The sequence below is a fragment of the Glycine soja genome, chromosome 8, assembly GCF_004193775.1.
Source record: "Glycine soja cultivar W05 chromosome 8, ASM419377v2, whole genome shotgun sequence".
In the NCBI taxonomy this organism is placed as follows: domain Eukaryota; kingdom Viridiplantae; phylum Streptophyta; class Magnoliopsida; order Fabales; family Fabaceae; genus Glycine; species Glycine soja.
Window position 1 is genome coordinate 7134225 of NC_041009.1, and position 62997 is coordinate 7197221.

Sequence of the window (62997 nt, forward strand, 5' to 3'; positions counted from 1 at the left end):
CTTTTTTTAATTATCATAATTTAATTATAATTTTTTTTCATTGCAAAATAAATTTTGGTGATTTTAGTACTTATGAATTATGTTTTTTTTATTAAACCAGTTTAGATAACATTTTAAATTAAAGCATAACTTTATTCTGTATTTCATGTTTTGTTAAGGCATAAATAAAACTCTTAAGATTCAGCTATATAGATTGATTTTCTAAAAATAAAACTCCTAAGATTACGTTTAGACTAAACAAATTGATTTACATGATCACAGACTAGTACTACGGGATACTAATTACACATAATTGCACACAGATTTAGTTATCTCATCATGATCTCATTACCCCCCTCAAGTTGGAGCATGTAAATTACATATCTCCAACTTGCACATCAAAGAGGTGAACTGAGTGGACCAAAAGACTTAATAAAAATGTCAGCTAATTGTGCATGTGTAGGAATATAAGTAGGTGTAATATTGCCAGTGAGATACTCGCCGCAAATGAAGTGGCAGCCCACTTCGATGTACTTGGTACGCTCATGAAAAATTGGGTTCTTGACAATATGAAGTGTTGCTTGACTGTCACATAGGTTGAGAATGAGAGATACCAAGACTATGGAAAAGATCTTTTAGCCATTTCAATTCTCCTGTTACAACTGCCATGGATTGATACTCAGCCTCAGCAGAGGAGCGAGATATTGTTTGTTGTTTCTTAATTTTCCATGAAATTGGAGAAGATCCAAGTAAAACAAACCATCAGGTAAGGGACCTACAAGTTAAAGGACATTCAGCCCAATCAGAGTCACACCAACCAGATAGTTGCAGGTCATAATCCTTATGCAACAAAACACTCTGTCCTGGATTTCTTTTCAGGTATTGAACAACACGAAGAGTAGTCTCCCAATGGGCCTCTGCGCCTACATAAATTGAGACAACACATGCACACAATATAAAAGCTCAGGTCTGATAAAATAGAGGTAAATGAGATGACCTACTAACCGCCTATACTGATCAAGAGGAGGAAAAGGCAAGTCTGTTGCAAGTGTCAAACGATGATTTTGTTCAATTGGCACATTTGATGGCTTAGCTCCCAGAAGTCCAGTTTTGGCTATAATGTCCAAAGCATATTTGCGTTGACAAAGAAAGATACCCACGGAAGATCGTGCCACTTCAACACCCAAGAAATATTTGAGGATCCCCAAGTCTTTCATGTGAAAGCAATTGTGTAAGTAGGCTTTAAATTCGATGATAGCTTCATGATTATCACCCGAAATGATTAGGTCATAAACATACACCAACACTACAATATGTACCCCTGGTTTTTGCAAGACGAAAAGAGAATAATCAGAAAGAGATTGCTGAGATCCGTAATGTTTTAGTGCAGCAGATAACTTGGCAAACCAACAATGAGGTGCTTGTTTGAGTCCATATAAGGACCTGTTAAGTTTACACACCATGCCATATTGTTGAGGAAGAAAGCCAAGAGGTGGCTTCATGTACACAACTTCCTCAAGGTCCTCGTGTAAAAATGCATTGTGCACATTCATCTGATGTAATTCCCAGGCTCTTGTGGTTGCTACGGCTAACACTGTGTTTACCGTTACCATTTTTACAATGAGTGCAAAAGTCTTTGTGTAATCGATCCCCTCCTTTTGATGATTGCCAAGAATTACTAACTGTGCTTTGAACCATTCTACACTTCCATCAAATTTATGCTTTATTTTGTACACCCACTTGCAGCTAAGTGGTTTCTTTCCTGGAGGCAATTGTGTGACTGTCCAAGTTCCATTGGTCTCAAGTGCATATATCTCACTTTTCATTGCATCTCTCCACTGACTGTCTTTCACTGTGTTAGTATAAGTGACAAACTCCTTTTCATATAAAATGAATGCAAGAAAACACGATGTGCAAGAGAAAAATTGTCATAATTCACATAATCAATTATGGGATAGGGTGCACCTGAGTCTGCCTTTGGAGAGGGTGAACAGTTGGATGGGCTCAATCTTTTGGTGGTATTTGTCACATAATCTTGTGATCGAGTTGAAGGTTGTTTGGTTCTATGTCCTCTACCCAATAATGGCTTGGTTGGTGATATAAATGGAAACAATGTATCTTGTGTGTCCATATTTGGTAGAGTAACACCTTGTTCATCGAACCCCGCATCTGGCTCACCCCATCTATCATCCATTGTCATATCACCACTTTCTTCAATACCTCATTTGTGATTCATTTCTTCTACACCATCAGTCACATCATCAACAATTTCTTCACAGCTCCAATTTTTAGGAGGAACATCTTTTCTGGTAGTAACATCAATAGAAAAAGGATACTTGATCTTAATGAATTCAACATCTAGAGAGACAAAAATCTCTTTTGTTTCTAAGCCAACAACTTCCACCCTTTCTTGCCATATGGGTAGTCAATAAACACGCATTTCTTACTCCTACTTGCAAATTTATCATCATTCCTTCTTTGATTATGAGTGTAACATAAGGAACCAAATATTCTCAAATGTTCATATGCAGGTTGCTGCCCATGTAGCATCTCATATGGAGTTTTTCCATTCAAAATAGTGGAAGGAGTTCGATTGATCAAATATGCTGCAGTTAAAATACATTCCCCCCAGAACTTAATAGGAAGATTACCTTGAAATTGCAGTGCTCGAGCCACATTCAAAATATGTTTATGTTTTCATTCCACTCTCCCATTTTGTTGGGGTGTTCCGGTGCAAAATGTCTGAAAAATTATTCCATAATCAAGAAAATATCTTTTCATGCATGTAAATTCTGTCTCATTATCACTTTTGAATATTTTGACTTGTTTATGAAAACGCCTCTTAAGCAGAGCAAAAAAATTGTGAAACATTGTCGATACTTCTCGTTTATCAGCTAATAGGTATACCCATACAACACATGAATAATCATCAATTATTGTCAAAAAATAAAAAGCACCATAAGTAGAAGGAGTTTTATATGGTCCCCATAAATCACAATGAATTAATTCAAATGCATTACTGGCTTTATGTTCACTCAAAGAAAACTTCTCTTTAGTATGTTTGGCTCTAAAACATACTTCACATGTTTTATTGACTACATTGCTATCTTTGTGTTTTCTAACCTCAGGAATTAACTGGGTGATCTTTAAGGAAGGATGTCCCAACCGTTTGTGTCACAAGTCCATGGAATGCAAACCATCAGTTTTGTAAGCTTTCACATTTCAAACTCCTTTGAAGAAATAGAGCACATCCCTCTGTTCACCTGCTCCAATCAATGTCCTCGAAATACGATCCTGAACAACACATAACTTATTAGTGAATTGAACAACACATTTCAATTCTTCCATCATTTGTGAAATAGATATCAAATTGAAATTCAATTTAGGCACATAGAGAACATTAGTAAGTTTTAAGCCTCCATCTCGCACCACACTTCCTTCTTTAATCGTTGTTGTATGTTGTCCATTAGGAAGTCCAACTAGACAACTTTGAATATCTCATAGTTCATCCATATGATTCAGGTTTACAGTCATGTGGTTAGAAGCCCCCATGTCAATTGTTCATATATTGATATCATGTTCACTTGTCATCTTGTCATTAGAGTTTGTTTTCTGAGCATTTAATAATTCTACTAGTGTCTGCCACTGCTTTATAGTAAGCCCAATCAAACCTGAACTGTCTCCTTCTGAGATCCTGATGTCTGCACTTGTTCCACCATTGTGCACAACATTTGCACGCTCTGTTCTTCCTTTTCGTCGTCCAATTCCCGGGTTGTCGTTGGAATTCAATTCATACGGTGATGAAGTCTTCTTCACAATCTTATGTTCTTCTTGTTTATGAGACTCATTCTTAGGACCCTCCTTTTCATGATGACTAATTGCCACTAAATTTCAAACAAAACCTGTTGACTCTGATATCGTAAAAGATTCTATAACAAAATAATTTTATTTTGTATTTGATACTTTGCTAAGGCATAAATATATATAAGAGAGTTACAATAAAATCTCATAAAATTCAGCTATACAGATTGACTCTCCAAATAAAACTCTCTCAAGATTACATCTAGACTAAACAAAATTATTTACATGATCACATGCTAATAATACGGGATACTAATTGCACATAATTGTACACAGATTCTATTATTTCATCGTGATCTCATTATAAATAATTAAAAAATAAAACAAATATAATTTAAAAGAACTAAAATTAATTTTTTACAAGGATGAAATTAAAGTAAGAAAAAGAAGACTTTAAATTACATGAATTAAAAAATTATTTAAGCAAAAAATATAATTCATTATATTTTTTTAAACTCTTGGTTTTGTGAAGTTTTGGGAAATCATGACTACAGGGAAAATGCCAAGGCACAAATAAGCCCTGTCCTTAGATAGAGACAATAGATGCGTGTGTTTCAGATCATATACCGTCAATTCAGATAAATGAGGTAATTAATTATCAAACCCCTTAAATGAAAGTAAATAAATAAATCAAATCCTTCAAATGGAAATTTTATAATATTAATGTTTTTTTTAAATTTCTGATTAACGTCCATCTCAAAGTGGAATGGTGTTAAAGATATATAAAAAAAAAAGAGATAAAAAAATTATATATGTGATAAGTGATTGATAAAGAACAAAGAAATTGATAAGAAAAAGGATGGATATTTATAATTTTTTTTTCGTAATTTTCAGTCATCTATCAGAAGAAAAATTGTTATTCATTTTCGTAATTTTCAGTCATCTATTAGAATTTCAATTACCTAATACAGTTTTGTATTTTGACATATCCGTTTCTATTGATATACTTTTGCTTTATTTGGTGGCAGAAAATGTAGACTTCCTTTTGGTAGACACAACTCCTTTTGTTGATAAATACTTCATTGAGAATAAAGTCCATAGCTACGATTGTAGAGGCATACTACCCACGAAGCGTTACATTTCTAACCTTCTCAAGGTAATTTTATTATGAATTAAAAATAATAATTAATATATATAATTTCATAACAAACATTTAAATGTGAAGAAAGATAAGCCCTCGTATATTTGATATCCACTTTTATCATATATATAGATGTAGATAATTCCATATATATATTTATTTGTCGAATGGGAACTTATTTCTTCACAAGAAAATGAAAGTAGCAAAATATGTATTAGATCGTGATTAAAAATATTTTTAAAAAATTATCAATAATTAAAAATAACCTTATATTAAGATTTAAATGATTTATTATAAATTTAGAAATATAACTAATATATTCAAATCCTTGATTATAAATTTTAATTACCATATAGTTTATATTTAAAACATCATTTATTTATTACAAAGTTTAATTATATAAAATGAAACATTTATCCTATGAAATTCATAAACTAAGATACCCATTTAAAAAAAAATACTAATAATGAAGCTAGAAAAAAGTATGCCCTCCAAAGTCCAAACCAATCCAAGTTCATCGAGATGGAAGAAGCATTGAAGAACCAATAGTAAACCCTCCTTATCAGCTATCACTTTGAAAACCCGCATTCGGCCAACACTATACAATACCATAACCTTATCTATCGCAACCACCGCCCAAATCACTCTCATCCAACTTCATCTCTCTCTTCCCCCAGTTGCCGGATCTGAATCACACCTTCACTCTTGCGATTTAATTACTGGTAATCTTTTTTTTTTAAGATTTTTTTTTATTTTGTGCAATTTAGTATTTTGGGTGGTTGGTGTTTAACTATATTTGGCTAATCATATAAATATTGACCTTGAAGATTGCAGATTCTATGAGGTTGAAATTGGAAAGTGTTGATGATTCGGACTTTGTTCTTTGAGTTGTTTTGCATGTTAATTGATGTGCTTTACTCCGTGTGTTTGTTTGTCTTAAATTAGAATGAACCAATGCTTTGTGTTTATGAAAATTTCATGCCCACCAGTTGCTTGATGGAATGGATATTAAGGTTACTACTTACTAGGGATAACATTGAATTCATGTTTTATGTATCCTTTTTCCATATTATAGAGTAGTTGAGGATGGCTCCTTTTGCTTTTGCAACATTGCCCTCTTCTCACATCTGCCGCCTCCCAAAGCCCACAAACTTGAAGTTTCGAGTTCGCTGCTCTACTGCCGCGTCTTCTCCTTCTTCGGTTTCCACTAGATCAAAAGCTGCTGGCTTTGATTTGAAGACATACTGGGCCAACCTAATGGTGCAGATCAATCAGAAGCTGGACGAAGCTATCCCGGTTCAGTTTCCTCCGCAGATATATGAAGCTATGAGGTATTCAGTCCTTGCCAAAGGTGCCAAGCGAGCCCCACCTGTTATGTGCATCTCTGCCTGTGAACTCTTTGGTGGCAGCCGCCTTGCCGCCTTTCCCACTGCCTGTGCCCTTGAAATGGTATTCTTCTTTCTGTACCCTCTTATTGTGTTTTTGCTAGGAACCAAGAATTGAAATGAGTAAGAAAATAACAGAAAATAGGAGAGAAAACTCTCCTCCAAGGGTTTCCCCTTCACAAAGGATTTCTCCTTTCACAAAGAGCTAATGCTCAATCTACAATTGATAAGATCCCCCTCTCTCGTATCCTTCTTCCTCTATTTATATCTAATAAACCCCTCTAACAAACTAATTAAACTCATTAGTAGTCTAACTATATTAACTAACTCTTCCTTCTCCTTATATCCTAACAGTTTTGATTGTATTGTAATTTTTTATTTATTTATTTTGATTATTGATGTTAAGATCTGAGACATTTGAGAGAGATTGGTTTATCATTGTCACAATTTTCTTTTTATCATAGAGCTACTGGACTGTATCAGTCAAATAAACCTGATCCTGATTCCCTCTTCTTTTTATTTTTAAAATAACATTAAATGTGTGTTTAGTTGTAGGAGTGTTGTGTTGTTCATGTAAGTGTTTTGGTTTCCATCTTCAGCTACCTGTATTTGCATCATACGGTACCTACGTTGACCTTTAGAGGAACTGTTAAGAATCCTTAGTTTTAATAATACCTTCATTTGCAATTTACATTGTTCTTTAACAAAATAGATTCTCTGGATCGGTATGTTTTGAACTCCTGATGAGATACAAAATAGGCTTATGAAATAATGATATTTACTTCACTAAAAAATAATGACAATAAACTGAATGTGTTTGAGTATTTTAAACATACATGGTTGTAGGCATATTATTAATGTTATATTTCTGTTGAAATCAGGTTCATGCAGCTTCATTGATACACGATGATCTTCCCTGCATGGATGACTCCCCCTCACGCCGTGGTCAGCCTTCAAACCATACCATCTATGGTGTTGACATGGCAATTCTTGCGGGCGATGCACTCTTTCCCCTTGGATTTCGACACATTGTTTCACAAACTCCATCAGACCTTGTGCCTGAGTCGCACCTCCTTCGTGTGATTGCCGAGATAGCCCGCTCTGTAGGATCCACTGGAATGGCTGCAGGGCAGTTCCTGGACCTTGAAGGAGGACCCAATGCAGTTGGATTTATACAAGAAAAAAAGTTTGGTGAAATGGGGGAGTCTTCTGCAGTGTGTGGAGGATTCTTGGCTGGAGCTGAAGATGATGAGATAGAGAGACTGAGGAGGTATGGGAGAGCTGTTGGGGTATTGTATGCAGTTGTGGATGATATTATAGAAGAGAGATTGAAAGTTGAGGGAGATGGTGACAGGAAAAACAAGGGTAAGAGTTATGCAGAGGTTTATGGAGTTGAAAAGGCAATAGAAAAAGCTGAAGAGCTCAGAGCAAAGGCTAAAGAAGAATTGGATGGATTTGAGAAGCATGGGGAACGGGTCTTTCCTCTCTACAGTTTTGTGGATTATGCTTTTGATAGAAGTTTCAGTGTTGATGATGCCAGTGGATAACGGGTGGTTCTTGATATTTATATATTTATAGTTCTTTGATTGATCGACTGACTACTTGATAATCGATCATTGCATTGCATAGAGAACTTACACAGTTTAGAAAACGGTACTGCAATTCTATACAATCAAATGAATCATCCTCAGCATTTAGACTTTACCGTTCTTTTTGTGTTGGATATCTTGACCATTTACAGAGATGAGGAAGTTCTGAAGCATGGACCCATAAAAAAAGAGGCATATCTAATTAAATATTATGATTTTTTTATATGACTATTTTTAAACTCCATTTCATTTCATCAATCAAATGAAATGGGGTTTATTCATTTCTTAATACACAAAGTTCGAGTTACATTTTCTCATAAAAAAATAATTGTGGTAGGAAGAATGGATTTCTCAATGGGAAATAGCAGATGTTAAGTTTGTTTTTGGTATTTTTTTGGTGTATAGCATATTTTTGGTATTTTTTTTAACTTACATATTGGGCCTATTGTGAACCAATGGCCACAAAGCATTTGACTGTTTGGTCCTTAAAATTGGGTTCCTCGTTGTGAAACGTTTGTAACATGCAAACTTGCCAAATGACAATGGACTATTGCTTCCTGCACCTCCTTTATGGCTTATGGAATGGTCAATCCAGAATGCACTCCTTTTTTGACTTCTGGAATGATCAATCCAGAAGGAAAAATAAAAACACTCAAGAAAGGATGTAGAAAGCAACTTGGAGGTGCAGGAAGTAACAGCCATGACAATGGCGAAGCAAAAGAGAGCATGCTCAAAAATCCAAACCCCAACAATGGTGGTTGTGAGTTTCCTTTTTGTGGGGAACCCTCTTCATTTCATATGGAGATTCCCTTTCTGAACAGGCAGGCAACAGCATTGGACACCACTTGCTGCCTAAAGTTTCCCTTTATAGTGTGAGGTCTACTATAAATAAAAGATGGACTCTTAGTGGGCCAAGCTTCAACTGTTTCCGTCCATCATCATGGCCCATTCAGAAGTTGAGTAGATGGACCGATGGAGAGTTACAGTGACCACAAAGTTCTAATTTGTCACTAGTTGATGTCTGAGTAATAATAACAATATAAATTATAAATATAAACTTAATTACTGTTTTAGTTCTTAAAGGAGGATGTATATTTTTTACAGGAAAGGGTGAAGGGTATTTTCGTTCTTTCACCCGGATTGCTGCTGCAATTTTGTCCATTCCTTTTTCTTTTTCTTCTTAATAATTGTTTGTCTGCCTCTTCATTCAGACACGTTTATCATATCATCACTCAAACATTAAGAAAAGCTTATGCCTCAGCCATCGTTTCTACTCGCTAGAGCGTAAGCATGGGCACTCAGAGAAGCAAACCCAGTTGTACCATCGTTGCCATCTTTCTAGCATTTTGTTGTTTTGTTTCTTCTTCGAAAGCAAAGCTTGAGAGTCTCCAACATGCGCCCAAAGCTGATGGGTCTCTAAGCTTCTTGGTGGTTGGAGACTGGGGTAGAAAAGGTGCTTATAACCAATCTCTTGTCGCTTTTCAGGTAATTAACAATCTAACATCAACTTAATTTCCATTTCTCCTTCTTCTCACTTCTCCTACCATTCCAATATGAGTCCATGTTAAAACATTTATATACTCCATTTTTAATTTGAATACGGTTACAAGACAATTGTATATATTTATTTTTTAGTGTAAACAAACCAATATAAATTATTACATATTTAACAATAAAAGATTTTTCTACATAAGTTTGTATTTATTTTTTAGTGTAAACAAACCAATATAAATTATTACATATTTAACAATAAAAGATTTTTCTACATAATTTTTCAAATGATTTTGTAATTGCTAATTTGTTTTATTTTTAATTATCAATGTCAATACATGATTATATATATATATATACAAACACACAAACAGACACACTGCGTGCATGATCTAGAATTCTAGATCTATCTGTTTTATTCTCTTTCCTCAAATGTTTTTCCTGTTGGAGCTGGAGAAACAGGAGGAGATAATCTAATTTGTGCAGATAGTCAAGGACTTTCACTTCATAAAGCTGCAAACACCACCGACACACTGTCCTTATTCTATGAATAAAAATTATTATTATTAATACAAATATTTAACAGTTTTAAAAAAAATTTATTAAGTTTTAAACTCAATTAGACAATTAATTTATATATTATTAAGAGACAGTATGGAAAATAGAAATCTGGCTATTGTTCTTGAATTCCACTATTCTGAGAAAAGATATAAAATATTAGATGCTGCTGCTGATATTTTAAGCTTGGGGGAAAAAATTGTATATTTTGATTGCCTTCAAAGAACACAAAAGTCATTTGATTAGGTTTTGTTTCGTGAATTCGAAGAAATATTTTATATACAGCTCAATTACATTTTTAACATTTTGCATGTAGATGGGTGTAATAGGAGAGAAATTGGACGTTGATTTTGTGATCTCAACGGGGGATAACTTCTACGACAATGGATTAACCGGAGTGTATGATCCATCCTTCGAAGAATCATTCACCAAAATCTACACGGCACCTAGCTTGCAGAAGAAGTGGTACAACGGTAAGCAGCATTGATTTTAAGTAGGACTTTATAATTATAGAGATTATGATGGAAGCAAAAGAATAAAACAAAATTTAAAACAAAATCATAGATATCTGTTTCTTGAAATTAATTAAAAATATAAGGTTTAAATACTTTTTTTAGTCATTATAATTTAATTGTTTTTTTTTTGTTTTTTGTCATTTGCAAAATAAATGTTGGTTTCAGACATTGTAAATTATGTTTGCATTTTATGTCATTAAACTGGTTTTAGATAGCATTTTGAATAGTAAAAAAATAGTTAAAAACAAAACAAACATAATTTCAAAGAATTAAAATTAATTTTTTTAACAAGGATGAAGAAAAAGAGGATTTTAAATTACATGAACTAAAAATTTATTTCAGCAAAAAAATATAACTGATACTTTTTTTTTAACTCTTGGTTTTGTGAAGTTTTGGGAAATCATGACTACAGGGGAAATGCCAAGGCACAAATAAGCCCTGTCCTTAGATACAGAGACAATAGATGGGTGTGCTTCAGATCATATACCCTCAATTCAGGTAAATGAGATGATTAATTAAATGAAAATAAATAAATCAAATCCTTTAAATGGTAATTTTATAATACTAATATTTTTTAAAATGTCTGATTAACGTGCATCTCAGAGTGAAATGGAGTTAAAGACATATAAAACAAAAAGAGAGATAAAAAAAATTATATGTGATAAGTGATTCATAAAAAACAAAGAAATTGATAAGAAAAAAGATGGATATTTATAAAAAAAATTCATGTTTTTCCATCATCTATCAGAAGAAAAATTGTTATTCATTTTTCAAAGAGATTAGGACGTTATTAGAATTTCAATTACCTAATACAGATTTGTATTTTGATATATTCGTTTTTATTGATATACTTTTGCTTTATTTGGTGGCAGAAAATGTAGACTTCTTTTTTGTAGACACAACTCCTTTTGTTGATAAATACTTCATTGAGGATAAAGGCCATAACTACGATTGGAGAGGCATACTACCCAGGAAGCGTTACATTTCTAACCTTCTCAAGGTAATTTTATTATGAATTCAAAAGTAATAATTAGTATATATAATTTCATAACAAAATATTTAAATGTGAAGAAAGATAAGCCCTCGTATATTTGATATCCTTTCTTATCATGAAGATGTAGATAATTCTAGATATATATTTTTCGGTCGAATGGGAACTTATTTCTTCACAAGAAAATGAAAGTGGCAAAATATATATTAGATCGTGATTAAAAATAGTTTTATTATTTAATTTTATTTAAAGGCATAAAGACATATACTTGACATTTGGAATTGCCAGGTATAATTTCCATAACAAACTTAAATAAACCTAATACTATATCGTTTTAATTAAGCATTCTCGTTTGGAAAATCATTTTATTTATATTTGACAATTGGCATTGCTTTTATAAGGACGTGGATTTGGCACTAAGACAATCAACAGCAACCTGGAAGGTAGTGATTGGCCATCATACAATCAAAAGCATTGGGCATCATGGAGACACCCAAGAACTTTTAATACATTTTCTCCCACTTCTTAAGGTATCCCACTTAGCTAATTAATGTCTTGTTAAATAAAATAAAATTGTGAACAAAAAATACTTATGAGTTCCAAATTAATGGCCTGAGGTTTTATTTCAAACGTTTAAACAAATTTGCAGGCAAATAATGTTGATTTGTACATAAACGGACACGATCACTGCTTGGAACATATAAGTAGCCTTGACAGGTGAACAACTTGTCCATTTATATGTCTGAAACCAAGAAACAATAAATGCCACGCATGCACATATGCATTTTGCATCTTTGATATCCAAAACTTGAACGATGTCTGTGCATATGTGAAATGCAGTTCAGTTCAATTTTTGACAAGTGGTGGTGGATCGAAGGCATGGAGAGGTGACACGAAACAGAGCGAAGGAGATGAGATGAAGTTTTACTACGACGGCCAAGGCTTCATGTCTGTGCATATTTCTCAAACTCAGCTTCGAATTTCTTTCTTTGATGTCTTCGGCAATGTCATCCACAAATGGAACACCTGCAAGTTTGACTCCTGTGACATGTAATAAGTTTACTAGTTAAACAATATAAAAACATATGTTCACATCTCATTGGCTGAATATTAAATTAAAAATAAAGCCTTGAAATAAATTAAAGTTTTTAGAATTTTAATTTAGTCATCAGAGCATTTTCAACTGCGAACTTAAATGAGTTGTTTAATTTAAGTAGTGCTGTTTATTTTTTTTTATTCATTAGAATAGATAATATGAAGTTATTTATATAAGTATTAGCATCAGCAGAATTAAATTAAATAATCATATAAAATATTTAAATTTATGTGAAATTGTAAAAGTCCTAAAATTAAGATAAACAATCTAATTTACTAATTATGCATTATAGATGTTTTAAAAACTAAAGTAAATATTTAATTACTTTAAAAAAATATTTTCCCCCTCTCTTTCTTCCGAAGGAAATGGGAAATAGGAATATGCGTTGTACTGTTGGTATAAAAGACTGCCATGAGAAGTTTCACGGATTAACAATCGTGTACGCTATTCTTTTCGTGGGAAGAAGATTGTCTATATGTTTGGATTATTATTTACGTTAAAATACATCTTTTCGCGCGTACAACTTTTTTTAAATATAAAATAATAAAACTATCCAGTGTCGTGTATGAGAAATAAAATATTATTTTATATAAATAATGATATTAATTTAGTCTACATATTTTTAATAATTTTATATTAATTTCATAGTATTATGAATTAACAGTAGCGTATATATATATATATACTATCTTCTCTGATAAAACTACAATCTTTCTATCTCTCTGGGTTGGAGAACTTGCAGCGCAGGTCCTTAAAATTAAACCATGGCTTCATCTTTAAACCAACGCATGGTATTCCCTGTTATGGTCGTAGTTGGTATGTTTTGCTTATTGGTAACTCCTTCTATTGCCGAACTTCCAAGATTCAAACACCCTCCAAAAAAACAACAATCTCTTAATATATTGGTCCTTGGAGATTGGGGAAGAAAAGGAACCTACAATCAATCTTTGGTCGCCAATCAGGTTTAATTTTAGCCTAATCTCCCTCTTTTATATTTTCATATTCTTTCCTTGACTAAGTTATGAATCTCATTGTCGTATATAATAGATAATAATACAAAGCATAATTTAATATTAATCGAATATATATTGTTCTGCTTCTGCACAAGGAATTTGCATGCAACCGCACATAACATGTGATCGGTTAGTTCACATGAAAAACTGCTCTTACCCAAAGTCTAAATTTCTAATGATGGATTTTTAGTTCAAATCGCATAATTATAACCCTTGTTTAAGACTAAAAGCAATGATGATGCTAACTATACGGAGTGCAGTTTTGTATTTTCAGTATGTTCAAACAAAAGGTTGTAGTTAATCTATTATCCGTATGTATTGTCGAATTATGTACAGAAACTAATAGCATTTGCTGAATTGACGAGAAAAATCAATTCATTCGATTAATAAGTTTTTATGATGAATGAGTTTGTTTAAATTTTTTAAAAAATATATAATAAATATTTTTTTATATAAATATTTTTTAAAAAGTAGATAAAATTTTCTTCTTAAAATAAATAGAAAAATATTTTTTAAAACAAAAAAAATTCAAAAAAATACACTAAAAAAATAAAATTACTTATTTTATTAAAATAAACATTTATTTCAACAAATAAATTTAAACAAACCACTGATCATATATTCTCCAATTGATTTATTGTTTCTTTTATGTTAATATGTTTCATCAAGCATATATAAGTCTGGCATATTCCATATGCTTCGCATAGATGTTGATACATTTTCAACCATTCACCTCTTAGCTTTACTTTACGGGTTAATTAATTAATTAATTAATATATAAATTCACTTTTTCTCTTAGCTTTATCAGGTTATTATGAACATGCATTCCGTATATTCTTTCCACTTTTTTCTTTCTTATTTTTTTATCAGATCAATTATTATATTTATCATTTTTTTTTATAATCTTTCACTTTCCATCCCTCGTTAGCCTAGGATTGATCGAATGATAAGTGAGATTTAAAATAAATTTTAAAAAAGTATATTATTTTAAATAAAAAAATAATATATTAATTTTTTTAAAACATGTTACCTTTTTATCTAATAAATGTGATGCTTTTTGTTTCATAAAATCTATAATTAAATACTTTTTTATTAGTAAACCTAAGATTTAAACATCAGTTATTTTATCTTTGAATCACCTGAATTTTACCCTCAAATCAAAATGGACGTTGCACATTACCCATTTTCATCCGTTACTTCTCTTTTTTTTTTTTTTCTTCTATCTATCTCTGTCTTCCATTAATTAATAATAGCAACATGCATACATTTCATGTCATCACTAATCTACCTTTGCCCTTTTTATTGTGGTGTCTTTTAAAATTTGGGATACAAGAGATATACGATTTGAATTTCTGCCTCTGATAATCTCTCTCCCCAAAACCATGGTCCCTACAGAAGGAACGTTTCTCTAGTATGTACAGTACCATGGATAATATGAACCTTTCATATAGTGCAGAGTGTTGAGTTTTTAATGCAGTTGGACAATTGTGACTTGTGAGACCTATGGTTTCTAAACCCACCAGCACACTAGAACGACGTGGCCAAGCACATTTTTTTCCACCTTCAATCTTTTGGAGATAATCTCACGCATATTCCAAGGCATATTCCAATAGAACATTATGATGCTATTAATCATTATAAAAATTAGACAAAAACAGACATTTCGTGTCTAATTGTTTTTTCATATTTTTTAAATAAAAAAAGTTAACAAAAGTTAGTTGATGGTTTAAATATAATTATATGAATAAAATAATAATTTATAAATGTAGTTATAAAATAAAATAAATATAAAATATGTACATCAAAACATTTTATTTCTTTTATATATAATTATTGATAATGATAATAATGCTGGTAGTTATTGAAATACACCTCACTTGGCAAATTCCAAATGAGTAAGTTTTTCTTTTCATAATGGCATTTAGCCTTCAATTTGTGATTGACTCCACACCACTAGAGTTTATGATAAACCCATGTGTTCAGTCTACATATAATTAAACACCAAATTGTTTCGATCTACCCAATTCATCTAACTTGTACAATTTATTATACATTTTTAAAAGAAATTAAAAGCTTCTCCCGTGTGTATATGTAAAATTTAATTAAATATCATCACAATATATTTAAAAGTTTTTTTAAGGGACATTATACTTAAAATTAAAGTTTGACAATGATAATAATTATGTGATGTGTCGAGTATTTCTAATAATTAGATGGCAGGATAAAATACTAATACTCATATTCATCAAAACAAAATTAGTTGCTATTATTAAATCATTGAAGTTTATTTTCGCAAGACAAGATTTTTTTTTAATCAACCTACCCTATCCATCAGAATAAAACAAAATACACATGAAAAAAACTTACAAATTTGACGGAACATATAGGCTTAATTAAGTTTTTAATAATGTCGGTAATATAGGTTATTTTTAAATTATTATCTAACATTTATTCTTTTTTTTAACAAGTAAAAGACAAAGTTTTCAATTTCAGTTTAGTATCTGCGTTACTCATCTTCTGATGACTTAGTAGATGAAATACCACGTTATCACACCTTATTATATACACCTCATTATCACATCATCATCATTAATTATGTGATAATGATTGATGATGTGGTAATGAAGTGTCAGTTATTTTAACGTGATGACGTACCACATCATTACTTAACAAAAGAAAACTAATCACAAGTAATAATTTGAAACAAAAAAATTTCAGATAATTATTTGACAAAAAATAAATTTTTAGATAATAATCTGAAAATGATCTATTTTTTAGGTATAAAAACTTAATTTTTACGAAGATGGAGGTGTATCCAGCGAGTAATAACTCTTCATTGCTTTTTTTAGATGGGAATTGTGGGGGAGAAACTAGATATAGATTTTGTGATCTCCACAGGTGACAATTTTTACGAAGATGGACTAAAAGGGGTTGATGATCCAGCATTCTACCAGTCTTTCATCCACATGTACACTGCCCCCAGCTTGCAAAAGACATGGTACACTGGTATGTTAATACTACAAATAATTTAACCATAGTGTCTGGTGTGCCAATTTTATAAAATTATTTTCTAATTAAGAAATTGATATATCTTCCTTCTTTTTTTTACTGTGGTAGTTCTGGGTAACCATGACTACAGAGGCGATGTTGAGGCACAACTAAGTCCAATTCTAAAACAAAAAGATAGCAGATGGCTTTGCATGAGATCTTTTATTCTCGATGGAGGTATAATTTACACATTTGTATTTTAAGAAATAATACTTTAAATGAAATAATGTAATTGATTTTTGAAACCGTTATACTTAACATGAATTATTCACAACAGATTTTTTTACTGAAACGATTTTTTTTTTATCATTGTGTGATTTATGTAGTCAACTTCAGGTAACCTGATAAGATTTTATTTTGGTTGTAAATAATGTAATTCATGTTGTAATGTTTTGTGATGATTACATAATAATTGTAGAAGTATTCATTTATTGAATTAAACCTTATAACAATGGTGTTTTTGCCCCTAATTTGTGTAGAAATTGTGGAATTTTTCTTTGTGGACACGACTCCATTTGTCGAGGAGTACTTCACGGACCCAGGAGAACATACCTATGACTGGGAAGGCGTGCTTCCTCGCCTAGCTTACGTTTCAAAACTCTTGAAGGTTAGTTACAATTTACAAATTCAAATTTGTTGACTTTTGTCAAGAAATAATGTCTAGTGAGTTCCAAAAGGCATTCTAAAATAAAATAAGCGGCCATTTTAGTATTTAATTTCTTAAAATGAATTAGCGGTTGAAAATTATGACATGGTCTAGGAAAATGTCACATCATTTTAACAAGTCCATAATGGACTGTTCTTGGAATCTATCCTTCTGTAGGATGTTGATTCAGCTTTGGCTCAATCAAAAGCAAAATGGAAGATGGTGGTGGGTCATCATACCATCAATAGTGCTGGGCATCATGGTAGCACCGAAGATCTTAAACAGCTACTTGTTCCCATCTTAGAGGTAATCAAATCACATTCTCAAATTAATACGTTAATTACTCGTATTTAAGATTCCTCATGTTTTTAGTATGACAATTACATTGCTGCCATATTAAAACAATTAGCTTAGAGCCTGAGACCATATTAAATCTTCAATTCCCTTATAATTGTTGAAATGATTGCATGGAAATTTTACAATTTCTGACCAGTTAGTTTCTTCATTATTGGTCCAGGCAAACAACGTTGATGCATACATAAATGGGCATGACCACTGCTTGCAGCACATAATTGACAATAATAAGTAAGCATATATCTTACTCTTAAATGGTTAGCTTCAACACCGTCACTGTTCTGACATTCAAGCTTTTGTGGTTTGCATAAACAATCTAGTGGAATTCACTTTATAACAAGTGGAGGGGGATCAAAGGCATGGTCAGGCGATGTCAAGCCGTGGAAACTGGAAGAACTGAAGTTGTATTATGATGGGCAAGGATTCATGTCTATGCAGATCACCAAAAGCACTGCATATATCATATTTTATGATGCTTTTGGCAAAGTTTTGCATACATGGAGCATATCCAAAGACCGTAACGTAGCAGCCTGGATATAATAAGCTAAAGTACACACATTACCAGCTCTATGTTATGAAAATGGAGGTCCCTATGGCTGGCAAATAGGACAACTTTAAAAATGTACTATTTGTAACAAAGTAAAGAAGAAAAAAGAACGTTTAGAGAAGTCCTAATGGTCTTGCAGTAGCTGTAATATTGCACCCAAACACGTGCTACCGAAGTTTGAGAAACAAAGGCATACAGTACATTGTAGTATTTGCAACCTAGTATTGATGCAGAAAAATCATGAGTCACTTAGCAGGGCAACCCAATCTACATCAAGTATGCATAACACTTAAATTTATGATAAATCTCGAGATATCTGTTAGTCACATTTCTCATTTCTTCCCAAGAAGCTTTGCCTTAAAACTTTCCCAAAGCACATTAAATTGAATAATGCTATCAAAGCAAACCTTCACAAACTACTTTTTAGTTGTTTCAACAGTGCTTTTCTCCAAATTTTTAACCCAAGCACAATTGTAGGTGGTTACTTTTTCTTGGAATTGTTGATCACAAATACTACTCTAATTGCACATTATATATAGACTCATGCATTCTCCAGTAAGGCAACTGTAAATGAATTTGTTTGCTTAAGTTTGACGCATAATCTTCCCAAGCAGCAACTGCAGCTAGAACTTCTGACCAGTCAAAGCAAATGCATCCCTTTTCTTCCGAAGGCATATTACAGAAAACTTTGGATGCAAAATCATTATCATTCAAAAGTACAGAATTCAGACCACTGATTTTCTCTCTCTGTACCTCTGTCACTTTTAGTACCTTGGAGTCTATATTTGACATGTTGTTCAGTAAAGCTGATCCTTTCCAACAATAGAAATGGACAACCTGTTCAAGCAAAGAACATGAATCAGAGTAGTTGCAGAAACTTTTCCAAAAGCAATCAAGATTATAAATTGCAAGAAATCATTCATGCGCAAACAACAGTAGTAAATGCAGTTAAAGAAAAATCAAGGGACCATATTAAATCATAAAATGCAAATAAAAGAGAAAAGGTACATCTATTTTTAAGTCTCTTAAAGAAACTTGGGGGACCCAGTTTAACTTTTTAAGATTCCTTCTATTCTCGTGCTGAAATAGGAGTTACTAACAACAAAAGAAACACATCCAAACAACTTTGACGACATAAGTCCAAAACGACATGATACATTTAAGTACTAATCTTAACATCAAGATATAGAAACTACAAAATCCTAGTTGATGTAATGTACTCAGGCTGGCAGTTAACCTATACTTTTAGAAAGCATTCTCCATATATTAAATAGCAAGAATTTCCCACATATGTATTGATGGGTGGTCCGATTGTTCTACAGATAACTCATTGATAGTTTTCATTAATAAAATCTGCTAAACTTACCATTATCTCTTTGTCTTCAAGAATCTCATCTTTTAAAAATAGTAATAATATCTAACACCGGCGTTCTTCCCATTGGAAAAAGTGGAAAACTAAATTTCTAGTTAGTTTAGTTTTGCTTTGGCACTTTTTCCAAGCACAACAAAAGATTGAGTACCAGTGGCATTTATAAACCTGCTTTTTGTAAAGGGTGAAAAAGGAGACCAAAAATCATGGTCACTTCTTATAGGCTTTCAATGTATATTCACGTGCATTTGTTATACACTTGATCTTTCAATATTAACAGCGGGGAAAAACTTAGATAGGATTCTTTAAAATACCTGAAGTGCATGCATAATATTGACGAATTCCTGGTCTAACAACTCATTATCCCTCACTAAACGCACTGGCTTTACCAGTAATTCAAAGACATCAGACTCACAGCTACTGTCTTGAGAAATATATATGTCGTATCCAAGAACATGCAGTCTAGCCCAGGATATATTAAAACCGAATTGATAATTGGAAGCTTGGTCCTTAGAAAACCAGTACATATTACTGGATGCTGGCAAAGGTAGGTATGAATCAGCCACGTTCTCATGTAGCAGGTGTTGTGAAAGAAGAGAAATGAGCTTCATATCCTCATCATGGGAGCCATCACGACTGAACCATAAAGCAAGTGTGAGCCTTTCTCCCTCAGTTATCTGTAACAAGATAACTTCATATCAGAAAAATTTAAGACGGCTATATATTTATTGATGAGTGAACTATCTTTCGCTTGAATGATTTCATATCAATTTAGTCCTTCAAAAAATTATTTACAACCGTTACCTACATCAGTCTCAAAATCTATTCAATCTCTATTGATAGTCAATAAAACAGATGAAAGTTTCCTGTCTGCATATTTTGTCCAAATGAAACAGAAAGGTCTATATTCTATTATCATATTTGTTGAAAATTTGAAATAAAAAATGCAATAATTTTTTTAAATAAAATAAAAGGTAAATATAGATAATAGCAGCCTACTTACTCTTTGCACTCATTTGAAATGGACAGAATAATTTCTTATCTATGTTATGAATGATGTACAACATATTTATACACTGTTTATGATTTAGGGAAATGAATCACGCTTGAATTAGGGAAATGAATTGTTGGCATGACAATAATGAAATCAGCTTTTGATTGAGGCTGATTGATGAGAGAAACAATAATCAATATAAGAAGCCAAATCATGTTAGTTTACAAAGAATTCCTTTTCTTGGACTCCGGAGTTAGGGAGGACGCAATAAAGATTCAATTCTGATTTAACATTAAAGTTGAACATTTCAAGTAAATAAATAGACACACAAAAGAAAAAGAGAGCATTTGAATATACCTCATCAACAGAATGAATGTTACGGTCATCAGCTGTGTACATCACAACATCCTGAAATAAAAAACTATCATCCTCAAGTTCAAAAAAAGATAAACATAGTGAAAGACTGTTCATTTCCTACTTTGAATGATAAATGAACATATTATAGTTCAATAACAAAATTTACAGAACATATTATGCCACTGCGAGAATGTTAACAGCAGATTAAATTACATTTAAGAAAAGAGGGAAAACTCACTCCGGCTTTTGGCACAATTGACTTGGGCTCACCATCCTGGAAGTGAAAGAGTCCACCACTGAAATCCTTGCCATAAGTATTCAAATAGCATACTGCCTTTCATGGTATTACCAAAAGGGAGAAAAAAGCTGTAATCAATAGTGTATAATATAACAAGAATTCAATATCTTAAAAAGGGGTTGATCGGTTGAATAATAATACTCACTGAGAAGTGGCGTTGTTTGAGGTAGGGCCTGTTATCATCACTATGCCATCCAATGCTTGCTCCTCTACTCCAACTAATTCATAGTACCATCAAACAAGGTGGTAAAAATGCTTATTCATAGAGAATAAAAACCAAAATTGAAGTGAGGAAATGTAAGGTAACCAACCTGATTAAACCAGTGAATTCAATGAAGAGCTCATACTCACACTTGAAAAACTCCTCTAACTTGTCTTTCAACCTTTCTGCCACCAAATTTGAGAACAAATAAAAATAAATAAATTCATTGAAAATGATTGTTAAATTGTGGGTGGGGTAAGTAAAAATGAAGTTTTGATGTAAAACTACCTCTGATGGGTATAAAAGGAATGATGAAGTGGGAAGAGTTGGTAGCAATGAGATGGGAGAGAGTGGTGGAGAAGACATTGGGTCTGTAACCCACCGTGCTGCTACTCTTATGGATGAATTCCAATTCCTTCACCAAAATCAAAATCAGAATCAGAAAGAAGAAAGAGGAAAGAAAGAATGAATGAAAGAAACTAACTTTGCATTCATCGAGGGAGAGGAAGTTGGGGATGAAGAGGCGTAGTTGTTGAGGTTCAAACTCAACCACGGCCATTGCTACTGAACTCTGTCGTGTGTTTGTGTTTCTTCAAATGTTATTATTACCTACGGATCGGATTCGCATGTACTTTACTCTCAGCGTAATTGCTGACTGCTTCCGCAGTCCCACTTTGTCACGTACTTTATACCCACCTTTCTCACCCGGGTTAGGGCTAAGCTATTCAACTGCAAAATTTATATTTATAAAAAAAAAAAAGAATCAAAATTAACAAGCTATATTAAAAACGTTTAATTTTAATATACTGTGATCCTAAAAAAATATTCTCAATTTATAATGAATAAATAAAATATATTGTTAAAGTAGTTATAATTAAAATTGATAGTTTTAAACATATGATAATTTATGGTTAGATTATATTATTCGTTTATTTCATTTAAATTTATGTTAAAAAATATTTTATGTAACTTGCAAATATTTAAATGAAATATAACTTAACTGTCAACCTATCATCAAATACAAAGAAATTATATGGTCTACGTAGTTATCAAATTCTAATATGAGATCATTAGTACCTCAATATGATCATTATAAGAAAAAATCATGACAAAATAATTTTGGATGCACAATGAAAATAAAAGAAAATATAAAATTCAATAGATGTGATAGATACGTGAAGTATTTTTCATCCCTACTCAACTATCTTCAAATTCGAAGACTTTTAGCTCGAGACTGACTATGCGTTTGCAACGTATTTATTCCAAAGGAAATATTTGCACGAATTGGTTAGCCAAATATGGTGTTTCTAGCTCTACATTGTTTGCTTTGTGGAAATTGTGTATAGCTAAATATGGTGCTTCTAGCTCTACATTTCTCAATATATAAGACTAATGAAATAAATAAATAAAAAAAAGTCATTTTGAAGATAAAATATGTTTGAAGTAAAAAAAACAATTTAACTTGTAGCATTGTTAATGGAATCACTCTAAAAATTACTTACTTGTGTACACTTATTTAATATATATTTTTACCAAACTTTAACTGAATCTGCTTAATAGATGCAAGAAAGTTGAGAATGAAAAATATGAGAAAGGGAAAAAAATAAAAGTGTTTGATTACTATAAATGCATCTTAAGCCTACATTTGATTTCTCGTATCTAAATACATGAATAATAGTTCAATATTTTTAAAAATAAATTATGATAATCTACTTATTAAAATAACCAAATTGTTTAATATCATTATCAATAAACTGCACAATATCAAATTAATATATCATTTTATAAATTCATATATTGAACAGGCACGAAATCTAATTTTTTTCAATAGAGCTTTAACGTCCTCCAAAGATTTCAAGAGTTGGCTTCTATCCTATAGTGCTTTTTTTAGAATCTTAATATTAAGGAGCTCAATTGACTGGTTTGTTTGTCAAACCTTGACAAATAATTTAGGTTTGGATGTCAAATTTCCTTCCTGTTTAGGACATGATAATATTTAGTGGTTTTCGAAATATAGTTGGGCAATATTACAAATAGGTTAATTGATATGCTTCAAATGGGACTGAACATGTTATAATAAGCTGATTTACTCATTTTCAATAGAATATGTTGCCAACTTCTATTTGATTCCGTCTCAACATGCCACTTTGTATGCATTAAATTAGTTTTAACAAATCCAGTGGAAACATACACACTACCACAAGATCAATATTAACAGCAAGATGCATTAATTAAAATAAAATAAAATAATTAAGATAGGAAAGGCCAAAAATAGAATTAAGAATGGGTTTCCCTTCCTGTAATAGTTAATATTTTAAGACAACAAAAAAGGAATGGAGCAAAGAAAGGATTACAGAGAGAACCAAAAGTTCTACCTCCTTCCCTTGTTCTCCTCTGCAGTATATATATATAGTGATATCTCCTGTTGCCGCGCTTTACATTTGCTTCAAACTCAAGTTAAGTTCACAGCCTATCGTGTTCGTGTGATAAGCTTTACCTCTCTCTCTCTCTCTCTCTCTATAAGTATGGTACAGCTCAATGACTTGGTGCAGCTTTGTCATTGCTATCTAGCCGTGTCTCTAGAGCTGGTTCAACTTGAGTTCCATCAGCATGCCCATTGCATTCTTGCTTTTGCACTTTTCCTTTTGGTGAAGCACTTGTACTATTATGATTAATTTTCCCATTTTCCTTCTCCGGCATGGTTGGAGTTTCCGTGCTTGGGTTCACTTCAGCCAAAGTACTTGCTGGTAACTGTTGAGATGAATTACCTGAGCCCGATGGAGGTAGGAAGACTCCTGTTCCAGGAGCAGGGACTCGAGGAGGAGGATGCCTTGGAGGAGGTGCAGCTGTCCATCCGGTAGAACCAGCTGGGATTGGCACAGGTGCAGAAAATGGCATGGGAGGTACAACTGGAGCAGCAACAAACAATGGTTGCATGCCAACGGGAGCTGCCATTTGTGGTCGAATGGGTGGAGCTGGCAGTACCCCAGTTGTTGGAAGTGTAGCGTAATGCTTGGGGCCTACGTGATGACGAACATGATTGGGAGATCGGCTTGGCGGTGGACCCCAATGAGAAGATGCTACTGCCGAGGCAAGCTGTTGAGCATCACTTGATAGTGACTTTCTTGGTTGGGACTTTGTGAAGGTAACCAGTATGCGTTGTTTGCGTGTGGAAGGAAGAGCATGCTTAGCAAAATCACTGGATTTACCCTGCATAACCAGAAGGGACCTATAATAGCCAAAGCCAAAAAGCATATCAGTTATCAAGTATAGAATCAGCATCATGGATAGACGGTTTGCAGATTGCAGTACAAGTGTAACACATTAAAACATGTAGCTTTCCCCACACTGAATTCTGCACACCCAGAATGCAGAATGCACATAGCACATAATGTTGCAAGAGTCTACTCCCAAAATTAATAACAGCAACAAGCAATGTAATCATGCCCTACAAAGGTTTACCGACTTAATAATCACCTCCATGAATGGAATGGCCCAAAACATTGAAGTCCCATAGACTCCCGCTTAACAAACAAAGAGGGCACCTTGTGATAAGATTAACTAATAGTGGAAAACCTTTTAATTGTAACGTTACAACTTATGATAAAAGACCAATATTGTCACCCGTATAAAATAGAGAATTCTCAGGTGCATTACACACATATATAATCATGGTCACCAGAGCCAAATTACACTCATTAATTGTAAAAACTTCGTACCCCATTGCCCGGAGGCTCTTCGCTATGCGAAGGTATGGGGGAGGGATGTTGTACGCAGCCTTACCTTTGCATATGCAAAGAGGCTGTTTCCGGATTCGAACCCATGACCAACAAGTCACCAAGGCACAACTTTACCGCTGCACCAGGGCTCGCCCTCTAAAAAACTTCGTACCCCATTGCCCAGAGGCTCTTCGCTATGCGAAGGTATGGGGGAGGGATGTTGTACGCAGCCTTACCCTTGCATATGCAAAGAGGCTGTTTCCGGATTCAAACCCATGACCAACAAGTCATCAAGGCACAACTTTACCGCTGCACCAGGGCTCGCCCTCAAATTACACTCATTAATTGTAATTTCTCAAAAACAATATTATAGAACAAATATCAGGTGCATTATCATAGTAAAAGACAAGGTTAACAAGCATTACCCAGGAACTAGAGAAAGCTTGATACTGCCCCTATAATCCCCAGGATGCTCTGAGGCAATTACTCTTCCAAAAGTCATTTCACATTCAGTCAGAAAAAGCACATAAACAGGCCTTCCATACCATGATGGCCAACTGTGGGGTTGTGAGTGATCACCCTATAGGCAAATAGACAATTGTGATACCAGGTCAGGTTAGCAAATCCGATACCAATAAATAAAAATTTAGAATGCTAGCAATGCATTGTTTACCATTCTCTTTTCAACACACCATTAATTATTAGATAAAATACATGTGGAACCTACTAAATAGGGTTTTGAAAGTAGGACTCACATGAATGTCACCTGATAATAGAGTTATGAAAAAAAATGTGTTAACTAGTGTTGCTAGCTTTTCTCGTAAAAAGTAGAATAGAAATATCAACCTCATTATAGAAATCCACAATGCAGCAATCAGGCTTCACAGTCATTACTTGCGAGGAAACCATACGCTCAATAATATCTTGAAACAAGGAAGGAATAGATTCTACATTCATATCTGCCAGATTCAATTAGTAAAAGTTAAAAACCATTATTACAAGGGTGGTAAAAGACTGCAAATAAGAAACTTTTGTAAACTATAGTAGATTGATATCTAAAGAAAATCACATAATACAACATGCCTTTGGAGGCTCCTGTCATATTTTCCCCTTCTGCTGGGGCATCAGCAATTCGAACACCCAACTGAATCATCTCCCTTCCATGCCCTTTCATGGGCCTTCTTGAAACTATATATGCCTGACTTCCTGCTTATAAAAGGTATTCAGCAAATAACAATACATTTTTAAAAAATAAAAACAACAGCTTGCATGATCTATGGTTACAACAAAAGCAAAAATCATTTCCCCACAGTAGAACATAAAATATAATAATCAATCTGAACATCAGCATATATGAATTACAAGTGCCCAATTATCAAATTTAGCATCAATCAGTATGCAGATGTCGGATAAAATACAGTAATAGGGTGATACGCATTCTTTTTGCTCCTTTTCTCCTTGTCTGTCACTAGCAAACCTTATTGTCCAATTCCTGTGTATACTAATGCATTCTCTTGGGGCTCTTCAAAAAAATTTAATCATGAACAGACATAAAATTAATGGTAGCAATAGTAAGGAAAAAGACGAATATCAGGAAATGCACTAAGACTAAGGATAAGGAAGGAAGTTATAAAAAAAAAAAAGGCTAAACATAGCTGCCTTAAGGTTTGATGCGATCTCTCAATCCCTCACCTCTTGAATCTGATCCTCACATACAAATACCATTGGAGAACCAGCTTACTCCCCTGACTGCAATTTATGAGATCACTCCCCTTTGGGCTAGGGAAAAACACATACGATGATTCATATTACTTACCATGAGCAAATTTAATATTAGAACTCATGACTCATATACTACTCATTGTTATTAACTGAGAATGGTGCAAGCTGATTCCCTGTCCATGACTATTCAAATACTGAGATGAACCAAAGAAAAATAGATACAAGTCAAACACCTTTTTACACAGAAACCTCTAGCTTTAAGAACATGGGCAAAGGGCCTGCCATGCATATGGTCGCACCTATTTGCTATGAATCAAGTACTATTAAAAAGGGAAGCAGTAACAATCCTCCAATCTGAAGATAGAACACAGATAGTACATTTACCTTGTAACTGTCCTTTTTTTCCAGAAACCCTTAGATCATTGACCAGTGAAACAAGATTTGCAACTTCAGTGCTATCAAATAAATCGTCATACAACTTTAGTCCATCAACCACATTCACCTAAAAGTGAAAAAAAAGAAAGGTACATCTTAAAATATAGAATATAAAAGATAGATGAAAAATAAAATCAAACTTATGAGAAGGCATATACCCATCCTGAAATAATGACATCAAGAAAAGTGAAGAAATATTTTAAAGGACCCTACCGTCTTCCCATCAAACATTTCATTGCCAATAAAAGTTTTTGCTATGTTAGAAAGACTTTGGCTCTGACTTTGATTTTGCACAGAATGTAAATCGTTCCCTGTAAACACATTTCACCAGAGTTAAGTGTCATTTAACTAAAAAGTATGAATCTAAAACACAAATATTTAGGGAAAGCAAGCAAATCTAAAAATAAAAATAAAAAGAATCAATTTCAAAGTAAAAGAAAATTAATATATAAAAATTTAAAAGTAATTATAGCTGAGATTTGAGACGTTGAATTGAAACTTTAATGTAACAGGATATTTTACATAAAAATAAATATAAAAGAACATTTTAACATTAATAATTTTAAAATGTTCAAAAAAATAAAGATGAGTGCTAAATAATGGTAAGGTCATGTGTCTGTGTTACACAGAGCAAGAGAATATAATAAAAATAAAAATGTCTTCACATCCAAGATTGAAGAGTGATTTATAAATATAAGGATTGATGATAAACAAATACTACTCTTATCTTATAAGTGCATGAGATTTGACTCTCAGTATATGGTCTAAATCAAACAAGAGTCAGTACCTACATTTTTGTTATCTCACACCCAAATTTTAAGTATATTGCATTCATATGACAAAAGGGGGGGATACAGTCCAAATATTGTTTTCTTGGTTCCTAAACTTCATGAATGCAATGCAACTAGTATAGTCTGCTGCCCTAAACTCTTTTAAGTTAAACAAGATATATAATATCTTCACTATCATCATTGTCAGGAGGAAGAAAACCTTTAGAATTAGATATACATCCATCATTTACAACAGCTTCGGATTCTAAGTTAGACAAAGATCCTTCAGTACTCCTTGCACTCTTCAAGCTGCCATCACTTTGATGATTTGTTATAGCATCTGCTCACACAAGCAAGAGAACAAAGAAGTTAATAGACTGCAGGCATTTTTTGTGTGTTAATGATCAGTGAACTTATCCTCTATCTTTCCATTAATTGGATAGCAGAAGGCACAAGATCATAAGAAACAAACAAAAAAAACAGCCTTAATTTTAACATTCGACCATTTGAATTTTTAGTCAGCAACAATGGGAGTCTTCCATGAAATGTCTTTTGCATGTATTCCAGTTTGACACCAAGTCCTGCTAGTACCTAGCCTTTCCACAATGTTTATTAAATAAGAGATTTTTTACTTTCCTCATCAAAATTGTATTTTTTTTATATGCAAACACATGCATAAAATGATCTGATTATCTGCCCTGACTTTTCTATAAATTGTTGCTCTCAAGTCACTACTACCTGGATTATAATGAACACAAAACGCTGTTAATATCAACAGTCACTCAGTCCAAGATTCACGAAGTTGTAGCATAATCTAATAAATTTATAATACATACAAACTGATTGACCCATTATTTACCTTTCTTCTCTTCAACAGATGCTAAACCCTTATCCCCCACTTTCTCAACCTTTCCACCTGATTTATGTTCTTCACTCTTCTCAACAACTGGAGTCCCTTTCTCCGTGCCTCCAGTAACTGCGACATTTGCATCATGACTATAAGACTCTACACTAGAATTATAACCTTCCTTTACAGACTCAAACCTCTGCCCATGCCGGTATCCAGAACCGGATTTCCTAACTTCCTTTGCACCCACTTTCATTGGATCCAGAGGCCTCTGCTGTCTCCTCCACGCCACTTGCTGCAGCGCATATGCCACGTCAGCCACAGAAAAGTATTGCTGCATCATCAGCACCTGGTTCCAATTACACCTCCTCTGCTGAATGGCCCCAACGACCATATCATACTCCCCAGGATCACCAACAACACGTAAATGGTGACAAAGGGAGTCTATGATGGCATTGGCAGCTGCGAATTCACTTCGCAGCCAACCAATAAGTCCATCCCTCTCATCAACAAACCATTGCGGGCGGTAGTGGTGGGGCTGGTGGATCTCTCCGCCAGCACCGCCGCCGCCGCCACCGCCACCAGCACCACTTGGAAACTGCATTTTGTCTTGTATTACCACATTTCCCGATGGCATTGCCATGAGAACTCACTTACAAGTTACAACAATACACTACAACCGCATATAAAGCATACCCCAACACAACTAGATCTAAGCAAAGAAACAACGAGTTTATAACAAAAAACAGCGCAATTCAAGAGGACCCCACTCAATAAAACGCGGAATTGAGAACAATTAAAGCAAAAAGAAGCAAACTTGATTAGAAACAAGACCACCCCAGCTGTGATGAAGGCCAAAAAAAGAGTGAAGGTGGATAATATGAAATGGGTATGGCGTTGAAATCAAGAAGAGGGAGAATTGGCGAATTGGAGAGATCTGGGGTTTGAAAAGGGTAAGTGTTGGATAGAGAGTGAGGAGGTGGTTGAGTTGGGGTGACGCAAAGGGAGGGGCTTGAAGAGGAAGATCTAGGGTTGGGGGTTAATGAAGAATGTGGAACAAAGGGAATGGCTTATTGATCACGCATGTGTTCTAGTCTTAAATGGTGGCTCATATTCACAAGTCACGACACAACACACACACTCTCTCTCTCTCTCTAAATTTGTTGCTGTGCATCTGAGGACTGGTGGGTGCTGATTTTGGATTTTACAGAGAATATTCTAAGAAAATGGGGGGTTTTGGTCATTCCCCTTTCTATATTTAGAGCCCTGTTGGTTTGAGATTAGTAAGTCTTAAAACAACTACTATAGTTATTTTTAAACTTTCTTTCTCTGAATTTCTTTCAGAATAGTAATTGGCTTTTTACAATTAAAACTGTGTTTGAAAAACTAATACCGTGTACTATATTTCTTAATTCTATACTCTTAAAAGTTATCTTGAATAAAAAAATGTATTTGAGTTATTCTACAGTGAAAGTCCTTTGTAAAATTTTGTTTTGAATGAAATCACTTTTAGGAGTTGTTATTACTCTTATTGAGATACATGCTATTTTTCCTAATATCATGTATTAAACATTTTTTTCTTTTAAATATATTTTCTTAATTTAAATTTTAAATTAATTTAATTCAAATCTAACTATAAAGCAATTTGTATAGACTACCTCAATGCCCAAATCCTTTTACTATTATCTTCATCTATATATTTAATTTTCTTAACCAATAATTATCATTTTCATCTTTATATTTCAAATTGAATCGTGATATTTAAAAAAAAATACTAATATCAAATAGTTAAAAATAACATCGTATCATAATATAAATTATTTAACATAAAGAGAAAAAATAATAAATATTGACAAAATAAACTTGTTTTACATCATAAATACATAGACATTAAAGTCTAATATAAATCTAAAATATAACTTATGTTTAAAAAATTATTTATTATAAAATTTAATTTTATTGTAAAATTTAGTTATGTAAAGATAAACATTATTTATTATCTTTTATATTTAGAGGTAAAAATCTAACTTTCCAAACTAAGAAAGTTTTAATTATATAAAAATACTAGATTACGCCCTTTTTCAAATACAAAATAGCCTAAGCTAGGATTTATCTTTATCCAAAAGTTTCAATTTCCATTCTTGTCAATGGTTATACTCACTCACATGACTCTATCTTTCTTTAGTTTTGAAAAATTACTAATTTTTAAATTTGTCAAAAACTTATCTTTATTTTTTAACGTAAACTTCCGAACTGCTTTATTATCTATATGTCAACAATTACATAATTATTATTTTTTTATAAAAAAAGTGAGTGTTGTTAAAACATGAGTGTTGTCCATAAGAATTAGTTAAAGAGACTAAAATTCGTTTATCATATCAAATTTATTTACTATATAATTACAATCACAATATTTTCATATATTTAAATTTTGAGTTAAAGAATAAATTATTCAAATTTTGTGTAATTAAACGTGTGAGTTTTTAATTCTAAAAAGTTCTCAAGAAACATACTATCATCAACCAAATATATTTTAACTATTCTTATATACATATAAATTTAAATTATCGTAAAATCATTTATTAGTAATTTTTACGATAATTTGAATTTATGTATAGATAAATCTGTATGCATCTGCTTGGGTTTGTTTTATATAGCATTTGCGAATTTGAAATGCTGCCAAAACAAACAGACCATTATAAAAAATACTGTAGTTTTCATGAATTATGATAATAACTGATATAGAATATTACTTTTAATATCCATTATTACCTTAGTTGATATAAAAAGTTGTCATATTTTACCTGTTATGAATCACATTTTTGCATCATTTGGAATACTCACATGTAAATAGAGATTATGAGTTTATTACTTTATTCACCTTTTATTAATGTGGATACGAGTTGATATTGAGATACTTAAACTTTATGTGTATGAGAAAATTATTTGAATACTTTTAATTATTTTAAATAGAGATTTAATCTAATCAACTTTAAAATTTAGTGGTAGTGTACTCATAATATAAAATAATCTTATACTTGTATAATTATAAATCAACCTTGATATGATATTTAAAATAATTTTGTAAAAATCAATAAATTTATCATAAAACAAAATTAAAAAAAAAAGTCAAAAATCATCGTTAATATGACATTTTAAGATAATTCTATAAAATTCAATAAATTTATCATAAATTATAGCTTTTGATTAATGCATAGGGGGTTTCATGAGTCGGTTCGAACTAATTTTGATCAAATTCAGGATTTAACTTAATCAAATTTGATCAGTTTAGTTCGATCTGATTTTCACAATTTTTTTTTTAAACCCAACCCAATCCAATTCATTCATGAATGGGTTGGTTCAGGACAATGGATTACACATTTAAATTTGATCTTTTTTTTCTCTTAGAACTATTATTTTATGCAATGATTCATCCAAATATCAAATATAATTAACGCAATGCTATCAAATGTCTTAAAGTATTAACATTGATTTATTTAATATCATTAACATAATATTCTAAAATAGACTAATACAAACTAAAATAAAATATTCTTCAACAAGATTTATTATAATAATTTGAATCAGAACTATTTTCTGCAAACTAATTTATTGCAATAAATGTTGTTGCAACCAAATTTGCTATAACTAGATTTGTTGAAACAAAAAAGATATGATTCATTAATATTATAAATATGACGAAAATAAATAAATATAAAAAAGGTGAAACAAACAACAATGTACCTAAAAGTAATACCTTAAAAAGTTATAACACTGCTAGTCCAAACACTTGGCGTTCTAATACTTCGAGTCTTAATATTAAACATAATTAAAGACAAACCAAAAAACTCTAAAAAAAATTTGATTGATTTGGTTCGATTTTGATCAGATCTATAAATCTAAACCCGTGAATCAATTCGTACATGAATGTTTTTTTATTGATTCGATTCGTTTTGACTCAAATACATAAATAATATAACCCAAAATATTTGAATCGGTTTGGGTCAATTTGGAGTTATGGGTAACCCGTACCTGTGAATACCCCTATTAATGCATAATCTTTTTTTTTTCCTATTGAGTGCAAAGTCTTTCTTATCTTAATTTGATATTTTGTTTGTAAGAGTCTTGTTAACTAATATCTTAACATAATTATTTTAATGTGTAAATCACAAAAGGACACAAAAAAAATGTGAAAAGTACAATTTTGCACTTTTCTATAATAAAAAATTACTCCTAAATTCCTTAACTATTATCCTTAAGACATCCTTAAAAAAAACATTATCTTTAGAACACTCATTATCATCTTAGCTATTAGTAATTATTTTAATAAGTTAATAATAAATATTTACATATCCCATAAATATTTATAGATATTCATTAAATCTAAAACAAATTGTGTCCAAAAAAATATAAAACAAATACTCATACAAGAGGAGAGAAAAGTACCTTTGAAGATTTTTAATGAGTTATTGAGTTCGAATCTTAAGCTGAAGAATTTTTGTCCATCAGAATTTCTCAAGAACTATACTTTTGTAAAAAAAAAAACATTATTTTTTAATGTTATTTGCAAAAAAAGAGAGATTATTTTTTTATAAAATAAAATTAAAAACTCATATTAAATTTTAATATTTGAATAAAAATTACAAAAATTCTTAGATCATATATATATATATATATATATATATATATATATATATATAATATCATAAGATCCAAAAAAAAATCTAAAGATCCAAAATAAATCCTTTCAAATATGATGTTAGTAGTTAATAGCACTCGACCCACACCTTACCGTTTCTAAGCTTTTGCGGAGACAAGTTTTGATGTCCAACGTGACGTATAGAATGGAGAAGTCAGGGTAGGGCCACTAATATCAAGGCGCGGTTCTTCTGGTTTTGGATTCCGCAAATTCGTTATACTTGTTTTTCTTTAAGTTTTGGATCCACTTCAATGTTCGGAAGCCTCAATTAATATTCCAATTCAAATTATATACTTTGTACAAATTTAGGAGTTTTGTGATATTAGTTTACATTTATAATTATTTAAATTTAACTGGATTAATATTTGATAATATATGAGATAAGATAGCTTCAATTGTATTTATCGACACAATATATTAATACTAATATTATGTATAAATAAATCATAAATTGAAAAATAGAAAACTAAAATTAACATATTTTAAACTAGATAATATTTATATAAATATATTATCGTGTTAAATCAAATATTATTTATTAAGTCAATAGATTTATTATCAGTATGCAATTATTAGTACAAATTTAACAAAAAAATAGATAAATAGGTCTAGTGGAATGACTCAAAATATAAATAAAACTTATTCTCAAAATATATTTGTTCATTTTTTTGATTCAAATATGTTAAAATTAAATTTAAGCTGAGTTAGATTAGTGAAACAAAATAGATTGGGAGTACTCTTAATACAAATATTACTCTCTCTTTCTGAATAATTTCATCCATAAACTATTTGAGTTTAATGTTCATAAGATGTTAGTGTGAAAAGTTTTATATTGTCAACTAATAAAAAAAATCACAATTATGGTGATAGACATAATTAGGTTAAGTGATTTCAAAGATAAATTGCTCAAGTATGGTATAGTTCTGGTCATGCACTTAATATGGTTGAGTTTTGGATTGTAAGCACATAAAGGGGGATTGTTCAAGAAACTATTTACAAACGTGAGGTTATTACTTATTAAACTGATTAGGGATGAGGGTGAGGTGTGTATTTATATCCAAACCCAACTCCATTCATGAAAAACATGAAAAAAAATCGAAGCTGAATCTGGTCAAAATGGATTTTTCTTATAAAAGCCAACTCATAATTAAACGAGCACTCACAAGTTTAGATGTAATTGTCATGCATAAAGACACTCATTATATCCGTCTAAAAAAGTACATGTTGTAAATTTGCTATTGATAAACCTTTTTAAATCTTTGACCTTTGGAAAATGATGTGTGTGGGCTTGTAAACATCTAGGAAGAGAAATAGATAGAAAATAAAAATAAAAATATAATAAATAATAAATGATATGATATTATAATATGATAAGAAGAAAGAAATAACTAATGTGATAAGATGTTTACATATATAGTCGGAATGTTCAAATATAACTATTCTATCTTAACACCGTTCTTTTTTAAAAATCTTTAAAACAACTCACTAATTGTTTGAATTGCAGCAAAAAAAAATAAAAATACATGTGGTTACATAATCAAAATGATGTTTTAACGTAAAACCGAAAGGACAATATTTTTTATAAATATAATATAAATGTATATAATTTACCAACGAATTGTTGCAAGATGAGTTTGGATTTTTTAATGTGGTTGATAGAAAAGATCCTAGGAAAGATTGTTAGTTAGATTTACAGTAAAAATTAATGATTAATAAAATGAAGTATAGTTCACACCTACATGGTATGAAAGAAAAAAAGTATATAATTCATACGTATATTTATTTTATTTTAAACACAACGCGTTAATTCCTTCTTCAACCATAGGCTTCTGTCTCTGTCAAAGCATAAGTCATTAATTTTCCTCCTTGATTTGTGGCGCAGAGTGTGCTACGTGATTGAGCTAATTATAAAGGGAATAACTGATGTGCGTAGGACGCATATTCATTCATACCGTGTTGATGAGAATAATAGTAAATTAATTAATTACCCTATTGCAACAACTTCTTAATTTGGAAACAACCTTCTTAGTTCTTATCAGTTTAAATAGCCAATTGCGAGGACACTCTTTTAAATAAGACCTACTAATATTGTTACTATACATTATACTCTCTTAGTCTTATAGATTTTTTTAAATATTAAATGAAAGAAGACTTCGTATATATACAGCAGGCATTTTCAAGATATATCACTTACTTGAGTTAGAAACTTTAAATGTAAAATGTGACTGTAATCATGCTATAATATTTAACATTTAGAACTGATAATAAGAAATTAAAATGTCGGTAAGGATGCATCATTATTAAAAACTAAATCATCATCCAATGTAAACAATATTTTATCGGATTATATCGGTTTAGATTAATTTTCTTAAGAAAATTAAACATTCCAAGGTGAACCCGAATCACAATTTTTTTAATCTTTTTATGGCAGGACTTTTTGGTTCAAAACTTATTCCCAAACCAGTTTACAAACACCCCTACTATTAATTATATACTATTATAAAATTGTCATGATTCAATTTTATGAAACGTGACCAATTAAAGATTAGGTACACCTAACACGACGTCATGTGTTAAAATCAATACCTTTTACAACTAACACCCACATGATCACATCACTTAAATATAACCACCAAATTAAAATCTTAGGTAAAGTCTTCTCAAACGATGAGAGATTTCTCATTCAACATATTCAGTGCACGACTGAACATATCATATAATCGTGACCCGAACGCAACCCGTAAAATTCAAAAGTAAATAATGATCCGTTAGCGGTTGACTGCACAATCTTCATGTCTCCTTCATTTTTATCTCTTTTTTTTACTGCGGTAGTCAATCAGTGAAAGTGAGGCATATATTGCTTCTAATCCTAATTTTCAAGAATAGACTAAACATATTGACAAAGACTGTCATTTGTTTTCATTCTTCTCAAGCAATCAACTTGCCAACTTCTTCACCAAACCATTGGACCCTTCACTCTTTACACATTTCCTTGCTAAGTTGAGCGTGTTAAAAATACACTCTTTATGTTACTCGTATTTGTTACCCATTAGTTTCTAATTTTTGCTAGTTAGTTAGTTACATCAGCTTGATTCAATTGCCCTACTCCACGAGAGTTGTATTTGTATATATACATGAGCCATGTATTATCAACTCAAACTATTCAATCATAGAATTCCTTCTCCCAAATCTTAATAGTTTCACTACAATTATATGACTGTGTGTGTGACATATCAAATAAGAAGAGCATTTGTATAAGAGGCTAAAAAGAGGAAATCTGAATCTATAGATAAGATTAAAAGTTATTTAGTGATTACATGACACTTAAAAAAATTACAATGACCATTTTTATTCTGTGTGTTGTTCATCATTACATTTTGCTGGTGTGTTAGGGTATGCCATTAATTCTCTCTTGCCATGGTTATTAATTAGTTTATCAACCTACGAGTTAGAAAGTTAATCAGTTTTATAGCTTACATGTATTCCCATTGAAGGCGAATTCAAACATATCCTCAATAGTTAGGACTGGTGATATACTACTGTAGACAATTGTCATAAATCATAATATTATTATAGTTGGCTGTGTAACTAACATAACTGACTATGAGGTTTAGTTGAATCAATAGAATCAGTTTTCAATTGCCTAATTTCTTTCTCTCTTCTGCCATATTTCTATTATGGTTTATTTTGATTTCTCACAGGTGGAAACTTGGGTTTCATTTTTCAGCAGCAAGCATACCTTTATACCGTGTAGGGAAGATTGGACATTCTCCTTTTGATGTTACGCATGGAAAAAATTCTTTGGTGTATTTTGATGAGAAAGGAGAAGATGAATTATTTTCTGGATTAATATTATCAAAGTAGGGTCTTATTTGGTTTTATTACCATATTATTTGTTGCTTGTAATTTTTAGATATGTTGTCGTATAATTGGTTGTTGGTTATTTATTTAGTTACTGCATTCTCTTTAGTATTTGCTATTCTTAGTTCTGACATTATTTGACCTATTTGTCTCGATGTCATTTTCTGTCCTTTCTTGGCTTACACCCTTGTCATTGAAAAGGAGATATTTCCTGATAAGAACTAGAGCCTAGAGGTAACAGTCTGGGTAGAGGATGATGTTCTTATAATGGCTGTCATCACAATCATAGGCATCAAGAGGTACCTTCTTGTAGTTCTGAGGCTGCACCACTAATTGTCTTATTGTGCACTAAGATCAACCACCATCTTATCAAGTATTCTACTATTTGTATCAGCATAATTGTACAACATATCTTGAACTGAATGATTGGATGTTTTAGATTTCAATACATAAATCGAACATAAAAGAATTAATATCCTCCTACAAAGAATAAATTAGCTTTGAGTTACTTGATGATTAATTTATCAGTTTGAAGCATCCATATAATGGCTTAACTTACCAAAACTGGTGTGGTGTCAATAACATAGGAGAGGATAAGTTATCATCATGCTATTTATTTGATATGTGGTTTATTTGACTGTATAAGTCAAGATTTTTCTGTCCATTCTCTATCTAAATATAAAACATGCAGTATTTCTATCAACAGCTAGCCTAATAAATTAAGTAACTTATTCTCATATAACTTCTGTTACGTACATGCCAGTAATTTTTCTAGGCAGGACATATTCTGTTGGCAAAACAACTTTATTAAGTGGTATTCAATACGAACTTATCACATGAGAGTTTGATCTTAAGTTTAACTGTAAAAACTATTGAAATAACTTATAAAGAGCTATTGGTAAGCCTAAATAAACTTTTAGTATCATGTACTTTGGGTTAAAAAAAAAGGTTGGTTACTTTGGTGGTTTAATTAAGATGCCATTAAAATAAATATTCACCTGAAAGTCTAAAACAGTCCTAGCTAGCTGTAATGAGTTACTTTGGTGGATACTTGATTTGAAGTTCATTTTTTTTTTAACATATTAATCAAGTATCAATTGTGCTTAAGTTTAACTGGTCTTTCAAAATTAATTAAATGGAGTAGTACAACTTCATCCCAATAGCATTATAGCCAATAAAAAACGAAGGCAATGCAATTGTCCGTAAGCTTATAAAAAGAGAGGAAGCCAGTGGTTCATTGTAGAATAGTCACAAAGTTTAAAGGTTCAAATCTTTGTGGAGGCCATGGAATTGATTCCGTGATAAACTTTCAAATTGGCAGTAGTAGTTGATGAGATTTTGATTTCGTCCCAGCTGAAAGTGGGGAAATATGCAATATAGTACATTAGTACTAGTATTTGGCACCACAAGGACATATGATGAGTGATTCTGGAATAATTATGAGTCATGGGGATGAATACGATGGCGTCTCTTTTCCCAAGTTGACTATTGCCTTTGCCTCCTCCAGTTCAAACCTGCTTGGAAAACAATAGGATTCATTGCAACGAAATACCAGAAAGAAAGAAAGAGAAATTTTTTATTGTGTTGCCTTTATCTTACCTCGTATCCGCTTGTACTTCATACCCACCCTCGGAATTGACTATGCTGAACTAAGTAACATATTTTTTATTCATTATATGATCTCTCTCAATTTTTTTAATGCTTTGACGAAAATATTTCTTTCGTTACATAAAAATATAAAAAAATAATTCTGCTTACGAAACTTTGAAAATTTAAATGGTGTCAATGAAGACATGTTTAAGTTGTGTCAGAGTTGTGTTTCATATTCAATATACAGTATACAGTACGTAATTTAACGTTAGATTTATCAGAATAACAAAACATGCACTCAAGTCACAATTAAAATCTTTATCCAAAAAAAAATGAAAAATAGTCACAATTAAAATGGACATTTCAGAATCTCGGTTCGGTTTGTCGTCTTTGGCTAATTATTAGATTCTCCCTATAATAAATACATACGACTTAAATACTACCAAACCAAGTGGATTGGTAAATTGGTGTTGGATTGTTTCTAGTCATTTTTTAATTTGAATTTAAATATATAATTGCATTAAATATTTCATATATATATATATATATAATAATAATAATAATTTTACCTAACTTAATCAAAATTATTCCAAATAAAAAAATACTTGAGGTCTTTAATAAAGTATAATACAGAGCCTGCATGTAAGTGAACATGAGTTTTGTTGATTATGAAGACTAATATGGAGTTAGTATTTTTTTTAGAAGGATATTTAGTTGTTTAAGCCTGTTATAGAAGTGCAGTTGTGAAAATAGTCCAATCAGTTTACTTAAAAAAGCCTACAATGCCCCATGGGCTAGAGACAACCCAAAGGTCTTAGATTTTAATAATTTAATTTATTTTATGTAATCATATATAAGTGTTTTTTTTAAATAAATCATGTGCATACATTTTGAGATTTAAGGATGGATACAAGTTTGGGTTGACTCGATAACTTGAAAATGCCTTGATTAAGACTAGGTTGAAGAAGTCTTGCTCTAGGTTGAGTAGAAGATACCTGAGTGAAAGATGTTTTGTCAAAGGTCACACTAAAAATGTTCTAGTTGATATGAGATTGGGCCAATGATGTCCAAGTCAAGGATGTCATGGTCGAGGTTGGGCCAAGATGTCGGATCGTGAATGTATTGGTTGTAAGTGGATTGAAAATGTTTTTGTTGAGGTTGGACAAACTAAGACCAAATTAAAGATGTTTTTGTTAGGGTTGAGTCAATGATATTTTGTCAAAAATTCTTTGTCCAAGGTCATTATAAAAAATGTTAAAAAAAATTAACTAATAAACATAAGTCACTTGATAATACTAGACATTAAAAAAATGAGTAAAAAAATAAAAGAAATATAAGAGGTCAAAATACTAATCTAAAATAAACAAATTTAGAAGTCTAAAAAATTTGTTTAGTGATTAGATAAGATGGTACTCTCATGTGCACAATGAGGGAGGGTGGAAACATAAAAAAAAAAAAAAAAAAAGTAGACCCGTTTAAATAATAACATGTGGCAGACTTAATTTTTTTTATATATTATTAATATAATGAAAGGGAAAAAAAGTAAGTAAATAATTAAATTTCTGTCTCATTTTCCTAAGAAAAGCGTAAAAGAAAGCACAGAGCACAAGATGCCGAGGTAATATTTGCTTTAGTATTAATCAATCTGATTAAAGCAATTGAGCAATGTCGCTTTTCAAGGAAAACCTTAGATAAAATCATCTTACTATGAATTTTTTGGACATTCTACGGACAGGTGTAATCGCTTTTCCAAATTGCTTTCAGAAGAGGAGCGGATCACCTTTTAGTTACTTGTACGAAAAAAATACTGTTTCATTAACTGGGATACATGTTTCTAACAAATTAATACTGTATATTTAAATTTTTAATATTAATTATTTTTTTCACTAATATTTTTAATAAATGATATTTTAGTTTTTTATTCTAATATTAATATTTATTAAATTTTTTATGTGTAAAATAACTTGGATGACACTTGTTTTGAAAGACAAATAAATATTTAACAGTGATGAATCATATTTACAAAGTTACATGGAATTTTTTTTATAAATCTAACATGAATTACCTTTCATTAAATATTTTGGCGGGCCAAAATCGTTTAACATGAAGTAACCTATAATCTAAGGACACAAAAATTTTAAAATCCTATTAATCAATACCCTTAGAACATTAATTAAGAAACTAAAATGAAAAAATATATAATGTAAAAATCATTAAAAAAAAACGTAAAAAAAATGAAAGTGCAATTCTGGCATTCCAATCATTTGCCAAAATTTTATATTAAATTTAGTATATGTTCTAGAAATTCATAACTCGTTTCCCCCATTTCATAGTCCAGTCTATTGTAATTAAGTTTCTACTTGATAAAATTATTGTTGTGAAATCTCAATTAGTAATTACCAAGATGCAGTGAGATCAGAGATGCCAAGAACAATTGATCGATTGTTAAAAAGTAAAAAACAAATGTTTTTTTTTTTTTTTTGTTAAAAAACAGCAGACACACAAGTCAACAAAAACAACTAGCCATAATGTTTCCATAGAGATCTCAACTACCAAACTTAATCCATCATATACCAGAACGTTACAAAAGTACCGAAACACATGAAAGAAAAAAATGAAGGCATAAGCTGTGGTCAAAATTAAGTGGAGGACCTGCAGCAACACTTCATTCTTCAGCTTGACCTTGGATTCTCATTAAGATTGATTAAATAACTGTCATGTCCAAGTCCAACTGAAAATTTGACCACATAAACTATCAGACAGGTGGGTGTATTAGTATATGGACAATTGTGGACGAGAGAAAATTAAAAAAATTAGGTTGCACCAACATTTTATATGCTCGATTAGCAGTTAAAAGAAATAATTTTCATACCTAACATTTATTAGATAACTGATGCTAAATAATTTATTGAAACACTGAGGTGTGGTCTAAATACAAAAATCAACGGATTCAATTTGTAAACCATAAGACATGAATGACAAAAACAAAATACATGGGAGAACCTAAAGGTATGAACTATACACATACCCCACCACCAGCAATAATAACCACCATATCAAAACTATCATCATATCCAAGAATTCTATGCCCCTCCTCTCTATACACCAAAGTTAAAAGGAAAAATAAAAATATAAACCCCAGGTAATGAAACTAAATCAAGGATGAATGGAACCCTCTTAAAATGAAGCAGCGGCTTCTGTCTGGCTTCCTCTGCTGCGACGGTGTCGTTTTCCATGGTGATGGCGGCCGCTTCCAAATGTGACGGGATCGAACCTCCTCAGCCTCTCAGCTTCTTGGGAACTGATGACACACTCCGAAGGAGGGACTTTGTATCTGACTTTGTCATAGCAGTAGGAGTATGTCATGTGCTTCTTCCTGAAATTCTCCATTTTGATTCTTTGTGCTGGTGTAACACCAGAAGAAGGAATTGTTGTAGTTGCCTCAGAACTTTGAGGAGCATTGTCACACTTGGCCACGTGCTGCTCAATTGGATCCACTGCACAACCGTGCAGAACAAGGTCAGAGAATTCAGCAACATAGGGTGCATACTTGTAGTTAACCCTGTATTTGCCCCCATTGGTAGCCCAATCAGATGCATCCCATATTGTTGCATACAAAGTCATTGGCTTAGAAGGGAAATCCCCTCCCATAGATTCTGTTCGAGTCACTTCTCTAATAGGAACATTGTCCACATAAAATCTGAACATGGATAAACAAGAACACAATTGTGAAAATAAGCAAACAAGTGACATTCAAAAGTAGAAATTAGCATAGTTGAATAAAAAAAACAAAAATCCATACAAGGAACCATGTTAGTTACAGCCTTATGAATTTAGGTAGACAAAATGGTGTTCTGAGTGCTAAAAGGATATATAGCATTGAAGTATTAGTTATCTTAGTATCTGGTTTTATTCATTCTCAATAACCAAGAAACCAAAGCATCACATACACAATACAAATACTATTACAGGAGGGAAAAAAAAAAGGATTTTTTTCATCAAACAGGGGATTTAGTAAGGGAACAAGAAAATTGGATGGCTTTTTTTTAATAAAACATCACCAATCAAAACAACAAAATCTATCAAATTACTACTTACTGACATGCAAAATAAGAATAAGGGGTAGTATAATAACATAACAAATAAGAATGATGAAAAAAGTTACCATAACAGAGAAGATGTAGATATAATAGTCAAGTTTATAACATGCAAAACAGAACCAAATATAGTAAATGTAGATAGAGACTCACATGATCTGAGAGTCTGTCCAGACAATAGTGTACTGATGGAAATCATCTGCAGGGTCAAACCACAGACCATATCTTTCCTCTCTGCCAATGTTGGTGCTACCATTGCCATAAACATTGGTCTGAATCCTCCAGTCTTTGCCTCTAATGTTCCCCAAAAACTCAAAGTCGATTTCATCATGGTTATTCTGGAACATGTCACCATTTGACATCTGCAAACAGATAAGTGATGAAATAAATTAATTACTCTTATCCCATTTGCCGGATATGTAAGTTAAAACTTCAAACCAAAACCAGAAACAATGAACTTTTTGGTTCAAACAAACAAAACTGCCCTTTTGCCAAGTAAAGAAGTCTTTAAATTTTGTTTTGAAAATTCCTAAATTTTATTCTCCATTGGCGAGGATGAAAAATGAAAGTGAGAACTGAGAACTATGTGGTTTACTATCAAATCACAAAAAAATTACTGGTTGGTTGAAGTATACTAGCTGTGGTTTAAAAACACAAACCATAAACGAATGTGACTTTTTTTTAAAATAGGACATAAAACTGATTCATAAAAGAAAAAAAGTATAACTTTCATATAATCACCAAATTGAGGCAAATACTCACATAGAAGGCAACCACAACTCCTGCAGTGTAGTCAGAAGGCAACTTAATAGAAGCGCTGAAATATCCGTGAAGGTAAAGATCATGCGACACAAATCCTGAACCTGCAAACACACCCCAGAAATGCGAAAAAAAAAGGTGAAGACTTTAGCCACAGAAATCACCATCTCAACAACCCCACATAGATTGTCAAACCAAAAACAAAAGCTAGCAAAAAAACAAAAAACAAAAAAAAAAAAAACCTGTTCTCTCATCGAGTGAAAGATGAACCGATTTGCCATCCCTATGGATGACCAAGTTGCTGTCCCCAAACAAGGGCGCGTAGCCTTCATCAAAGGGTATTATGGGCAAGTTTCTGGAGGAGGCAGCAGCGAAGGCAGCAAAAAGCATGGAAGAACAAAAGAAGAGCAACAACCCCATGTGAGACCCCTCCATGATTATGTGTTTCCTCAGAAAAAGATAATATGAGGAGTGGAGCAAGGAAGAGTAATGAAGAAGAAGAAGAAGAAGAAGGAGCAAAAAGGGGATGAGAGAAAGAGAGAGGTTTGGAATAATCTGTATTCTCTACAGCTAGAAGCGATAGAGAGAGCCGAAAGGAGCTTGTTAGAGAGAAAGACAGGCAAACGAAGCTTATTTGTATTGGTGAGAGTGTGTTGAGCTGTGTCCGAATGTAGACAAATACTAGAGTCTTTATTTTCTTTTAATTGAAACTCTCCTTTTCATTGATAAGCAATTGGGGAATATTAAATGTATGTGGAAAATGAGAAATACGTTAGAATTGTACAACAAGCTCTCAGCTGTAAATGATTTATTGGTATTTTATTCTCTCTTTGTTGGTGTGTAATGTATTTTTCTGGTTTGTTTTCGATTAGTACAAAGACTTGTTGACAAAGGCTTCAACACGCGGCTCTGTTTCTAATGTTAACATATCCTCTCTGTCCCCTTCTGCCTTAAGCCACGCTAATTTCTTTCACCCTCTTTATCATTTTTGCAAAAAAGTAAAATAAATAATAAATTAATGAACTGAATCAGAAAATTAATTTGGACTCAGAAAATTGTTCGTCTGCAGTTTTTTTACTTTTCATTTTTTTCAAATTAATTAAACGTTAACAAAAGTACTCCATTATAATGTCATGTAGTGACTCGTGCATGTTAGAAATGATAACTAATTCTTAACTAGTTATTATGTGTACATTTATTTTTAACTAATATTTCAGTTTGTATATTATATATATTAAATATTTTTTTAATTTATCATTAGAGTTATAATAAATAAACATTTTTTTATCCTCGATTTGTGTGACTATTGTCTCATCTCTTGACCGGAATATTTTTTAATATATAAATTATATTATAATTAAAGCTTAAAATAAATAAATAAGTATTTTTAAATTATATTTTAAAGTTATGGTGAATAAATTTAAACTGTGATATGAGTATTTTTATTTATTAATATTTTTTTTAAATATTATTAAAATTATATATATATATATATATATATATATATATATATATATATATATAAAGAGGATAAATTGAGAGAGACGTGTCTTTACTAAGATAAAGTGTGTTTAAACATAAATATAAGTGAAAGTAATTTCGAATGATTTAGAAAAAAAGTCGTTTTGTTGTTTGTTGAGATAATATATGAAATGTACAATAAATAAAAGAAGAAAGTGAGTAACAACATCTTATATAAGAGGGTTTATATGAATTATTTAATTTCAAAGAAATGTTGTTTAATTTTTTTCACTTAAGCAAATGATATGAAATTATTAATATAATCATCGTTGTATCTCTGGAGTTAAAGATAAGCAAATTTAACTAACGGATAAATGAATTAAAAAAAATTCAATTAATAACATTTAATTCAAAAAATCTTCTTAACCTTTCATAACAGTGTTTGTAAAATAAAAATAAATGATATATGAAAAATAATAAGAATACTATTATTAAATGTGATAAAAATTAGTTAATATTTACTTATATTTAGGTTTGAAGTAGTACCATAAATAACATATTTTCAAGTATTATAGGATATATAAAATTAAGTTAAACACTCATTTAATCAAACTTGACATTAAAATTAATTTTAAAATACTTAAGTTTATGTGAAATTATAAAATCCATAAAATTAAAATAATTAACTCATTTAATCAAAAATACATTTTAGATGCCATAAGAAAATGTTTAATGAGAGAAAAAGAAAAGAAAAGAAACAAAGTCAAGTTGTGTATTTTAATTTATAATTAATACACGGAAGAAAATATGTTTTTCCGATACTACTTTTAGAAATGGGGCTAAAACTTGTTATAGCAAAAAAAAATTATTTGACACTTCACACTTGAATATTGAGGAAAGATTTTCATGTGTGGTAGTAATAGTAAGGACTCATATTCAAATAAATAAATATCATTCATGACTTGGAAGTTCAAAATGTGAATAAGTCTTGTATTGAAGAAAAAAAAGATGGCGTAGTATCGTGAGTCTTTTATTTAAATTTGAATAAATAAATCCTATATAAACTATGGAAAGACCAAGACCAACTTAGTACGAAGTTTTTGGATTTAGATAAGAGATTCCACACTCAAAAATTCAACAATGTACACTATCAAGTTTATGTGTCTACTGTCCAGTAACACACTCATTCAATTCTTTCTTTAATAAAGCTAGCTTTTTATATTTTATGTCAGTGGTTAAAATAACATGCTAGTTGAAGTAAAATATAAAGTATAATAATCATTTTTCCTCTCCAATTTAGTTTTTTTTAAAAAAAAAAATTGAACGAACTATAGATTTTCATAATTCATTGGACGGACGAATGCACTTGTATTTTAGCCCCTTCAGATATTTCTTTTAGAAAAAATGATTAATTCTAACCTTGGTGAATGTGAATTATGATGCTTTAAAATAAAATAAAAAAGTACTAAAAGCTTAGAATTAAAACTTTGAAGGCTTGGGAGTGGGATAAAGTGGCAAAGCCCATAATAATATTAATACAAAAGTACTAAAAAGGAGCAAATGAAGTAGAGGACAGCAGAGCCATACGAATGATTACAGAGAAAAATAATAATATTCTACAAAGCTTTTGGCTCTCAAAAAGGAGAACCACTTTATAGTTTATACATTGCATTTTTTCTTATTCTTAGTATATTAAAGAAATAGTACTAGTATATATTTAATTATAAGGCTAAATTGGGAATTAGTGCATGTGAATGCACTCTGGATGAGGCAATCAGAACAGACCCAAGCGTGTCACAGTTGAATTCAAAGTAGAAAGACATTAATGACCCGTGGCAAATGCGTGAATAGGGATGATAGGGAGGGTATTAAATGGAAGCAAAAGTTGAAGGCTCCGAACGAAGGAATGAGAATTGCGTGGGCCAGCGTTCAAAAATTCGGCGCCCCAGTGAGCTCGCCACGTGACCATCAATTTTCCTTAGCGGCGAATTTGACGCGCCACCCAATCAAAACCCATGATTCATATACATGTAACATGTCACCGGGAGTCTACATGGTTTTATTAAAAAAAATCCTATTTTTTTTTAATAAAAATTTTAAATTTAGTTATTATAATTTTTTTAAAATCTGAATAGATTTATTATATTTAAAATATTTTTTGAAAGGACATTTAAAAGACAATGATTAATAAAATTATTTTAAATATTCATTATTAAAACTAATTCTTCATAAGTAATGTATTCTTCTAGTCAATTAACAACTATGAAGTTGTTCACGTAAGAAAATGATTAAAAAGTCATTTTTTAATTAAGAGTGACATTTATATTAATGTCTAATTATATTTCCAACAAAATATATCTTTTGAAAATATATAAATATAATTTTTCTTAAAAAATCAATATGTTCTTGTAAATAAAAGACAATATCACATGATGAAAATAAAATAAAAATAAAAATAATATTTACAGTTGAAATAATGTTTACATTTCCTAGTTTTTGTATTTTATATTAAAATGGCACTAAAATGAATAAAAGAATGTTATAAGAGAATTGTTATGTTAACAAAATTTAAAATAAAAACCAACATTTTCTCATAAGAGAACTTTTAGTACTGTATTAGAACTAAACTCTATTTAATTATACTTTCTTCATCTAATATTATACCTCTTAGTGTGTTTTAACTTGTTAAAAAATATTTGTTATTTTAAAAATTAAGAAAGTTCTAATAATTCTCCACAATAATATTTTAATTTATTAGTATGACGACTGAAAATAGAAAAAGAAAAATGTAAGAATATTAGGGAATGTTTGATTTGATTGTTTTTTTTTTCATTTTCAATGAAAATAGAAAATAGTGATGAAAATGCGTTTGGTTTGATTTTTAAAAATATTTTTAGTAAAAATATTTTTCGAAACAAACCAAAGATAGAAAACAATATTTAAGTGTTTTCAGTTGAAATCAAAAACCTCATTTTAGATAAAATGAAGATGAGGTGACAAGAAATGTAATTATAAGAAAATCTAAAAATACATTTTCTTTTAAAAATACATTTTTAATATTTTTATTTTTTGAAAAAAAAAACAAAAAGTGAAACCAAATATATTTTTAAAATTTTAATCTCTTAAAAATAAAAATAATTTTCAAAAAATCTAAACAAAAAATTAAAATAAAAAATAAAAATACAAATCAAAGATAGCTTAATAATTTTAGTTTTTGCATAATTTTGAGAATCCATCAACTTCCGTGGAAGGCCAAGTTGCTAGTTGGTGCTTGACAGCTGACGAGACATGCTGTCTCCTCTACTCCAGGTCATCACCCAAATAGCCGTTACCCTCATTGGACCCCACCATCCACTTCAATTCCCGTCATTCACGGAGTCTAATCTCACTCCCTCTTTCCCTTTCTCTTCATAACGTCCCTCCGCAACGCCGTTACCCCCGCAAACCGGAGCGGGACCCATCCTGATTCACGCCTAGGAACCAATAAAAACATTTTAATTTTAAATAAATAATCATATTCATCTTTAAGTATAATTTGATGATAATTTAATTGTGAAAGATGAAAAAAATATATGTGAAAATATAATAAATTAATTATATTGATAAATTTGTGAATTTTTTTATTATTCAAGTTATAATATCTTAATTTAATGATAAAATATATATTTTTAATAAGTTTAATATTAAGTTATAAAATTTAAAAATCAATATCATATTAAATTTTCTACGAATCTAATTTATTATATTTAGAGACTAAAATTAATCTAACTATTTAGCTTTTTAATTTTACTACTCTTTTTTTTTTTCTCATTAGTATTCTGATTGGTATGGTAAGACTAAAAAGTTGTCCTTTTTTTCTCTATTGCGAAAGCAGCGAAGCCACTTGCGAGATTCTTCCAGGCGCATTTTAGAGCATGCAGATGCAAAGTGTCTAATCTGCGCGGGGATTGAACAAAGCTTCGGTTGACATGGGGATGGGGAATGGGATCTTCAGTCACTGGATCCCAAGCTGCATGGTTGGTTGATGACGCTGTATTGGGTGAATGGCATGCACGTGACTCTTGGTGGAAATCTCGAGGCTCATCAATCTTCGCCGTTCATCTTCAAACAAAAATTCTTCTCTCTGCTTATTTCGGTTTTACGTACGTCATTTGGAAGGATTCACATTAAATTTTTTTTGTTTAATTATATATATAACTCAAAAGAGAATAATTATATATGATGTAATAAAGGAATAAATGAGAAATATAAAATATTTTTAATTACAAAAGATTAATTATTTTAATTAGTTGTTATAATTTTAAGCATCAAATAAAAACTATATATTTTTTAATCCTTTTAGTACTTTTTTTAGGAATTAATAAATGCTTTTAGAATGTTGGTCATAACTTTTTATTTTCATATGGAAAATATTGAACTAAAATAAATATATTTAATACCTTAAAAACTTTTTAAATCTTATATATCACATCTAACGTTCACCAATGCCGAATTATGCGGGGTGAATTGTTGAAGAAATTGAAGACACGTTGATGTTGTTGACTTATTAACAATGGCGTGTGCCTCTTCAGTCTCAGATTGATGGCATGTGGACCGTTAGAAAAACAAAAACAAAAACAAAATTACTAATGGTATTGTTTTTACGCATAACACATTAAGTGATAATTGTAATTGAGTTGGAGTATTATATGAAGTATTTTCTTTTGAATATTTAGAATAATTACATATTCAAATTGAAACTAAAAATTATCAATTAAATTGAAACATCATATTACTACTTGGTGCACATTTGTTTGTACACCTGTGATATTATTCATTGAAAAACAACACATTAGTTTTTTCTTCTCTTTTTTATTTTCATTGTAAATATAACACTTGTAGCTTTAATGAAAATTTAAATCTCAATTCACTATTGTACTCAGTTGGTCTCATGTGGACTGATTTTAGGGATATTGATGTTAGGCACTTGAGATTAAGAGTTTGTGTATCCCACTAAATCGAAATACATAATCTTTCATAACTAAATGTTTTTGAAAGGATTAATATCTGAAACCCAATTACAACAACATACATTATTTGTACTATTTAGAGGGTCACGGACAGATTAGTTGCAAGCAAGCAAGTTGGGGGCCGTTTAAGAGCACGTGATGGAGACAACGGTAGTAATAGCAATAATGGGGAAGGGCTATATCTTTGTCCTCTTACAAGATTGTGCATGCATGAAGAAATGGCCATACAAGAAACTACAAAGGCCATGTCTCTTTCCTCTCGCATCTTTATTCTTTTTTCAGCTATTATATTTGTGCTTTTCTCTTTTGGATCTATTTATTCCCATCCACACAACAAAAATTTATAAATATAAAACCACTTTGAGGTTTATCCGTTATTTCATATGCGCCCAGCCCCGCACACCATAATTGGTGTACTCTGCCTCCTTTAACAAATATTTTAAATGAATTATTTTAATTATATTCTGCGAAAATATAATGTTTAATATATGATGTGTGTTTCTGAAACTATTTCTCATACAGTTCATGAATTTGATAGTTTCTTTCTTCTTCCCGGAATATCTTATCCTACGTGTGTCTCTTTTATACCAGCCAACATTCCTTACTTCCAATTACTCTGCTTTTATAGAAGACAAAACATGTAATTACTTTTATATGATCGAAAAATCTATATTTTTAATATTTAGTTAGAATTTACTGTACAATATTACTTTATTTATTTATTTTTATGAAATTTCAATAATTCGATTGTAGTCAACCATCTAAATGTAATGTATATTGAAGTGCAACTGTCAACTAAGATTAGCTAATCTAAACCACAAAATTATGTACAAAAACTAAACCGTTCTTTTATACATTTAGTTAAAGGTCTGGTCTACGTACATTATTGGAAAAAAGAGAGACTAAGCTAGCTTGTCGAAAGATAACTTTTGATTCAAGTAAGGAACCATTTTTTCCCTTCCATTGAAAGGGTGGAAAAATTATCTCAAATCAATGTTTGAATTCTATTATGAATGAACAGTTACACGGGATTTTGTCAGGAAATTCCTTTGAAGTACATCAATGGAATTTTCCTTTGTAAGACAAAGCAAAGGGAACATTTTAAGGACGAACTTGTTAAGGTCGATGTAGTTAATACATACTATATTCATTTTTCCTTACTTTTCTTTACAAGTGCAATATAAGATAGTCACGAGGTTTACTTAATCTTGGCTTTTAACAACTCTTTAAATCAGTCTCTTCAATGATCTTTTAGAACTCTAGTCTAAAATGTTCTAATTTTGTGTTATATATTTACTAAACATTCAAATCTAGAAAGTTTATGGGCAAACATGCCCAACTTTGGGCCAAGCATATCTGTTATCGTCTATACAAAGATGTCAACATTTTGTTTTTAAGAACTAAGTGATCCAATCGTGAAATTTAAGTTTGTACCAAAATTATCAATTTTTAAAATAAGAAATTAAAATTGCTAAAAAAAATAAAGCAATCAAAATTATATATTAAAAATCATTAAAGGACCAAAATTATAATTTAATCTAAAAATAAGTAGCTATATAATAGCAAAATTCCATTTAAATAAATAGTTATTTTTAAGAAGCATTTAAATAAATAGATAGATAAAATAAATAGATTCTATCTTTCCAATCATTTGGATGATAAATTGGTTTGAGTAAATTAAAATCATGATCAGAGAACTAAATGTTTATTCACAATTAATCGTCCATTATAAGCAAACATGCATGAATAAACTAAATCGTCCATGTGCATCTTAGATAATTGCGAATTATAAAAAAGTATAATTGCGTCCTACTTTCCCATCAATCAGATCTTATGTCATTCACATGATTAGATCTCATTACTTCTACCATATAGTAATGCTTACTACGTCAATTAGTTTGTTTTGAGTCTTTTGATCCATTTAGTGATGTTGTTTAAGTAAACCCAAAATAAAGTTAGTTTTATGGGCAAAATCACCAAATTGAGTCCCTTTTACAAATTAATTATCAAAATGGGTCTGTTTCATTTTTATTTACTAAGGGATCTGTTATTTTACTACAAAGTGCCTACCTGAGGAGCGCGTTCCACCAGAACGCGACACGTGGCTTGACTGGACAGGACGATGTGACAGGGGTGGTCGTGCCTGCCTGTCAGGCGCTACCAGTAGTGGTAGGGCCCCAGGCGCGACCACTAGTGGTAGCCTGGCAGGCACTTTCACTAGTGGTGGGGCCCCTGGCACGTCCATGTCCCCTATAAAACCATTTGCCCTCTGTTTCATTTTCACACAAAAATCTTGAAGCTGATTTGGAAACCTTGAAGTTGAGTTGAAATGTGTTAAAGCGCTTTATACCGGTTAGAAATTTTGTTCAAAACTAGTAAATATTTTTTATCTTCAATACATTATAGCATTAATTAATATTTATTTTGTTGATGATAATAATGATTATATTTTGTAGGTGCATAATTTTGTTTATATTTTTTGTGTGATAATTAGTAATTTTTGGTAACTTAATAATTTATTTTTTGGTTATAATTATGTTATATTTGTTTGTTGATGACAATAATTATTTATTGTAGTAGTTTTTATGTCTAGCACATTATTATTATTATTAGTTAAGCTCATAATTATTGATGTTGTTGGTATATTTTTTTAATAGCCAAAATTTATACATAGACATTAAAAATAAATGCCGATTGTTTTGCGTCATGAGTGTGCGAAGTAGGAAATTGTTGTGACAGTAATTTCATTTATTTAGAGTAATTTGTTGTTGTTAATTTATTTTAGGTTAATAATTTATGTTATGTTAATATATTTTTTATATTATTGTTTGTTGACGACATTAATTATTTATTGTAGGTATATTTTTGAAAAATGAATTCAATTATTACACTCGTCTATTTAAATGGTAAGATGTACGAAACTGATGATGGTATCACATTTGAAGGCCCTAAAAAAGCTATTCAAATAAAGCGTGGTATTAGTTTTGAGAGTTTAAAAAAAAGGATACACGACAAGGTAAAATTACAAAAACATGAAAGTATATCTACTATCACTTGTAGATTTTTAGTTGCAGGTAAATATATTGCACTGCAAATTTGTGACGATGAAGATGTTGAAACAATGATTCAAAGTTTTGAACAACAACAAGAAATGTCTGTCATAGAATTATGTGTTGAAGTTGATGTTGCGGGTGCTTCTGCAATTAATTTGACAAATTCATTGTTATCATGCGAAAATAATATGTCTCACAATGAATCGGGTAGTGCAACAGTTGGAACAAATTCAGAAGAAGATTTTGATTAATGCTATAATGTATTGAAGATAAAAAATATTTACTAGTTTTGAACAAAATTTCTAACCGGTATAAAGCGTTTTAACACGTTTCAACTCAGCTTCAAGGTTTCCAAATCAGCTTCAAGATTTTTGTGTGAAAATGAAACGGAGGGCAGATAGTTTTATAGGGAACAAGGACGTGTCAGGGGCCCCACCACTAGTGGAAGTGCCTGCTAGGCTACCACTAGTGGTCGCGCCTGGGGCCCTACCACTACTGGTAGCGCCTGGCAGGTAGGCACGACTGGTAGCGCCTGGCAGGTAGGCACGACTGGTAGCGTCTGGCAGGCAGGCATGACCATCCCTGTCACATCGTCCTGTCCAGTCAAGCCACGTGTCGCGTTCTGGTGGAACGCGCTCCTCAGGTAGGCGCTTTGTAGTAAAATAACAGACCCCCTTAGTAAATAAAAATGAAACAGACCCATTTTGATAATTAATTTATAAAAGGGACCCAATTTGGTGATTTTGCCTAACTTTAAGCATTGAATTGAACATGCTCCCCCTAGGCCCTAGCTTTGTTACCGAAGAAGCACTATAAAATATTAATATTAGTATGATGATATAAAAATTAATATATATTTTCAATATTATAAATTTATATTAATAATATAATTCATCATATTAATAAATAAATTTGACCCAATAGTATAAGATTTTACCCTATTTACATAAGTGTGAATGACATATTTAACAAAAAAACTCATAATCAATTTATATTTATATAAAATTCTCTTAAATTCATTGTAAAATGAATTAGTCTCTAATCTAATTAATTGGGATACACATGTGGTCTTTGACTTAAGACAAACACTATTAATAAATAGTTTTGTTGATATAAAAACTAATATATATTTTCAATATATAATGTATATCCACAGAAATTGTATTAATAATTTATTTTTTATTAAATATAAAATTATATCAACTGAAATATAACTGTAGTGCCTAACAGTTTTTGGTAGTCAGAAAGAGAATATGCGAGCATGGAGCATAAAGCTAACAAATTCTGAAATTAGTGTCAAGGTTATAAATTATAATTCAAGTAGTTGTTTTTTTATTTAACTTTTTATACTGGAATTGAAATCATTTTATATAAAATAAAAAAACACAGCATGTACCTTTCGGTGCAGCATAAACTGGTTAAAGTCAAAGGTTACAACTTATAAGCTTATGCCGTCGCCCGTGCTGTTTGTGCAATAAAAAAGCGTCTTAAAAATGTCAGTAATTTTAAAATTCAACCAACCGGTAAAGACATTGTTTAAGATTCAATAGTAGTAGTTTTGATTTTTGATTAAATTAGTACAAATAAAAAATATTATTAATTAATTATTCTATAAAACAATATTAAATAAATATAATATATAAATTAAAAAGTATAAATTTATAGATTCTTAATATTCAAAGCACATGTAAAAGTCTAAATTAATTATATCATAATAATTTCAATAAAATGCAATAATATTTATTAACAATAACAAGTTTATATCAGAATAAAAAAATGGCAAATTAATATAAAATAAAATTATAGAAAATCATAATAAAAAATTAGAAATCAATATAAATGACTAAATTTTATGTTTTATAATTTTTTAATAATAATTGGTAAATAATTTATACCTATTTCTTATCCTCATTAAATATGTATTCTTATTTATGTTAAAATGGTTTAAATTTAAACTAGTTTAAACTTTAAATTGATTTTTGCCCGTGATTTTCACTAGTTCTCATTGTTTTTTTTTTTTTATCGGTTTTCACCAATTCTAAAATTGTACAATCTTTTAGGTTGAGTTTGATTGTGTGAAAGAGAAAAAAAAAAGACAATCGAGGATAAAAATATGAATTAAAATAAAAAAATATGAAACCCACATTATTTCAAAAAAAAATTACTCATGAATAATAAATCCTTCCCCACAATCAAACCAAGGCTTAGAGTTAACACAGATCACCACGTCGGTTCCTAAGAAAATCGGTCAAACACTCCGGTCAGGATCGATTTTGCAAACTAAAGAATAATATTCCGATATGAAGTATTAATAATTCATGCACTTGGTAGTTGATCTACATTTTATTATAAAGCAAATTGTATGTCCAAGAATTTATTCAACTTGATAGAGTCATAAAAACCAACCATAACAATTTTGCCTAATATGATACGGAAATGAGCGTGTAAACAATAAATAATTTGTTGATTTAACATTAGTGTTAAGAAGGTACAAGAGATATGTGAATTTTGAAATTAAATCTTTGTGTTAAGTAGATTATTTTTAGTGAAGAATCGATTAAGAAATTCATTACAGGATAAAACAACAATTTGTGCAACAACTTTGGGGAGCAACAAAAGGCAATTAAAAAGAATCTTAGTAGAAGATGAAACATGTGGACCCTTTAGATAGACTTTTTCAAGTATAAAAAATACTTGCATCTTTTAAGCTCAAGACTTGCGATAGATCGTAAACTATTTGAATAAATCAATTGAATATAATGAATATTTACGTTTAACACTTATGCAAAATGTATGTGCATCATCTCATTGAAGACTTCTCACAAGAAGTAAGCTTTTGAGCATAAGTCTAATCACATTCAATAAATAGAGGGTGACCCCCTTAGATCACACATATAAGAAAAATCATTAAGATTTCCCGAGACTGATTAAGTTTAAAATTTTATAAATTCCTCGAATATAAACATTTTTTTATGATTAATTAGTTGTTGTTAGTATAATAACAACCCTATATATAATTTTTTTTAGCTTTTATAAATCAATATATTACTTTGTGAGACTTGTTCTCTTTTTCTTATGTATACTAATTGAAAAATAGACATTTCGTGTTTTATTCCTTAACTTATCTTTTTTGTTTTTTTAGTTAGATGTATTGTAAGTAATTTTTAGAAATAGTTGAAGGATAAATTAAGAATAGGAAATGTGTACATCAAACAACATAATTGTCTTTATTAATAATTATTGATGATATTTATCCTCTTGATTATCATTGTTATTGAAGAAAAAATAGAATAATATATGATCTTGCTAATACATTTGTGATTGGATTCAATCATACTTAACAAATCATAATGAGACCGAAAAGGAGAGAACAATTGTTGAAGTACAAGCGTGAGGTGAAGTATCACATCAAATAAAAGTAAAAAGGTTGAACATCATGTAAGCGAAGAAAAGATCAATAATGAGTCTTAAAATTTTGAGTTAGAGTGTGGTGTAAGTTTACTTATGTGATGATGACTCTTGATCCACATATATAAATCTCTTTTGTGTTTTCTTGTCAAGGATGCAGATAGAAGGGACTGTTTGGAAAACATAATCTCTTAGAATTGAGAAGGTTCCCTTGGTAGGGCTAACTAGAATGATATTGTTGTGCTTTGGTGGGGAATGTATATACGATCACTCTATGTTTTGTCTATATTTGCATATTATGTATACTTTGATTGGGTTGGGTCCATCTAAAAGCAAAGTTCGTCTTATCCATTGCGTAGACAAATTTGCACTCTATTGTAATCTCCGCACGTTATATGTATGGCAAGCATAAGTAGTTGGGCAATCCAAACATAGGATACGGGAAAATTAATTTCAATAAATATATATATATAATATTTCCTATATTTTCATCAAATCTTATTTTTAATCCCTAAATTTTCATATCCTCTAATTTAGTCTTTAAACTTTTAAAAAAATTATTTTTAGTTTGTTCTCAGAGAATTTTCAGTAGCAGTATTAACTTGTGTTCTAGCTGTGTCAACTTGTATCCAATGTGGCAAACGGCGCTTTTTCTTTCTTTTTTAAAAAACAATTAAAATGACGTGGAAACACCTCCTGAATACAAAACACCTGCGGGTAGACCTAAGAAACTCAGAAGGAGGAAGCATGATGAGGATGTCAATAATTCCAAACTCAGCAATGACATGTAGCGGGTGTAACCGGCATGGGCACAACTCTAGAGTTGCAAAATACATTTTAATAATTTCTTTTAAAAAAATTAATTTTCTACATTATTTTTGTTATTTTTTAAAAATAAAGTATTATTTTAAATTTATAAAAAAAAGTTTTTAAAAACAAATATATTTCATGAAACTGAAGTCTTCCATATTAATTTTTTTAGTGGTGTGAATGTGAATCGTTTTCCCACAACTGTCAGACAAGGATTTGATAATGAGATCAGTATCATTTAACCCTGCTCCCTGGCTCTTTCGGCCAAAAAGCACAAATTAAAAATGACATTGAGGTTGATATGGTGTATGTTGACATATATGACATTATGACTGGCACCAGAACAGAATTCCCACCCATGTATTTGTTTTTGTTCATATAATAAGTATGGAATAAAGAAAGTAACCTGAACTTCCCACCCAGCATTTCAATAATTTCAGATGTTATTAATTATTTTTACTCTTTTTGAAAAGATGTTTTACTTGTATTTCTTTTAACCCATAGAAATTTTGGTAGAGTTTTTTTAAACACAAAATTTATTTTAGGAATTGAATTCTTCCAATATATATTCTTATATTAAGATAGATATAAGGATTATACCTCTAACAACATATTTGAAAAGCTTGATTATTGTCAGTTATGTTATATTGTAGTTGTCTTGTACTCTCTTTTTAGTATTAAAATCATTAAATCAGAGTTTAGTAAGTATGTGTGGTTAATGTAAGTTTTTACATTGCCAATCAGAAAAAAATTATCCATAATTTATTTTTGAAGTTATTACTATAAAAACATATCTAACAATTTATAGATGAATAACCATGTAAAAAACTTTGACAATTGTATACATTTATTCTTAAAAAATCCCAAATATTGATTCATAGTATATATAATTTAGAAACACTCTTGGTTTCTTTTTCTTTGCCTAACTGAAATTGTTGATTGATATCCAGACAATGAGAAATGTCATATGCTGCCACTAATGAAAGCAGAAGGGAAATGGAGAGATCATCAATTTGAATCCATTTAATTAACGAAAATTATGCACTAACATTAAAAAAATATTATCACTAACCATGCGGTTACTGTGTTGAGATTTGGTCATTTATAATAGCTTCAACATCTGTGGCAGTTAAGCGGTTGTCAACATACACACAATTCTGGAAACAATTTTACATTACAAAACTGAAAAATCTAAATAAAATATATATTGCATCCATATTAAATATGAATATATTAACGTGGGTTACAAGTTAAGGTACATTGTAGCAAAACCATATCTAGATCAAATACTAAATTAACCTAGAAACAGATTTCTTTATCATTTCTATTAAATAAAAAAACATATCATTGTCTAATGTCTAAAGAGTCTGGCACAGAACTATAGAAGATGATTATTACTAGATCGAAAGCAAGTAGATTAAAGCAAATGTCTCGATAGTATTTATGTTCATCTGACAAGTAGCATATTGTATTGTAGACGCTTCTCATAATTGTATTTGGCATTACGGGATCCCATGTTTGCATGCCCTTTCCGTATTATTCTGAAATTGATTTCTTTAAAATTTGATACAATATTAGCGAGAGAAAAAAATCATTGTTAAATTTTTTTAAAAGTGAAATTTCACATTTATTGTATTATTTTCCACTCCCAGAAAATATCTGTATTAAATAAGTGTAATTTTACAAGATCGTTGGATAGTTTTCTTACTTTTGTATTATCTGTTGATCAAAATATAAATATCATAATAATGTAACTTTGTAAAGCGAAAAGCTTCTTCAAGCTGGAGTTTCTGGGCACCTAGCGTAGTGAATGTCTGAATGAAGAAGCCTTGTGAAAAAGGCCTAATACTTTGGTGTGGCTGATCTGAGCAAACAAAGTACACTACTTGTTCAGCCAATTGTGAAGTGCTTGGGGAGAATTTCAGTGCATAAATTGAGGTAAATGATCGGATTGGAAAAAGTGATTGTAGCACCATTCATGAAGTAAACGTTCTTGTTTTTTTATTGTCCAAATCACAAGTATTTTTAACTATAGGTAATCTTGTTCGAGCAATAGTAAAGGTTTCAAATTTGATTGAACATGGAAATTCAAAGGCAGTTGTTAGTTTTTTGTTTATAGTAAAAAACTTCGAACCCATCAAGATTTTGGTTTGTTAGTTACCCCCAGCGGACGACTTGGGCCGGACCCAAATAGCCCAATTAATGAAGAGATTTCAACAACCCTGCCCAATCGCCTATATTAAAGGATCGAAAAACAAAAAATAGACTTTCTTAACATATTCATTTTTTGGTACATAACTATCTTAGCATATGATTGCATAAACTATTTACTCTAACTAAAGAGTTTAACATTTATCTACTATCATTATATTTTTTTACATTATTGACTAATTTAAATTATCATTAGTATAATTTTTAATGTAATTATTATAAAATTCAGTAATCTTGTTATATATAATAATTTATGATTAAATAATAATATTATAAAAATAATTTATACTATTAGTACATAAACTATTTATTAGTGAGATATTGATTTTATCTTATTTATATATAAAAAGAAAATAATATACCTACTGACAATTGTCGTCAAATTATAATTTGTGAAGTATGGTAATTTTGTTATTTTTTTCACAAGAATTACCTTAATAGTTATGTCAATTATGACAATGTATTTTTTTTACATTGATAATACATAGAAATTAAATTAAAAATACTTCCTCTAGTCTCAAATATATATATATATATATATATATATATATATATATAAAAAGCTTACTCTTTTTAAGAATTTTTTTTTGGGATAAGAAGGTTTGTTAGAATCATTTAATTATATCAATTTCATTTAAAAGATAAATCATTTTCTTAAATCATCATTTCTTCGAAATTGATATAAAAAAAAAGAATGCCATTGAGGAAAATACTTCATTAATGAAGGATATTTTATAAATGATTTTATTATATAAGATAAAGTTAATTAAAATTTGCTTGAGATTGATATAATTTTTTTTTCTTATACCCTGAGACCAAAAGGAGTAACTGTTATTTTTTCATGCACACTGTATCCTCTAGCTGAGAGTCAGGGATCAATCTCTTGTGATATAAAGACCTATTTAAAAGATTAACTTCTTTTAGGATGTATTCTTCCATACACAATAACATAAACTTGCTAATCACTCAAAAAATAATCGCTACTTATGTTTTAAGAAAAAAAAAATGTAAATTTCTATTTCATGTGTACAGATTGAGACACTTCAACTACTATTGCATTGGAATGATGGGAAAAAAAAGCTATGGCTAGCTGCATTAAAAATGGGAGCTTGCATCTTGGATCCCCATTGTTTTCTTTACCTTGCTCACTAGCTTTCTCTTTTTTCTTTGATTCCTTGTGCCTGTAAAAGCTTGCCCTTTGTCTGATTGTGGGGCAGTTCACAGTTCACAGTTCACATACATATTTAAATTGCTCTATGTAAAGCCTATTAACACTAATAAATTGATAATGATTTTTTTACACATTTTGAAAAATATATATGATGTTAATTACTTGACATATTTCAATGATTATTAAATAATTCTGTTAAATTTTTTTTATATAAAATAAGTTTGTTCCTCTTTTTTTTTTTTACTGCAAGTTTATTCCTCTTATAAAAATATAATATAAAATTGTCATTGGACAACTATGGAATAGTAAAATCCTTCGAAACTTTCAAAATGATTTGTTTTCATGTTTTGTGGTTTTAAGGGGGACTTTATAAATTTATCTATTCATATTATTTCTCGGGCTTAAAGTTAGTCTCGCAATGTGTTTTATTAACAGAAAATTATATCTTTATTGTCTATATCACAACTTCATGGTTGGCTCAGATAGAAATTAAAAAAAAATCTTAATTAACATATATATAATGTTAAAAACAATATTTTCTTTTTTAAAAACAACTTCATTATCCTACTATGTTAATTAAATATTTTCATTTTATTTACTTTTCTCACTTTTAAGTAGTCGACTAAACTTATAAGCCCCACAATTGCATGTCTTGCCAGACACACATCCTGTCATATAAAAATTAAATACTTATTATGCATATACTATTACTTATGAAAAATTGTCAACAATTTATCTCCGTTTCAATATATAAATAGATTTTATATAAAAATCAAATTAATAAAATATCACTTAAAATCAATGATGTTTTAAGAAGATTAAGTTAATCGATTTATTATTAATTAAAATAAATAATAAATAAATTTGATCACGATAATTTAGTAAGTAAATTTGCATCTTAATTTTTTTAAAAAAATTCAAGCAAAATAACAATAATTTTAATAAATTATCTATTTTTAGAGAATTTAATAATAAATTATCTTAATAAGTTAAAAACATTATATCTTAGATTTACTTTGAAGTCTAGATATAAGTTGAGCCGGTCATGCACAACTTGATTAATTATTGTAAGATATATGATTGGATAAGTTAAAAAAAAATCGAAAATCGTATTCAAGATCAATTTAACTCTAGCATAAATTTAAATCTGAATCAAATTACGGGTGCATGTGTTAATTTTATATCAAAGATAATTTTTTCCATATAATGAACATGTTTCAATATAAATATTATTGAAATTAATTTAAACAGAATCTGAAGTATATTCCAACCAAATTAATTTTAGACTTAAATATATCTTTATCTCTATCTTATCTTCTTTTTTTTTTGTTTTTTTTTACAAAATTATTTTTTATTTTTAGTCCTAAAAATTATATTTATTTTATTTTCAGTCTTTAAAACATTTTGAATATCACTTTTCTTACTGTTAATTTTTTTCTCTCTTTAAAATTAAGAGGCACTTAGTTACCTCATATGTATGGGCAGATTCCTCCTTTAAGTAATTCCTTATTGTTGCCTCGTAGGTTGATTTCCTTGTTCGTTTATACTACCTTTTATGATTTATCTGGGAACTGCTAAAAAAGAAAAAAGAAAAGCTGCGACCTTTTAAAAAGAATCCGGATTTCATAAATCGTGGGTAGACAAGATAACAAGAAACTAAATGTCATATAGTATGTATAAAAAAATGTCATATATATATATATATATATATATATATATATTAATAATATACTTTTTAATACATTCTTTTAAATATATTTTTATTATTAGTCTGAATTTATTAAAAATTATAAAATTTTGTTAGTTTTACTTGCTATTTAATGATATCGACTTATAATTTTTTTATTCTCACTCAATTTTTGCTAACAGTAAATAATACAGTATATTATAAAAAGAGTTTGTTAAATAGTTGTATTTCTACAATTCTTCAAACATAACAACCAAAGCATTCCCTAGAGCTCTATTGACTAAAATACCTTTATTATAATTTTTAATGCATCT

The 62997-nt window shown here is 30.5% G+C and overlaps 6 protein-coding genes across 8 annotated transcripts; 3 read left to right on the plus strand and 3 right to left on the minus strand.

Moving 5' to 3' along the window:
- The first annotated feature begins 5409 nt into the window (after positions 1 to 5409).
- On the plus strand, positions 5410 to 8010 carry LOC114421543 (heterodimeric geranylgeranyl pyrophosphate synthase small subunit, chloroplastic). The gene is made up of 3 exons (XM_028387512.1): positions 5410 to 5643; positions 5997 to 6370; positions 7188 to 8010. The coding sequence occupies exons 2-3, from the start codon at positions 6008 to 6010 to the stop codon at positions 7851 to 7853; spliced, it is 1029 nt and encodes a 342-aa protein (XP_028243313.1). The 5' UTR covers positions 5410 to 5643; positions 5997 to 6007; the 3' UTR covers positions 7854 to 8010.
- A 1042-nt stretch (positions 8011 to 9052) lies between these two features.
- LOC114421544 (purple acid phosphatase 3-like) lies at positions 9053 to 12663 on the plus strand. Of its 2 annotated transcripts, XM_028387513.1 has the most exons (7): positions 9078 to 9380; positions 10261 to 10417; positions 10850 to 10957; positions 11332 to 11459; positions 11852 to 11980; positions 12100 to 12167; positions 12291 to 12663. In XM_028387513.1, exons 1-7 carry the CDS (start codon positions 9186 to 9188, stop codon positions 12502 to 12504), a joined length of 999 nt encoding a protein of 332 aa, XP_028243314.1. In that variant the 5' UTR covers positions 9078 to 9185; the 3' UTR covers positions 12505 to 12663. The 2 variants fall into 2 exon arrangements, with proteins under 2 accessions (XP_028243315.1, XP_028243314.1); XM_028387514.1 differs by lacking the exon at positions 10850 to 10957 and having other exon boundaries at positions 9053 to 9380.
- Positions 12664 to 13246: 583 nt separating this feature from the next.
- Positions 13247 to 18482, plus strand: LOC114421546 (purple acid phosphatase 7-like). The gene is made up of 7 exons (XM_028387518.1): positions 13247 to 13508; positions 16409 to 16565; positions 16677 to 16784; positions 17087 to 17214; positions 17431 to 17559; positions 17771 to 17838; positions 17928 to 18482. Exons 1-7 carry the CDS (start codon positions 13311 to 13313, stop codon positions 18145 to 18147), a joined length of 1008 nt encoding a protein of 335 aa, XP_028243319.1. The 5' UTR covers positions 13247 to 13310; the 3' UTR covers positions 18148 to 18482.
- Positions 18283 to 22083, minus strand: LOC114421545. Of its 2 annotated transcripts, none has more exons than XM_028387516.1 (8): positions 21859 to 22083; positions 21663 to 21768; positions 21484 to 21559; positions 21318 to 21390; positions 21113 to 21208; positions 20875 to 20925; positions 19838 to 20200; positions 18283 to 18991 (listed from the first exon to the last, which is right to left on the minus strand). In XM_028387516.1, exons 1-8 carry the CDS (start codon positions 21931 to 21933, stop codon positions 18668 to 18670), a joined length of 1164 nt encoding a protein of 387 aa, XP_028243317.1. In that variant the 5' UTR covers positions 21934 to 22083; the 3' UTR covers positions 18283 to 18667. The 2 variants fall into 2 exon arrangements, with proteins under 2 accessions (XP_028243317.1, XP_028243316.1); XM_028387515.1 differs by having other exon boundaries at positions 21663 to 21789; positions 21859 to 22081.
- Positions 22084 to 23624: 1541 nt separating this feature from the next.
- Positions 23625 to 30067, minus strand: LOC114421547 (RNA demethylase ALKBH10B-like). Its single transcript, XM_028387519.1, has 8 exons — positions 28880 to 30067; positions 28241 to 28360; positions 27464 to 27561; positions 27200 to 27317; positions 26177 to 26299; positions 25940 to 26052; positions 25519 to 25673; positions 23625 to 24603 (listed from the first exon to the last, which is right to left on the minus strand). Exons 1-8 carry the CDS (start codon positions 29508 to 29510, stop codon positions 23910 to 23912), a joined length of 2052 nt encoding a protein of 683 aa, XP_028243320.1. The 5' UTR covers positions 29511 to 30067; the 3' UTR covers positions 23625 to 23909.
- An 11800-nt stretch (positions 30068 to 41867) lies between these two features.
- On the minus strand, positions 41868 to 44505 carry LOC114421548 (probable xyloglucan endotransglucosylase/hydrolase protein 28). The gene is made up of 4 exons (XM_028387520.1): positions 44116 to 44505; positions 43877 to 43977; positions 43268 to 43476; positions 41868 to 42717 (listed from the first exon to the last, which is right to left on the minus strand). Exons 1-4 carry the CDS (start codon positions 44306 to 44308, stop codon positions 42195 to 42197), a joined length of 1026 nt encoding a protein of 341 aa, XP_028243321.1. The 5' UTR covers positions 44309 to 44505; the 3' UTR covers positions 41868 to 42194.
- Between the last annotated feature and the right edge of the window lie 18492 nt (positions 44506 to 62997).

Coding starts and splice junctions, on each gene's coding strand:
- LOC114421544 (XM_028387513.1), top strand. CDS start 9,186: ATGGGCACTCAGAGAAGCAAACCCAGTTGTACCATCGTTGCCATCTTT. Junction 9,381..10,260: donor AATCTCTTGTCGCTTTTCAG/GTAATTAACAAT, acceptor TTTTGCATGTAG/ATGGGTGTAATAGGAGAGAA. Junction 11,460..11,851: donor ACATTTCTAACCTTCTCAAG/GTAATTTTATTA, acceptor TGCTTTTATAAG/GACGTGGATTTGGCACTAAG.
- LOC114421548 (XM_028387520.1), bottom strand. CDS start 44,308: ATGGAGGGGTCTCACATGGGGTTGTTGCTCTTCTTTTGTTCTTCCATG. Junction 43,978..44,115: donor TTCACTCGATGAGAGAACAG/GTTTTTTTTTTT, acceptor GTGTGTTTGCAG/GTTCAGGATTTGTGTCGCAT. Junction 42,718..43,267: donor TGGACAGACTCTCAGATCAT/GTGAGTCTCTAT, acceptor ATCCATGTTCAG/ATTTTATGTGGACAATGTTC.
- LOC114421543 (XM_028387512.1), top strand. CDS start 6,008: ATGGCTCCTTTTGCTTTTGCAACATTGCCCTCTTCTCACATCTGCCGC. Junction 6,371..7,187: donor CTGCCTGTGCCCTTGAAATG/GTATTCTTCTTT, acceptor TGTTGAAATCAG/GTTCATGCAGCTTCATTGAT.
- LOC114421546 (XM_028387518.1), top strand. CDS start 13,311: ATGGCTTCATCTTTAAACCAACGCATGGTATTCCCTGTTATGGTCGTA. Junction 13,509..16,408: donor AATCTTTGGTCGCCAATCAG/GTTTAATTTTAG, acceptor TGCTTTTTTTAG/ATGGGAATTGTGGGGGAGAA. Junction 17,560..17,770: donor TACTTGTTCCCATCTTAGAG/GTAATCAAATCA, acceptor TTATTGGTCCAG/GCAAACAACGTTGATGCATA.
- LOC114421545 (XM_028387515.1), bottom strand. CDS start 21,933: ATGGCCGTGGTTGAGTTTGAACCTCAACAACTACGCCTCTTCATCCCC. Junction 20,201..20,874: donor ACATTCATTCTGTTGATGAG/GTATATTCAAAT, acceptor ATCTTGTTACAG/ATAACTGAGGGAGAAAGGCT. Junction 18,992..19,837: donor ATATTATGCATGCACTTCAG/GTATTTTAAAGA, acceptor TTGCTTGAACAG/GTTGTCCATTTCTATTGTTG.
- LOC114421547 (XM_028387519.1), bottom strand. CDS start 29,510: ATGGCAATGCCATCGGGAAATGTGGTAATACAAGACAAAATGCAGTTT. Junction 27,318..27,463: donor AAATGTTTGATGGGAAGACG/GTAGGGTCCTTT, acceptor TTTCACTTTTAG/GTGAATGTGGTTGATGGACT. Junction 25,674..25,939: donor TTGTGGATTTCTATAATGAG/GTTGATATTTCT, acceptor ATTTGCCTATAG/GGTGATCACTCACAACCCCA.